Below are 72,089 nucleotides of genomic sequence, written 5' to 3' on the forward strand. Positions count from 1 at the left end.
CTGTATGTTATCTGACTATAGACTGTATGTTATCTGACTAGATACTGTATGTTATCTGACTAGATACTGTATGTTATCTGACTAGATACTGTATGTTATCTGACTAGATACTGTATGTTATCTGACTAGATACTGTATGTTATCTGACTAGATACTGTATGTTATCTGACTAGATACTGTATGTTATCTGACTAGATACTGTATGTTATCTGACTAGATACTGTATGTTATCTGGCTATAGACTGTATGTTATCTGGCTATAGACTGTATGTTATCTGGCTATAGACTGTATGTTATCTGGCTATAGACTGTATGTTATCTGGCTATAGACTGTATGTTATCTGGCTATAGACTGTATGTTATCTGGCTATAGACTGTATGTTATCTGGCTATAGACTGTATGTTATCTGGCTATAGACTGTATGTTATCTGGCTATAGACTGTATGTTATCTGGCTATAGACTGTATGTTATCTGGCTATAGACTGTATGTTATCAGACTAGATACTGTATGTTATCTGGCTATAGACTGTATGTTATCTGGCTAGATACTGTATGTTATCAGACTAGATACTGTATGTTATCTGGCTATAGACTGTAGGCTTGTTCATTTATCAGACTAGATACTGTATATTATCTGGCTATAGACTGTAGGCTTGTTCATTTATCAGACTAGATACTGTATGTTATCTGGCTATAGACTGTAGGCTTGTTCATTTATCAGACTAGATACTGTATGTTATCTGGCTATAGACTGTAGGCTTGTTCATTTATCAGACTAGATACTGTATGTTATCTGGCTATTGTCATGTTTTGTCATTTATTATCATGTCTTGTCCCTGTGCTTCCCATTCTATTCGTTTCCCTCTGCTGGTCTTATTAGGTTCTTTCCCTCTTTCTATCCCTCTCTCTCCCCCTCCCTCTCTCGCTCTCTCTTCTCTCTATCGTTCCGTTCCTGCTCCCAGCTGTTCCTATTCCCCTAATCATCATTTAGTCTTCCCACACCTGTTCCCGATCCTTTTCCCTGATTAGAGTCCCTATTTCTCTCCTTGTTTCCCGTACCTGCCCTGTCGGATCCTCATATATAATTCACCGTGCTGTGTCTATGTTTTGCCCTGTCGTGTCGTGTTTCCCTCAGATGCTGCGTGGTGAGCAGGTGTCTGAGTCTGCTAGGTTCAAGTGCCTTCCCGAGGCAACCTGCAGTTCTCGATCAAGTCTCCAGTCTGTTCTCGTCTTTACGTGTAGTATTATGCTTTTTGTTTTGTAAACTTTATTCTGGATTAAATACTCTGTTTTCGCCAAGTCGCTTTTGGGTCCTCATTCACCTGCATGACAGAAGGATCCGACCGAGGAATGGACCCAGCGACTACAGACGCTCGTAACACTGCCGTCGAGATCCAAGGAGCCATGCTCGGCAGACACGAGCAGGAATTGTCTGCTGCTCGCCATGCCGTGGAGAGCCTGGCCGCTCAGGTTTCCGACCTCTCTGGACAGTTCCAGAGTCTTCGTCTCGTGCCACCTGTTACTTCCTGGCCTGCCGAGTCTCCAGAACCTAGGGTTAATAACCCACCTTGCTACTCCGGGCAGCCCACTGAGTGCCGCTCCTTTCTCACCCAGTGTGAGATTGTGTTCTCTCTCCAACCCAACACATACTCTAGAGAGAGAGCTCGGGTTGCTTACGTCATTTCACTCCTTACTGGCCGGGCCCGAGAGTGGGGCACAGCTATCTGGGAGGCAAGGGCTGATTGTTCTAACAATTACCAGAACTTTAAAGAGGAGATGATTCGGGTTTTTGACCGTTCAGTTTTTGGTGGGGAGGCTTCTAGGGTCCTGGCTTCCCTATGCCAAGGTGATCGATCCATAACGGATTACTCTATAGAGTTTCGTACTCTTGCTGCCTCTAGTGACTGAACGAGCCGGCGCTGCTCGCTCGTTTTCTGGAGGGACTCCACACAGTGGTCAAAGATGAGATTCTCTCTCGGGAGGTTCCTTCCAGTGTGGACTCTTTGATTGCTCTCGCCATCCGCATAGAACGACGGGTAGATCTTCGTCACCAGGCTCGTGGAAGAGAGCTCGCATCAACGGTGTTTCCCTGCTCCGCATCGCAACCATCTCCCTCCTCTGGCTCTGAGACTGAGCCCATGCAGCTGGGAGGGATTCGCATCTCGACTAAGGAGAGGGAACGGAGGATCACCAACCGCCTGTGCCTCTATTGCGGATTTGATGGACATTTTGTTAATTCATGTCCAGTAAGAGGCCAGAGCCCATCAGTAAGCGGAGGGCTACTGGTGAGCGCTACTACTCAGGTCTCTTCATCTAGATCTTGTACTACTATGTCGGTCCATCTACGCTGGACCGGTTCGGGTGCTACATGCAGTGCCTTGATTGACTCTGGGGCTGAGGGTTGTTTCATGGACGAAGCATGGGTTCGGAAACATAACATTCCTTTCAGACAGTTAGACAAGCCTACGCCCATGTTTGCCTTAGATGGTAGTCATCTTCCCAGTATCAGATTTGAGACACTACCTTTAACTCTCACAGTATCTGGTAACCACAGTGAGACTATTTCTTTTTTGATTTTTCGTTCACCTTTCACACCTGTTGTTTTGGGTCATCCCTGGCTAGTATGTCATAATCCTTCTATTAATTGGTCTTGTAATTCTATCCTATCCTGGAACGTATCTTGTCATGTGAAGTGCTTAATGTCTGCCATCCCTCCCATTTCTTCTGTCCCCACTTCTCAGGAGGAACCTGGCGATTTGACAGGAGTGCCGGAGGAATATCATGATCTGCGCACGGTCTTCAGTCGGTCCCGAGCCAACTCCCTTCCTCCTCACCGGTCGTATGATTGTAGTATTGATCTCCTTCCGGGGACCACTCCTCCTCGGGGTAGACTATACTCTCTGTCGGCTCCCGAACGTAAGGCTCTCGAGGATTATTTATCTGTGTCTCTTGACGCCGGTACCATAGTGCCTTCTTCCTCTCCGGCCGGGGCGGGGTTCTTTTTGTTAAGAAGAAGGACGGTACTCTGCGCCCCTGCGTGGATTATCGAGGGCTGAATGACATAACGGTTAAGAATCGTTATCCGCTTCCCCTTATGTCATCAGCCTTCGAGATTCTGCAGGGAGCCAGGTGCTTTACTAAGTTGGACCTTCGTAACGCTTACCATCTCGTGCGCATCAGAGAGGGGGACGAGTGGAAAACGGCGTTTAACACTCCGTTAGGGCATTTTGAGTACCGGGTTCTGCCGTTTGGTCTCGCCAATGCGCCAGCTGTTTTTCAGGCATTAGTTAATGATGTTCTGAGAGACATGCTGAACATCTTTGTTTTTGTCTATCTTGACGATATCCTGATTTTTTCACCGTCACTCGAGATTCATGTTCAGCACGTTCGACGTGTTCTACAGCGCCTTTTAGAGAATTGTCTCTACGTAAAGGCTGAGAAGTGCTCTTTTCATGTCTCCTCCGTTACTTTTCTCGGTTCCGTTATTTCCGCTGAAGGCATTCAGATGGATTCCGCTAAGGTCCAAGCTGTCAGTGATTGGCCCGTTCCAAGGTCACGTGTCGAGTTGCAGCGCTTTTAGGTTTCGCTAATTTCTATCGGCGTTTCATTCGTAATTTCGGTCAAGTTGCTGCCCCTCTCACAGCTCTTACTTCTGTCAAGACGTGTTTTAAGTGGTCCGGTTCCGCCCAGGAGCTTTTGATCTTCTAAAAGAACGTTTTACGTCCGCTCCTATCCTCGTTACTCCTGACGTCACTAGACAATTCATTGTCGAGGTTGACGCTTCAGAGGTAGGCGTGGGAGCCATTCTATCCCAGCGCTTCCAGTCTGACGATAAGGTTCATCCTTGCGCTTATTTTTCTCATCGCCTGTCGCCATCTGAGCGCAACTATGATGTGGGTAACCGTGAACTGCTCGCCATCCGCTTAGCCCTAGGCGAATGGCGACAGTGGTTGGAGGGGGCGACCGTTCCTTTTGTCGTTTGGACAGACCATAAGAACCTTGAGTACATCCGTTCTGCCAAACGACTTAATGCCCGTCAAGCTCGTTGGGCGTTGTTTTTCGCTCGTTTCGAGTTTGTGATTTCTTACCGTCCGGGTAGCAAGAACACCAAGCCTGATGCCTTATCCCGTCTGTTTAGTTCTTCTGTGGCTTCTACTGATCCCGAGGGGATTCTTCCTTATGGGCGTGTTGTCGGGTTGACAGTCTGGGGAATTGAAAGACAGGTTAAGCAAGCACTCACGCACACTGCGTCGCCGCGCGCTTGTCCTAGTAACCTCCTTTTCGTTCCTGTTTCCACTCGTCTGGCTGTTCTTCAGTGGGCTCACTCTGCCAAGTTAGCTGGTCATCCCGGTGTTCGAGGCACTCTTGCGTCTATTCGCCAGCGATTTTGGTGGCCGACTCAGGAGCGTGACACGCGCCGTTTCGTGGCTGCTTGTTCGGACTGCGCGCAGACTAAGTCGGGTAACTCTCCTCCTGCCGGTCGTCTCAGACCGCTCCCCATTCCTTCTCGACCATGGTCTCACATCGCCCTAGACTTCATTACCGGTCTGCCTTTGTCTGCGGGGAAGACTGTGATTCTTACGGTTGTCGATAGGTTCTCTAAGGCGGCACATTTCATTCCCCTCGCTAAACTTCCTTCCGCTAAGGAGACGGCACAAATCATTATCGAGAATGTGTTCAGAATTCATGGCCTCCCGTTAGACGCCGTTTCAGACAGAGGCCCGCAATTCACGTCACAGTTTTGGAGGGAGTTCTGTCGTTTGATTGGTGCGTCCGTCAGTCTCTCTTCCGGGTTTCATCCCCAGTCTAACGGTCAAGCAGAGAGGGCCAATCAGACGATTGGTCGCATACTACGCAGCCTTTCTTTCAGAAACCCTGCGTCTTGGGCAGAACAGCTCCCCTGGGCAGAATACGCTCACAACTCGCTTCCTTCGTCTGCTACCGGGTTATCTCCGTTTCAGAGTAGTCTGGGTTACCAGCCTCCTCTATTCTCTTCCCAGCTTGCCGAGTCCAGCGTTCCCTCCGCTCAAGCGTTTGTCCAACGTTGTGAGCGCACCTGGAGGAGGGTGAGGTCTGCACTTTGCCGCTACAGGGCACAGACTGTGAGAGCCGCCAATAAACGCAGGATTAAGAGTCCTAGGTATTGTTGCGGCCAGAGAGTGTGGCTTTCCACTCGCAACCTTCCTCTTACGACAGCTTCTCGTAAGTTGACTCCGCGGTTCATTGGTCCGTTCCGTGTCTCCCAGGTCGTCAATCCTGTCGCTGTGCGACTGCTTCTTCCGCGACATCTTCGTCGCGTCCATCCTGTCTTCCATGTCTCCTGTGTTAAGCCCTTTCTTCGCACCCCGTTCGTCTTCCCTCCCCCCTCCCGTCCTTGTCGAGAGCGCACCTATTTACAAGGTACATAAGATCATGGACATGCGTTCTCGGGGACGGGGTCACCAATACTTAGTGGATTGGGAGGGTTACGGTCCTGAGGAGAGGAGTTGGGTTCCGTCTCGGGACGTGCTGGACCGTTCACTCATTGATGATTTCCTCCGTTGCCGCCAGGATTCCTCCTCGAGTGCGCCAGGAGGCGCTCGGTGAGTGGGGGGTACTGTCATGTTTTGTCATTTATTATCATGTCTTGTCCCTGTGCTTCCCATTCTATTCGTTTCCCTCTGCTGGTCTTATTAGGTTCTTTCCCTCTTTCTATCCCTCTCTCTCCCCCTCCCTCTCTCGCTCTCTCTTCTCTCTATCGTTCCGTTCCTGCTCCCAGCTGTTCCTATTCCCCTAATCATCATTTAGTCTTCCCACACCTGTTCCCGATCCTTTTCCCTGATTAGAGTCCCTATTTCTCTCCTTGTTTCCCGTACCTGCCCTGTCGGATCCTCATATATAATTCACCGTGCTGTGTCTATGTTTTGCCCTGTCGTGTCGTGTTTCCCTCAGATGCTGCGTGGTGAGCAGGTGTCTGAGTCTGCTAGGTTCAAGTGCCTTCCCGAGGCAACCTGCAGTTCTCGATCAAGTCTCCAGTCTGTTCTCGTCTTTACGTGTAGTATTATGCTTTTTGTTTTGTAAAGTTTATTCTGGATTAAATACTCTGTTTTCGCCAAGTCGCTTTTGGGTCCTCATTCACCTGCATGACAGCTATAGACTGTAGGCTTGTTCATTTATCAGACTAGATACTGTATGTTATCTGGCTATAGACTGTAGGCTTGTTCATTTATCAGACTAGATACTGTATGTTATCTGACTAGATACTGTATGTTATCAGACTAGATACTGTATGTTATCTGGCTATAGACTGTAGGCTTGTTCATTTATCAGACTAGATACTGTATGTTATCTGGCTATAGACTGTAGGCTTGTTCATTTATCAGACTAGATACTGTATGTTATCAGACTATATACTGTATGTTATCTGACTAGATACTGTATGTTATCAGACTAGATACTGTATGTTATCTGGCTATAGACTGTAGGCTTGTTCATTTATCAGACTAGATACTGTATGTTATCTGGCTATAGACTGTATGTTATCAGACTATAGACTGTAGGCTTGTTCATTTATCAGACTAGATACTGTATGTTATCAGACTAGATACTGTATGTTATCTGACTAGATACTGTATGTTATCTGACTAGATACTGTATGTTATCTGGCTATAGACTGTAGGCTTGTTCATTTATCAGACTAGATACTGTATGTTATCTGGCTATAGACTGTAGGCTTGTTCATTTATCAGACTAGATACTGTATGTTATCTGGCTATAGACTGTAGGCTTGTTCATTTATCTGACTAGATACTGTATGTTATCTGACTAGATACTGTATGTTATCTGGCTATAGACTGTAGGCTTGTTCATTTATCAGACTAGATACTGTATGTTATCTGGCTATAGACTGTAGGCTTGTTCATTTATCAGACTAGATACTGTATGTTATCTGACTAGATACTGTATGTTATCAGACTAGATACTGTATGTTATCTGGCTATAGACTGTAGGCTTGTTCATTTATCAGACTAGATACTGTATGTTATCTGGCTATAGACTGTAGGCTTGTTCATTTATCAGACTAGATACTGTATGTTATCTGGCTATAGACTGTAGGCTTGTTCATTTATCAGACTAGATACTGTATGTTATCAGACTATATACTGTATGTTATCTGACTAGATACTGTATGTTATCAGACTAGATACTGTATGTTATCTGGCTATAGACTGTAGGCTTGTTCATTTATCAGACTAGATACTGTATGTTATCTGGCTATAGACTGTATGTTATCAGACTATAGACTGTAGGCTTGTTCATTTATCAGACTAGATACTGTATGTTATCAGACTAGATACTGTATGTTATCTGACTAGATACTGTATGTTATCTGACTAGATACTGTATGTTATCTGACTAGATACTGTATGTTATCAGACTAGATACTGTATGTTATCAGACTAGATACTGTATGTTATCAGACTATATACTGTATGTTATCTGACTAGATACTGTATGTTATCAGACTAGATACTGTATGTTATCAGACTAGATACTGTATGTTAGACTAGATACTGTATGTTAGACTAGATACTGTATGTTAGACTAGATACTGTATGTTATCAGACTAGATACTGTATGTTATCAGACTAGATACTGTATGTTAGACTAGATACTGTATGTTAGACTAGATACTGTATGTTATCAGACTAGATACTGTATGTTATCAGACTAGATACTGTATGTTATCAGACTAGATACTGTATGTTAGACTAGATACTGTATGTTATCAGACTAGATACTGTATGTTATCAGACTAGATACTGTATGTTATCAGACTAGATACTGTGTTATCAGACTAGATACTGTATGTTAGACTAGATACTGTATGTTAGACTAGATACTGTATGTTATCAGACTAGATACTGTATGTTATCAGACTAGATACTGTATGTTAGACTAGATACTGTATGTTATCAGACTAGATACTGTATGTTAGACTAGATACTGTATGTTATCAGACTAGATACGGTATGTTATCAGACTAGATACTGTATGTTAGACTAGATACTGTATGTTAGACTAGATACTGTATGTTATCTGACTAGATACTGTATGTTAGACTAGATACTGTATGTTATCAGACTAGATACTGTATGTTATCAGACTAGATACTGTATGTTATCTGGCTAGATACTGTATGTTATCAGACTAGATACTGTATGTTATCAGACTAGATACTGTATGTTATCTGACTATAGACTGTAGGCTTGTTCATTTATCAGACTAGATACTGTATGTTATCAGACTAGATACTGTATGTTATCAGACTAGATACTGTATGTTAGACTAGATACTGTATGTTATCAGACTAGATACTGTATGTTATTAGACTAGATACTGTATGTTAGACTAGATACTGTATGTTATTAGACTAGATACTGTATGTTATCTGACTAGATACTGTATGTTATCAGACTAGATACTGTATGTTATCAGACTAGATACTGTATGTTATCAGACTAGATACTGTATGTTAGACTAGATACTGTATGTTAGACTAGATACTGTATGTTATCAGACTAGATACTGTATGTTATCAGACTAGATACTGTATGTTAGACTAGATACTGTATGTTATCTGACTAGATACTGTATGTTATCAGACTAGATACTGTATGTTATCAGACTATAGACTGTATGTTAGACTAGATACTGTATGTTATCAGACTAGATACTGTATGTTAGACTAGATACTGTATGTTAGACTAGATACTGTATGTTAGACTAGATACTGTATGTTATCAGACTAGATACTGTATGCTAGACTAGATACTGTATGTTATCAGACTAGATACTGTATGTTAGACTAGATACTGTATGTTATCAGACTAGATACTGTATGTTAGACTAGATACTGTATGCTATCAGACTATAGACTGTATGTTAGACTAGATACTGTATGTTATCTGGCTAGATACTGTATGTTAGACTAGATACTGTATGTTAGACTAGATACTGTATGTTATCAGACTAGATACTGTATGTTATCAGACTAGATACTGTATGTTATCAGACTATAGACTGTATGTTAGACTAGATACTGTATGTTATCTGACTAGATACTGTATGTTATCAGACTAGATACTGTATGTTATCAGACTATAGACTGTATGTTAGACTAGATACTGTATGTTATCAGACTAGATACTGTATGTTAGACTAGATACTGTATGTTAGACTAGATACTGTATGTTAGACTAGATACTGTATGTTATCAGACTAGATACTGTATGCTAGACTAGATACTGTATGTTATCAGACTAGATACTGTATGTTAGACTAGATACTGTATGTTATCAGACTAGATACTGTATGTTAGACTAGATACTGTATGCTATCAGACTATAGACTGTATGTTAGACTAGATACTGTATGTTATCTGGCTAGATACTGTATGTTAGACTAGATACTGTATGTTAGACTAGATACTGTATGTTATCAGACTATATACTGTATGTTATCTGACTAGATACTGTATGTTATCAGACTAGATACTGTATGTTATCTGGCTATAGACTGTAGGCTTGTTCATTTATCAGACTAGATACTGTATGTTATCTGGCTATAGACTGTATGTTATCAGACTATAGACTGTAGGCTTGTTCATTTATCAGACTAGATACTGTATGTTATCAGACTAGATACTGTATGTTATCTGACTAGATACTGTATGTTATCTGACTAGATACTGTATGTTATCTGACTAGATACTGTATGTTATCAGACTAGATACTGTATGTTATCAGACTAGATACTGTATGTTATCAGACTATATACTGTATGTTATCTGACTAGATACTGTATGTTATCAGACTAGATACTGTATGTTATCAGACTAGATACTGTATGTTAGACTAGATACTGTATGTTAGACTAGATACTGTATGTTAGACTAGATACTGTATGTTATCAGACTAGATACTGTATGTTATCAGACTAGATACTGTATGTTAGACTAGATACTGTATGTTAGACTAGATACTGTATGTTATCAGACTAGATACTGTATGTTATCAGACTAGATACTGTATGTTATCAGACTAGATACTGTATGTTAGACTAGATACTGTATGTTATCAGACTAGATACTGTATGTTATCAGACTAGATACTGTATGTTATCAGACTAGATACTGTGTTATCAGACTAGATACTGTATGTTAGACTAGATACTGTATGTTAGACTAGATACTGTATGTTATCAGACTAGATACTGTATGTTATCAGACTAGATACTGTATGTTAGACTAGATACTGTATGTTATCAGACTAGATACTGTATGTTAGACTAGATACTGTATGTTATCAGACTAGATACGGTATGTTATCAGACTAGATACTGTATGTTAGACTAGATACTGTATGTTAGACTAGATACTGTATGTTATCTGACTAGATACTGTATGTTAGACTAGATACTGTATGTTATCAGACTAGATACTGTATGTTATCAGACTAGATACTGTATGTTATCTGGCTAGATACTGTATGTTATCAGACTAGATACTGTATGTTATCAGACTAGATACTGTATGTTATCTGACTATAGACTGTAGGCTTGTTCATTTATCAGACTAGATACTGTATGTTATCAGACTAGATACTGTATGTTATCAGACTAGATACTGTATGTTAGACTAGATACTGTATGTTATCAGACTAGATACTGTATGTTATTAGACTAGATACTGTATGTTAGACTAGATACTGTATGTTATTAGACTAGATACTGTATGTTATCTGACTAGATACTGTATGTTATCAGACTAGATACTGTATGTTATCAGACTAGATACTGTATGTTATCAGACTAGATACTGTATGTTAGACTAGATACTGTATGTTAGACTAGATACTGTATGTTATCAGACTAGATACTGTATGTTATCAGACTAGATACTGTATGTTAGACTAGATACTGTATGTTATCTGACTAGATACTGTATGTTATCAGACTAGATACTGTATGTTATCAGACTATAGACTGTATGTTAGACTAGATACTGTATGTTATCAGACTAGATACTGTATGTTAGACTAGATACTGTATGTTAGACTAGATACTGTATGTTAGACTAGATACTGTATGTTATCAGACTAGATACTGTATGCTAGACTAGATACTGTATGTTATCAGACTAGATACTGTATGTTAGACTAGATACTGTATGTTATCAGACTAGATACTGTATGTTAGACTAGATACTGTATGCTATCAGACTATAGACTGTATGTTAGACTAGATACTGTATGTTATCTGGCTAGACTAGATACTGTATGTTAGACTAGATACTGTATGTTAGACTAGATACTGTATGTTATCAGACTAGATACTGTATGTTATCAGACTAGATACTGTATGTTATCAGACTATAGACTGTATGTTAGACTAGATACTGTATGTTATCTGACTAGATACTGTATGTTATCAGACTAGATACTGTATGTTATCAGACTATAGACTGTATGTTAGACTAGATACTGTATGTTATCAGACTAGATACTGTATGTTAGACTAGATACTGTATGTTAGACTAGATACTGTATGTTAGACTAGATACTGTATGTTATCAGACTAGATACTGTATGCTAGACTAGATACTGTATGTTATCAGACTAGATACTGTATGTTAGACTAGATACTGTATGTTATCAGACTAGATACTGTATGTTAGACTAGATACTGTATGCTATCAGACTATAGACTGTATGTTAGACTAGATACTGTATGTTATCTGGCTAGATACTGTATGTTAGACTAGATACTGTATGTTAGACTAGATACTGTATGTTATCAGACTAGATACTGTATGTTATCAGACTAGATACTGTATGTTATCAGACTATAGACTGTATGTTAGACTAGATACTGTATGTTATCTGACTAGATACTGTATGTTATCAGACTAGATACTGTATGTTATCTGACTAGATACTGTATGTTAGACTAGATACTGTATGTTATCTGACTATAGACTGTAGGCCTGTTCATTTATCAGACTAGATACTGTATGTTATCAGACTAGATACTGTATGTTATCAGATTAGATACTGTATGTTATCAGACTAGATACTGTATGTTAGACTAGATACTGTATGTTAGACTAGATACTGTATGTTATCAGACTAGATACTGTATGTTAGACTAGATACTGTATGTTATCAGACTAGATACTGTATGTCAGACTAGATACTGTATGTTATCAGACTAGATACTGTATGTTAGACTAGATACTTTATGTTATCAGACTAGATACTGTATGTTATCTGACTAGATACTGTATGTTATCAGACTAGATACTGTATGTTATCAGACTAGATACTGTATGTTAGACTAGATACTGTATGTTAGACTAGATACTGTATGTTATCAGACTAGATACTGTATGTTATCAGACTAGATACTGTATGTTATCAGACTAGATACTGTATGTTATCAGACTAGATACTGTATGTTATCAGACTAGATACTGTATGTTAGACTAGATACTGTATGTTATCAGACTAGATACTGTATGTTAGACTAGATACTGTATGTTATCTGGCTATAGACTGTAGACTTGTTAATTTATCAGACTAGATACTGTATGTTATCTGGCTATAGACTGTAGGCTTGTTCATTTATCAGACTAGATACTGTATGTTATCAGACTAGATACTGTATGTTATCAGACTAGATACTGTATGTTAGACTAGATACTGTATGTTATCTGGCTATAGACTGTAGGCTTGTTCATTTATCAGACTAGATACTGTATGTTATCAGACTAGATACTTTATGTTATCAGACTAGATACTGTATGTTATCAGACTAGATACTGTATGTTATCAGACTAGATACTGTATGTTATCAGACTAGATACTGTATGTTATCAGACTAGATACTGTATGTTATCAGACTAGATACTGTATGTTATCTGGCTATAGACTGTAGACTTGTTAATTTATCAGACTAGATACTGTATGTTATCTGGCTATAGACTGTAGGCTTGTTCATTTATCAGACTAGATACTGTATGTTATCAGACTAGATACTGTATGTTATCAGACTAGATACTGTATGTTAGACTAGATACTGTATGTTATCTGGCTATAGACTGTAGGCCTGTTCATTTATCAGACTAGATACTGTATGTTATCTGGCTATAGACTGTATGTTATCTGACTATAGACTGTAGGCCTGTTCATTTATCAGACTAGATACTGTATGTTATCTGACTATAGACTGTAGGCCTGTTCATTTATCAGACTAGATACTGTATGTTATCTGGCTATAGACTGTAGGCCTGTTCATTTATCAGACTAGATACTGTATGTTATCTGGCTATAGACTGTAGGCCTGTTCATTTATCAGACTAGATACTGTATGTTATCAGACTAGATACTGTATGTTATCTGGCTATAGACTGTAGGCGTGTTCATTTATCAGACTAGATACTGTATGTTATCAGACTAGATACTGTATGTTATCTGGCTATAGACTGTAGGCCTGTTCATTTATCAGACTAGATACTGTATGTTATCTGGCTATAGACTGTAGGCCTGTTCATTTATCAGACTAGATACTGTATGTTATCTGGCTATAGACTGTAGGCCTGTTCATTTATCAGACTAGATATGCTTAGAAGTCCTGTGTTATTATTTTATATGATTTTATAGTAAGAAGAATATAATTGAACTTAGTGGAATAAAACAGAAAGGGCTATTTTTTTCTCCAATTCTGGAGCGAGTGGCTATGTTGAGCATAAAAGTGATGATTTGAAACACGCCCTATATTCTAGATTTAGAGTTATTTGGCAACTTTAGTTGTGAATGATACAAACCTTAGAATGTCTCAGAAATCAATACAGTATATGGGGCTGCATGCTACTATGGGCTATTGAAGATCTGTGGGGAAAGAACTTGAGCTCTGTTCCTTGCCTCAGGCTGCACGGTCAATCAATCACATTTATTTCTTAAACCCTTTGTGACATCAGCAGATGTGTTATACAGAAACCCAGCCTAAAACCCCCAAACAGCAAACAATGCAGATATAGAGGACGGTGGCTAGGAAAAACTCCCTAGAAAGGCAGGAAACTAGGAAGAAATCTAGAGAGGAACCAGGCTCTGAGGGGGTAGACAGTTCGCTTCTGGCTGTGCCGGGTGGAGATTATAGCAGCGCATGGCTGCTATAACGGAAACATGCGGTCTCTCCTTCACTGCAGCCGAGGTGAGTAAGACATTTAAACGTGTTAACCCTCGCAAGGCTGCAGGCCCAGACGGCATCCCCAGCCGCGCCCTCAGAGCATGCGCAGACCAGCTGGCCGGTGTGTTTACGGACATATTCAATCAATCCCTATACCAGTCTGCTGTTCCCACATGCTTCAAGAGGGCCACCATTGTTCCTGTTCCCAAGAAAGCTAAGGTAACTGAGCTAAACGACTACCGCCCCGTAGCACTCACTTCCGTCATCATGAAGTGCTTTGAGAGACTAGTCAAGGACCATATCACCTCCACCCTACCTGACACCCTAGACCCACTCCAATTTGCTTACCGCCCAAATAGGTCCACAGACGATGCAATCTCAACCACACTGCACACTGCCCTAACCCACCTGGACAAGAGGAATACCTATGTGAGAATGCTGTTCATCGACTACAGCTCGGCATTCAACACCATAGTACCCTCCAAGCTCGTCATCAAGCTCGAGACCCTGGGTCTCGACCCCGCCCTGTGCAACTGGGTACTGGACTTCCTGACGGGCCGCCCCCAGGTGGTGAGGGTAGGCAACAACATCTCCTCCCCGCTGATCCTCAACACGGGGGCCCCACAAGGGTGCGTTCTGAGCCCTCTCCTGTACTCCCTGTTCACCCACGACTGCGTGGCCACGCACGCCTCCAACTCAATCATCAAGTTTGCGGACGACACAACAGTGGTAGGCTTGATTACCAACAACGACGAGACGGCCTACAGGGAGGAGGTGAGGGCCCTTGGAGTGTGGTGTCAGGAAAATAACCTCACACTCAACGTCAACAAAACTAAGGAGATGATTGTGGACTTCAGGAAACAGCAGAGGGAACACCCCCCTATCCACATCGATGGAACAGTAGTGGAGAGGGTAGCTAGTTTTAAGTTCCTCGGCATACACATCACAGACAAACTGAATTGGTCCACTCACACTGACAGCGTCGTGAAGAAGGCGCAGCAGCGCCTATTCAACCTCAGGAGGCTGAAGAAATCGAGAGCATCCTGGCGGGCTGTATCACCGCCTGGTACGGCAACTGCTCCGCCCTCAACCGTAAGGCTCTCCAGAGGGTAGTGAGGACTGCACAACGCATCACCGGGGGCAAACTACCTGCCCTCCAGGACACCTACACCACCCGTTGTTACAGGAAGGCCATAAAGATCATCAAGGACATCAACCACCCGAACCACTGCCTGTTCACCCCGCTATCATCCAGAAGGCGAGGTCAGTACAGGTGCATCAAAGCTGGGACCGAGAGACTGAAAAACAGCTTCTATCTCAAGGCCATCAGACTGTTAAACAGCCACCACTAACACTGAGTGGCTGCTGCCAACACACTGTCATTGACACTGACCCAACTCCAGCCATTTTAATAATGGGAATTGATGGGAAATGATGTAAATATATCACTAGCCACTTTAAACAATGCTACCTTATATAATGTTACTTACCCTACATTATTCATCTCATATGCATATGTATATACTGTACTCTACATCATCGACTGCATCCTTATGTAACACATGTATCACTAGCCACTTTAACTATGCCACTTTGTTTACTTTGTCTACACACTCATCTCATATGTATATACTGTACTCGATACCATCTACTGTATGCTGCTCTGTACCATCACACATTCATATATCCTTATGTACATGTTCCTTATCCCCTTACACTGTGTATAAGACAGTAGTTTTGGAATTGTTAGTTAGATTACTTGTTGGTTATCACTGCATTGTCGGAACTAGAAGCACAAGCATTTCGCTACACTCGCATTAACATCTGCTAACCATGTGTATGTGAAAAATAAAATTTGATTTGATTTTGATGAGGCCAGATCATTCTTCGAGATGTTCAAATGTTCATAGATGACCACTTCAATAGCGAATGGAGGCGACACGCGTTCCCTGTGATCTGATTTTACATTATGTGTGTGTGTGGCTACTTGGGAATTATAGCTGTGATTTAATATGAGCAGCTGATAGGTACATATAACCTGTATTTCACTTCAAACATCAACCACTGGTTTTATTTATTTTACCTTTATTTAACCAGACAAGTCAGTTAAGAACACATTCTTATTTTCAATGACAGCCTAGGAACAGTGGGTTAACTGCCTGTTCAGGGGCAGAACGACAGATTTGTACCTTGTCAGCTCGGGGTTTGAACTCGCAACCTTCCGGTTACTAGTCCAACGCTCTAACCACTAGGCTACGCTGCCACTAGGAGAATTGTATTTTTTTATTTTATTTTACCTTTATATAACAAGGCAGGTCAGTTAAGAACAAAATCTTATTTTTAATGACAGCCAACGGGGGAACAGTGGGTTAACTACCTGTTCAGGGCAGAATTCGAACTTGCAACCTTTCGGTTTACTAGAATGCTCTTGTGACATTGCACTCACAGGAACAGGCTCGCCAACCCTGTTCCTGCAGTTACAGTACCCCCGTGCTTCATTTGGGACCACAAGTTAATCTTTTGGGGAACGATCGATAGTAACATCGCCCAACATCAGTGGCCGACCTCACTAATGATCTCGTGATTGAATGTAAACAAGTCCCCCGCAGCAATGTTCCAACGTCTAGTGGAAAGCCTTCCCAGAAGAGTGGAGGCTGTTACAGCAGAAATGTTCCAACGTCTAGTGGAAAGCCTTCCCAGAAGAGTGGAGGCTGTTACAGCAGCAATGTTCCTACATCTAGTGGAAAGCCTTCCCAGAAGAGTGGAGGCTGTTATAGCAGCAACGTTCCAACATCTAGTGGAAAGCCTTCCCAGAAAAGTGGAGGCTGTTATAGCAGAAATGTTCCAACATCTAGTGGAAAGCCTTCCCAGAAGAGTGGAGGCTGTTATAGCAGCAATGTTCCAACATCTAGCGGAAAGCCTTCCCAGAAGAGTGGAGGCTGTTACAGCAGCAATGTTCCAACATCTAGTGGAAAGCCTTCCCAGAAGTGTGGAGGCTGTTATAGCAGCAAAGGGGGGTGGGGGACCAACTCCATATTAATGCCCATGATTTTTGGAATGAGATGTTTTGAAGAGCAGGTGTCCACATACTTTTGGTCATGTATTGTATATATGGCATATTTGGGCCATTCTATTGTGTTCCCCAGACCCCCTGAAATATATGGTCATGTGCCACCTGTCCAATAAAGCCCTGTGGAGCTGATTGGCGGCCATATTGGAAATGGCTTGCCCTAGCTATGTGTGAAATGTGGTCCATATATAAATTCTCTTAGCTGCTGGAATAGGCATAGATTCTACAAGTGTCTGGAACTCTATTGGAGGGATACCGACACCATTTTCCCACAAGATATTCCATCATTTGGCGTTTTGTTGATGGTGGTGGAAAACGCTGTCTCAGGTGCCCCTCCGGACTCTTCTCTAAGCGTTCGAATTGGGTTGAGATCTGGTGACTGAGACACACACAACCTTTAAACCCCCTGTGCTCATTTGAGACCCCTCTTTCAAAGTCGCACATCTCTCCTTTTAATTAACATATTTAATAGCTAGGCAAGCCAGTTAAGGACAAAATTCTTATTTACTATGACGGCCTACCCCCGGGCCAAAACCTAACCCAGAAGACACTGGGCCAATTGTGCGCCGCACAATGGGACTCCCAATAACGGCAGGTTGTGATACAGCCTGGAATCTAACCAGGATCTGTAGTGACACCTCTAGCACTGAGATGCAGTGTCTTAGATTGCTGCACCAAAATCAGTGGGGATGACCCAAGGTAGTCAACAACTAAAGAGATTAATCAAATCAGTGGGGATGACCCAAGATAATGGGTAACTGTCCATTTTTACACATGACCCTAAGCATGATGGGATGTTTTACTGGATTACTTAACATTTACATTTACATTTAAGTCATTTAGCAGACGCTCTTATCCAGAGCGACTTACAAACTTAACTCAGGGAACCACAAAGGGTTGGAATCACCTTCTTTCAATACACTTTGTATCGCTCGTTTACTGAAGAGTTTTCTTTACATTGGAAGTGACCTGAATATACCACTCAATCCAAGATGAAGAATCGGTACACTAAAGAGATTGTTCTGCGGGAAGATTACTGTCAAAACATTGAACTAATGTATTCTTACATTTGTAAATCATTTTTGTTAATAATTATAATTCCATATAATGTTTATCCTTATCCAGCGGTCCAAAAGCCCAGAGACCTAGCAAATCAAACCAAACCAAATCACATTGTATTCTTCACATGCTTTGTAAACAACAGGAGTGGGACTAAACAGTGTATACAGGAAGTAGAAAATAACATGGCTATATACAGGAAGTAGAAAATAACATGGTTATATACAGGAAGTATAAAATAACACAGCTATATACAGGAAGTAGAAAATAACATGGTTATATACAGGAAGTAGAAAATAACACAGCTATATACAGGAAGTAGAAAATAACACAGCTATATACAGGAAGTAGAAAATAACATGGTTATATACAGGAAGTAGAAAATAACACAGCTATATACAGGAAGTAGAAAATAACACAGCTATATACAGGAAGTAGAAAAATAACATGGTTATATACAGGAAGTATAAAATAACACAGCTATATACAGGAAGTGAAAATAACATGGCTATATACAGGAAGTAGAAAATGACATGGCTATATACAGGGAGTAGACAATAACATGGCTATATACAGGAAGTATAAAATAACACAGCTATATACAGGAAGTATAAAATAACATGGCTATATACAGGAAGTAGAAAATAACATGGCTATATACAGGAAGTAGAAAATAACATGGCTATATACAGGAAGTAGAAAATAACATGGCTATATACAGGAAGTAGAAAATAACATGGCTATATACAGGAAGTAGAAAATAACAATGCTGTATATAACAAGGCCTCGAACAGGGCCTCGATCAGCTCCCTCTGCCCCGCATCACGACCATCCTCCACCTCCTAGAGATCCCGCTGGAGACCCTCCACCAAGCAGGACCACGAGGGAGGAGGAGATGACAGGATGAACAGAGAGACCAGGAACAAGGACGAGCCGTGGCACAGGAGCTCACTGAGGCTTCGACCTAAAGATGGAGACCAGAACAGTTGATACCAAGACCACAAGACCAAGACTGCGTCATACTAACCAGACCCAGCCGGTGTAGTGAAGGTAAACTGATGGCACAGTCAGTAGACGCGTGTTCCCTCTCCGGCCTCTCGGTCACCAGGCTGCTCGTTAGGGCGCACACCTGTCACCAGCGTTACGCGCATAATGACACTGACCTGGACTCCATTACCTCCTTGATTACCTTCCCTATATATGTCCCTCCCTTTGGTTCCTTCCCTATATATGTATCTCCCTTTGGTTCCTTCCCGATATATGTCTCTCTCTTTGGCTCCTTCCCTATATATATCACTCCCTTTGGTTCCTTCCCTATATATGTCCCTCCCTTTGGTTCCTTCCCTATATATGACTCTCCCTTTGGTTCCTTCCCTATATATGACTCTCCCTTTGTTTCCTTCCCTCTATATGTCCTTCCCTGTGGTTCCTTCCCTATATATGTCCCTCCCTTTGGTTCCTTCCCTATATATGTCACTCCCTTTGATTCCTACCCTATATATGTCACTCCCTTTGGTTCCTTCCCTATATATGTCCCTCCCTGTGGTCCCTTCCCTATATATGTATCTCCCTTTGGTTCCTTCCCGATATATGTCTCTCTCTTTGGCTCCTTCCCTATATATATCACTCCCTTTGGTTCCTTCCCTATATATGTCCCTCCCTTTGGTTCCTTCCCTATATATGACTCTCCCTTTGCTTCCTTCCCTATATATGACTCTCCCTTTGGTTCCTTCCCTATATATGACTCTCCCTTTGTTTCCTTCCCTCTATATGTCCCTCCCTGTGGTTCCTTCCCTATATATGTCCCTCCCTTTGGTTCCTTCCCTATATATGTCACTCCCTTTGGTTCCTTCCCTATATATGTCCCTCCCTTTGGTTCCTTCCCTATATATGTCCCTCCCTTTGGTTCCTTCCCTATATATGTCCCTCCCTTTGGTTCCTTCCCTATATATGACTCTCCCTTTGGTTCCTTCCCTATATATGACTCTCCCTTTGGTTCCTTCCCTATATATGTCCCTCCCTTTGGTTCCTTCCCTATATATGTCCCTCCCTTTGGTTCCTTCCCTATATATGACTCTCCCTTTGGTTCCTTCCCTATATATGACTCTCCCTTTGTTTCCTTCCCTCTATATGTCCCTCCCTGTGGTTCCTTCCCTATATATGTCCCTCCCTTTGGTTCCTTCCCTATATATGTCCCTCCCTTTGGTTCCTTCCCTATATATGGCTCTCCCTTTGGTTCCTTCCCTATATATGACTCTCCCTTTGGTTCCTTCCCTATATATGTCCCTCCCTTTGGTTCCTTCCCTATATATGTCCCTCCCTTTGGTTCCTTCCCTATATATGTCACTCCCTTTGTTTCCTACTCTATATATGTCTCTCCCTTTGGTTCCTTCCCTATATATGACTCTCCCTTTGGTTTCTTCCCCAGTCGTCAATGTTCCTGTTTCATGTCGGTGCGATGTTTGTTTTTCTTGTTTTGTTCATTGATTTATTAAACATATTCACTCCCTGAACTTGCTTCCCGTCTCTCGGGGTACATCGATACACCATGAAATGCTATCTGTCATGGACGCGACAGCAATCATGTAATTGGACCCTCTACCTTCAGTTAATGTAAACGCTACACTACTTTCAACTTCAGAGCTGACATCAAATCAAATTCAAATTCAAATGTTATTGGTGCATGGAATACTTCTAGCTTTCTCTCCACGTATAGGACCTATATTGTTGGTCAGTGTTATCTGGAGGCATAATGTTGTAGTGTCAGCGCAGACAGAGTGAGTGAGGGAAGAGGGAGGGAGGGAGGGAGGGCAGAGGAGGAGGAGGGAGGGCAGAGGAGGAGGATGGAGGGCAGAGGAGGGAGGAGGGAGGGCAGAGGAGGGAGGAGGGAGGGCAGAGGAGGGAGGAGGAAGGGCAGAGGAGGGAGGGCAGAGGAGGAGGAGGGAGGGCAGAGGAGGGAGGAGGGAGGGCATAGGAGGGAGGAGGGAGGGGGAAGAGGGAGAAGGGAGGGCAGAAGAGGGAGGAGGGCAGAGGAGGGAGGGCAGAGGAGGGAGGAGGGAGGGCAGCGGAGGGAGGAGGGAGGGCAGCGGAGGGAGGGCAGAGGAGGGAGGAGGGCAGAGGAGGGAGGGCAGAGGAGGGAGGAGGGAGGGCAGAGGAGGGAGGGAGGAGGGCAGAAGAGGGAGGAGGGCAGAGGAGGGAGGGGGAAGAGGGAGGAGGGAGGGCAGAGGAGGGAGGGCAGAGGAGGGAGGGCAGAGGAGGGAGGAGGGAGCATATTATCTGGCTATGGATAAGAGTAGAGAGGGTTGGGCATGATGCCAGGTGCAGCAAGTTTCCCTGCTGCCTGCCTGTGTCTCATGGTGTGAAGAACCCTTTACTTCTTCAGAAGGGACCAACTGGGGATGAGGGAGGAGGAATGAGGGAGAGGTGGAGGAGGGGAATGAAAGGAAGGGGAGGACAGGAGGCGGGAGGAGAGGAGCGAGGAGGAGGGAGGAGAGAGGGAGAGAGGAGGGAGAGAGGAGGAAGGAGAGAGGGAGAGAGGAGGGAGGCGGAGGGAGAAGAGAGGGAAGTAGGGAGGGAGGGAGGCAGAGGGTGAGAAGGAGGGAGGAGGAGGGAGGGAGGGAGGGGGAGAGAGGAGGGAGGGAGAATAGAGGAAACGAGGGGGGGGCAGGAGGCAGGAAGGCGGAGGGAGGAGGAGGGAGAGAGGAGGGAGGAGGCAGGAAGGCGGAGGGAGGAGGAGGGAGAGAGGAGGGAGGAGGAGGGAGGAGGAGGGAGGAGGAGGGAGAGAGAGGAGGGAGGAGAGGAGGGAGGAGCAGGGAGGCGGAGGGAGGAGGAGGGAGAGAGGAGGGAGGAGGAGGGAGGAGGAGGGAGAGAGGAGGGAGGAGCAGGGAGGCGGAGGGAGGAGGAGGGAGAGAGGAGGGAGGAGGAGGGAGAAGAGAGCAGTGGTGTAAAATACTATTTAAGTAGTTCTTTGGGGTATCTGTAGTTTACAATTTATAATGTAATTTTACTCCATACATTTTCCCTGACCCTCAAAGGTACTTGTTACATTTTGAATGCTTAGAAGGACGTTAAAATGGTCCAATTCACACACTTTTTAAGTGAACATCCCTGGTCCTCCCTACTGCCTCTGATCTGGAGGACTCACTAAACAGAGAAAATCCCTGGTCATCTCTACTGCCTCTGATCTGGAGGACTCACTAAACAGAGAAAATCCCTGGTCATCTCTACTGGCTCTGATCTGGAGGACTCACTAAACAGAGAACATCCCTGGTCATCCCTACTGTCTCTGATCTGGAGGACTCACTAAACAGAGAAAATTCCTGGTCATCTCTACTGGCTCTGATCTGGAGGACTCACTAAACAGAGAACATCCCTGGTCATCCCTACTGTCTCTGATCTGGAGGACTCACTAAACAGAGAAAATCCCTGGTCATCTCTACTGTCTCTGATCTGGAGGACTCACTAAACAGAGAACATCCCTGGTCATCCCTACTGTCTCTGATCTGGAGGACTCACTAAACAGAGAACATCCCTGGTCATCCCTACTGCCTCTGATCTGGAGGACTCCCTAAACAGAGAACAAACCCTGGTCATCCCTACAGTCTCTGATCTGGTGGACTCACTAAACAGAGAACATCCCTGGTCATCCCTACTGCCTCTGATCTGGTGGACTCACTAAACAGAGAACATCCCTGGTCATCCCTACTGTGATGTCATTATGGGGTATTGTAAAGTCATTGTGGGGTATTGTGATGTCATTATGGGGTATTGTGATGTCGTTATGGGGTATTGTGATGTCATTATGGGGTATTGTGATGTCATTATGAGGTATAGTGATGTCATTATGGGGTATTGTGATGTCATTATGAGGTATTGTGATGTCATTATGGGATATAGTTATGTCATTATGGGGTATTGTGATGTCATTCTGGGGTATTGTGATGTCATTATGAGGTATTGTGATGTCATTATGGGATATAGTTATGTCATTATGGGGTATTGTGATGTCATTCTGGGGTATTGTGATGTCATTATGAGGTATTGTGATGTCATTATGGGGTATAGTGATGTCATTCTGGGGTATTGTGATGTCATTATGAGGTATTGTGATGTCATTATGGGGTATAGTGATGTCATTCTGGGGTATTGTGATGTCATTATGAGGTATTGTGATGTCATTATGGGGTATTAGATTGATGAGGAAAATGTTTTATTTCACCCATTTTAGAATAAGGTTGTAATGTAACAAACCGTGGAAAAAGGGGAAGGGCTCTGTATACTTTCCGAATGCACTGTATTTTAGCAATTACATTTACTTGTGATACTTTAAGTAAATTTAAAACCAAATACTTTTAGACTTTTAGGCAAGTATTATATTACTAGGTGATTTTCACTTTTACTGTGAAAATCTGTCATTTTGACAATTGGGTACTTTTTCCACCACTGGAGGAGAGGGAGGAGAAGATGAGGGGGAGGAAGGGAGGTGGAGAGGAGAGGAGAGAGGCACGATGTTCATACAGGCCACACAAGATGTTTTCTGCTCATAAATTCTAATGTGAGAAAAAAAATCCTCCTCTCCTCTTCCAACCCATCATACTTCATTTAGGGGTGGATGAGAGTCAGAGGGGGAACGCGTCCCGTCCCATCGGAGCCAGTCATTTAGGGGTGGATGAGAGTCAGAGGGGGAACGCGTCCCGTCCCATCGGAGCCAGTCATTTAGGGGTGGATGAGAGTCAGAGGGGGAACGCGTCCCGTCCCATCGGAGCCAGTCATTTAGGGGTGGATGAGAGTCAGAGGGGGAACGCGTCCCGTCCCATCGGAGCCAGTCACTCTCTGCAGCAGGATGAACAATAATAAACACTCCAGCCAACCGTCTCATTTACACTGGGGATTAACTCAGTCTTTTATTTCATGACACCAAGAGCCGTTCTCTCTTTCTTTCTTTCTCTCTCTCTCTCTCTCTCTCTCTCTCTCTCTCTCTCTCTCTCTCTCTCTCTCTCTCTCTCTCTCTCTCTCTCTCTCTCTCTCTCTCTCTCTCTCTCTCTCTCTCTCTCCCTCCCTCCCTCCCTCCCTCCATCCCTCCCAACGTACTTTCTCATCTGCTCTGTCATTGTCAGAGAATCATAAAATAATAGTATTAGTAAAATAATCAAACAAGAGAAGAGCAGGGAAGGTCTGAGCCTGGATTAGTAAAATAATCAAACAAGAGAAGAGCAGGGAAGGTCTGAGCCTGGATTAGTAAAATAATCAAACAAGAGAAGAGCAGGGAAGGTCTGAGCCTGGATTAGTAAAATAATCAAACAAGAGAAGAGCAGGGGGTACTGCCAGTACTGATAGTGTGGTTACAGCTCTCTCAGAGACAGGCAGCATACCAAATGGCACCCTATTTCCTATATAGTGCACTACTTTTGATTAGAGCCCCTATGGGCCCTGGTCAAAAGTAGTGCACTAAAGGGGATTAGGGTGCAATTTGGGACGCAAGCACAATGTACTGGGACCACCAGTACCATACTCCTTTTCTCCCATTCTTCACAGTCTGAAAAAACGAATATACTCAGACAGGTCGATGGAGGAACACGAGTTTAAACAGGATAATAGTTCTTTATTTAAACCAGAGCGTCCCAGAGAGATAAACAACCTCTCAAGGGAGACCTGGTTCATGGGAGACCTGTTTCGTGGGAGACCTTGTTCGTGGGAGACCTGGTTCGTGGGAGACCATGTTCGTGGTGTTACAATCTGAAGCACAGTCAGGTCAGGGCTGAGAGAGGGACAGGAGACGTGAGACGTGAGACGGGGGGGGAGAATGAGAAAGAGAGGGGAGGAGAGAGAGAGAATGACAGAGGGGGAGGAGAGAGAGAATGACAGAGGAGGGAGGAGAGAGAGGGAAGGACAGAGGGGGGAGGAGAGAGAGAGAAGGAGAGAGGAGGGAGGAGAGAGAGAGAAGGACAGAGGAGGGAGGAGAGAGAGAGAAGGACAGAGGAGGGAGGAGAGAAATAGAATGACAGAGGAGGGAGGAGAGAGAGAGAAGGACAGAGGAGGGAGGAGAGAAAGAGAATGACAGAGGAGGGAGGAGAGAGAGAAGGACAGAGGAGGGAGGAGAGAGAGAATGACAGAGGGGGGAGGAGAGAGAGAGAGAAGGAGAGAGGAGGGAGGAGAGAGAGAGAAGGACAGAGGAGGGAGGAGAGAAAGAGAATGACAGAGGGGGGAGGAGAGAGAGAGAAGGACAGAGGAGGGAGGAGAGAAATAGAATGACAGAGGAGGGAGGAGAGAGAGAGAAGGACAGAGGAGGGAGGAGAGAAAGAGAATGACAGAGGAGGGAGGAGAGAGAGAGAAGGACAGAGGAGGGAGGAGAGAGAGAATGACAGAGGGGGGAGGAGAGAGAGAGAAGGAGAGAGGAGGGAGGAGAGAGAGAGAAGGACAGAGGAGGGAGGAGAGAAAGAGAATGACAGAGGGGGGAGGAGAGAGAGAGAATGACAGAGGAGGGAGGAGAGAGAGGGAAGGACAGAGAGAGAATGACAGAGGGGGGAGGAGAGAGAGAGAAGGAGAGAGGAGGGAGGAGAGAGAGAGAGAGAAGGAGAGAGGAGGGAGGAGAGAGAGAGAAGGACAGACGAGGGAGGAGAGAGAGAATGACAGAGGGGGAGGAGAGAGAGAGAATGACAGAGGGGAGGAGAGAGAGAATGACAGAGGGGGAGGAGAGAGAGAATGACAGAGGGGGAGGAGAGAGAAAGAATGAGAGAGGGGGAGGAGAGAGAGAAGGACAGAGGGGAGGAGAGAGAGAAGGACAGAGGGGGAGGAGAGAGAGAGAAGGACAGAGGAGGGAGGAGAGAGAGAGAAGGACAGAGGGGGAGGAGAGAGAGAGAAGTACAGAGGAGGGAGGAGAGAGAGAGAGAAGGACAGAGGGGGAGGAGAGAGAGAGAATGACAGAGGGGAGGAGAGAGAGAATGACAGAGGGGGAGGAGAGAGAGAGAAGGAGAGAGGAGGGAGGAGAGAGAGAGAAGGACAGCGGAGGAGAGAGAGAGAATGACAGAGGGGGAGGAGAGAGAGAATGACAGAGGAGGGAGGAGAGAGATAATGACAGAGGGGGAGGAGAGAGAGAATGACAGAGGGGGAGGAGAGAGAGAATGACAGAGGGGGAGGAGAGAGAGAGAAGGAGAGAGGAGGGAGGAGAGAGAGAGAGAGAAGGAGAGAGGAGGGAGGAGAGAGAGAGAAGGACAGACGAGGGAGGAGAGAGAGAATGACAGAGGGGGAGGAGAGAGAGAGAATGACAGAGGGGAGGAGAGAGAGAATGACAGAGGGGGAGGAGAGAGAGAATGACAGCGGAGGAGAGAGAGAGAAGGACAGACGAGGGAGGAGAGAGAGAATGACAGAGGGGGAGGAGAGAGAGAATGACAGAGGGGGAGGAGAGAGAGAATGACAGAGGGGGAGGAGAGAGAAAGAATGAGAGAGGGGGAGGAGAGAGAGAGAAGGACAGAGGGGAGGAGAGAGAGAAGGACAGAGGGGGAGGAGAGAGAGAGAAGGACAGAGGAGGGAGGAGAGAGAGAGAAGGACAGAGGGGGAGGAGAGAGAGAGAAGTACAGAGGAGGGAGGGAGAGAGAGAGAGAGAAGGACAGAGGGGGGAGGAGAGAGAGAGAATGACAGAGGGGAGGAGAGAGAGAATGACAGAGGGGGAGGAGAGAGAGAGAAGGAGAGAGGAGGGAGGAGAGAGAGAGAAGGACAGCGGAGGAGAGAGAGAGAATGACAGAGGGGGAGGAGAGAGAGAATGACAGAGGAGGGAGGAGAGAGATAATGACAGGGGGGGGAGAGAGAGAATGACAGAGGGGGGAGGAGAGAGAGAATGACAGAGGGGGAGGAGAGAGAGAATGACAGAGGGGGAGGAGAGAGAGAGAAGGACAGAGGGGGAGGAGAGAGAGAGAATGACAGAGGGGGGGGAGAGAGAGAGAGAAGGACAGAGGGGGAGGAGAGAGAGAAAAGGACAGAGGAGGGAGGAGAGAGAGAGAATGACAGAGGGGGGAGGAGAGAGAGAGAAGGACAGAGGGGGGAGGAGAGAGAGAAAAGGACAGAGGAGGGAGGAGAGAGAGAGAAGGACAGAGGGGGGAGGAGAGAGAGAGGGAAGGAGGGACTGAAGGATGAGAGAGAGAGCAAAGTGCAACAAGGTGACAGTGAGGTTACTATATTCCACTATTCCACATCAAGTATGGTGTGCCTGGTATCAACCAGCCCAACCCTGGTATCAACCCACCCAACCCTGGTATCAACCCACCCAACCCTGGTATCAACCCGCCCAACCCTGGTATCAACCCATCCAACCCTGGTATCAACCAGCCCAACCCTGGTATCAACCAGCCCAACACAGACACATCACAAAACACACTCTCAGTCATGGTAACAATGTCCCGGGGTGATTGTGACTGTGTCATCAAACAGGCAAAGTGTCATTACAGGACTAAGATCGAATCGTACTGAGCCGGCTCTGATGCTGCTCTGCAGATGTGGCAGGGCTTGTCACAGATTACCCAGGGAAACCCAACAGTGAGCTGCCCGGTGGTACTCGAACCCACCAGACGAGCTAAATGCTTTCTGCGCTCGCTTCAAGACACTGAGCCATGCATGAGAGCACCAGCCTTTCCGGACGACTCTGTGATGTCGCTTTCCGTAGCCGATATGAGTAAGACCTTTAAATAGGTTAACGTTTGTAAGGCCGCCGGGGTCAGACGAAATACCAGGACGCGTACTCAGAGCATGAACTGACCAGCAGGTGTCTTCCCTGACATTTTTCAACTTATCCCCGACCGGGTCTGTAATGCAAACTTGTTTCAAACAGACCACCATAGACCACGTACCCAAAAACACCAAGGTAGCCTACCTAAATGACAATCAGACAGTAGCACTCACGTCTGTAGCCATGAAATGCTTTGAAAAGGCTGGTGATGTCTCACATCAACGCCATCATCCCAGACACCCTGGACCCATTCCAGTTCGCATACCGCCCCAACAGATACACAGATGACGCAATCTCTAATGCACCCCACACCCCAGATTGACTAAGGCTCATCATTCAACACCATAGTCGCCTCCAATCTCATTACCAAGGTCAGGACCCTGGGACTGAACACCTTCTTCTGCAACTGTATATAGTCAAGTTATTACCTGGTACTTCCTGTATATAGCCACGTTACTACCTGGTACTACCTGTATATAACCATGTTATTACCTGGTACTTCCTGTATATAGTCAAGATATTTCCTGGTACTTCCTGTATATAGCACAGTTATTTCCTGGTACTTCCTGTATATAGCACAGTTATTTCCTGGTACTTACTGTATATAGTCAAGATATTTCCTGGTACTTCCTGTATATAGCACAGTTATTTCCTGGTACTTCCTGTATATAGTCAAGCTATTTCCTGGTACTTCCTGTATATAGCACAGTTATTTCCTGGTACTTCCTGTATATAGTCAAGATATTTTCTGGTACTTCCTGTATATAGCACAGTTATTTCCTGGTACTTCCTGTATATAGCACAGTTATTTCCTGGTACTTCCTGTATATAGACAAGTTTTTTCCTGATACTCCCTGTATATAGCCACATTATTACCAGGTACTTCCAGTATATATAGCCAAGTTATTACCTGGTACTTCCTGCATGTAGCCACGTTATTACCTGGTACTTCCTGTATATAGCCATGTTATTACCTGGTACCTCCTGTATATAGCCATGTTATTACCTGGTACTTCCTGTATATGGCCAAGTTATTACCAGGTACTTCCTGTATATAGCCAAGTTATTAACTGGTACTTCCTGTATATAGCCATGTTATTACCTGGTACTTCCTGTATATAGCCATGTTATTACCTGGTACTTCCTGTATATGGCCAAGTTATTACCTGGTACTTCCTGTATATAGCCATGGTATTACCTGGTACTTCCTGTATATGGCCATGGTATTACCTGGTACTTCCTGTATATAGCCATGGTATTACCTGGTACTTCCTGTATATAGCCATGTTATTACCTGGTACTTCCTGTATATAGCCAAGTTATTACCTGGTACTTCCTGTATATGGCCATGGTATTACCTGGTACTTCCTGTATATAGCCATGGTATTAACTGGTACTTCCTGTATATAGCCATGTTATTACCTGGTACTTCCTGTATATAACCATGTTATTACCTGGTACTTCCTGTATATAGCCATGGTATTACCTGGTACTTCCTGTATATAGCCATGGTATTACCTGGTACTTCCTGTATATAGCCATGGTATTACCTGGTACTTCCTGTATATAGCCATGTTATTACCTGGTACTTCCTGTATATAACCATGTTATTACCTGGTACTTCCTGTATATAGCCATGGTATTACCTGGTACTTCCTGTATATAGCCATGGTATTACCTGGTACTTCCTGTATATAGCCATGGTATTACCTGGTACTTCCTGTATATGGCCATGGTATTACCTGGTACTTCCTGTATATAGCCATGGTATTACCTGGTACTTCCTGTATATAGCCATGGTATTACCTGGTACTTCCTGTATATAGCCACGTTATTTTTACACCTCATTGTTATTTGTTATTTTGTGTATTTATTCCTCGTTTCACATTTCTATATATTTGTTTTTATCTTTCTCTCTGAATTGTTGGTAAGGGACCCATAAGTCATTATTTCATTGCTAGTCTACACCTGTTGTTTACGAAGCGTGGGACAAATAAAATGTGATTTGATTTTGATTTAGTGCCCTACTTTTGACGACAGTCCATCCCGATGTACAGAGCCCCTCTGGTCTAAAGTAGTGCACTATATAGGGAATAGGGTGCCATAGGGTCCTGGTCTAAAGTAGTACACTATATAGGGAATAGAGTTCCATAGGGTCCTGGTCTAAAGTAGTGCACTATATAGGGAATAGAGTTCCATTTGGGATGCATTTTATCACACATCCTACTAAAAGTGCGCTCTGACTCAGTATTTAACTAACCCACACAAGCATCTAATATTTCAGTACAAGAGCACTGTTGGAAAAGTAATAATGGTTGTTTTTTTGCTTTTGGAAATTAACAAACTAAATATTCTGTCTTACAGACCTCTCCTTAGATGAATATGAAGAGGAAGCATCAGACCAGTATTGGGAGTGACAGGCTCCCAATAAGAGTATGAAACACAAGCAGAGTGAGACGGAGGGTTGTAAGTTCAGCCAGGTCACCCCTGATACAAGTCAGTATTTAACGTCCGTCCATGTCTGAGGACGTTGTGGAAATTGGCCACTAGAGGCAACACTGAGCGGTGTTTCCGTCAAGTAGGTTTCGGTTCACGCCTAATCTCAACACTAACCTTAAAAATGAATGGCTAAACTTAAACCTTAACACTTTGAATGTTGACGGTCTGTAGCTCAGTTGATAGAGCATGGCGCTTGTAACGCCAGGGTAGTGGGTTCGATCCCCAGGACCACCCATACGTAGAATGTATGCACACATGACTGTAAGTTGCTTTGGATAAAAGCGTCTGCTAAATGGCATATATTATTATTACAAATGTCTAATTCTGACTTGAGACTGTGAGAGCTAGTTGTGTAGCTAAGCTTGTTTCATAACAGAGCTAATTTATTATGGATTGAGGAGGGATGGATAACGAGGGGGAAGAGGGAGGCATGACGAGGGGGAAGAGGGACGGATGACAAGGGGGAAGAGGGAGGGATGAGTTGTGGGGTTTTGGAAGGAGGGACGGGAGGGAGGAGGGAGGGAGGAGGAAGAAGAAGAAGAAGAATAAAATCAAATTGTATTCGTCACATACGCCCAAATACAACAGAGCACCTTCTTTCAGAGCTCTGAACATAAAATCCTGGAATTTTACACATTTTGCAGTAATGCACTAAAAGAGAAGTTTAGCAATTGTATAACAAATTACACACAATTCTACTCCTTGTACCATGAGGCAGTTGGTATGTTATGAATTTCAGCACCTGCCCCCTGAAAGGTCTGTGCACAGACCTGGGTACTTGTAGCACATTCACCTTAGCCTGGTTCCAGAACTGCTTGTGCTGTTTTGCCAACTCCTAAAGTTATTGTCATGGCCAATTTGTCAAAACAGCACAGAGAGATCTGCGCCCAGGCTACCTTCCCATTGGCCATGATTCAGATGCACCTGTAGCAGGATGCGGTTGGGCTTCACCTTGTCATTGGCCAGGACTTCACTCAGCGCTGCTGTTTTGGCCAGAGAGTCTCTTAGTCCCGCCTCCTGACTCTGCTGCTTAGTAGTTACAAAGGAAGATAAGCGGTTAGGGTCAGGACATCAGGGTTAGGGTCGGCACATCAGGATTAGGGTCAGGACATCAGGGTTAGGGTCAGGACATCAGGGTTAGGGGCAGGACATCAGGGTTAGGGTCAGAACATCAGGGTTGGTGTCATTTTAGCTATGTTAGGGTCAGGATATTAGGGTTAGATTCAGGACATTATGGTTAGAGTCAGGACATCAGGGTTAGAGTTAAGGTCATTACATCATGGTTAGGGTCATTACATCAGGGTTAGGGTTATTACATCAGGCTTAGAGTCAGGACATTAAGGTTAGGGTCAGGACTTTAGGGTTAGGGTCATTTCATCAAGGTTAGGGTCATTACATCAAGGTTTGGGTCATTACATCAGGGTTAGGGTCATTACATCACGGTCAGGGTCATTATATCAAGGTTTGGGTCAGGACATCAGGGTTAGGGTCAGGACATCAGGGTTAGGGTCAGGACATCATGGTTAGGGTCCAGACATCAGGGTTGGTGTCATTACAACAGGGTTAGGGTCATTTTTATCAGGGTTAGGCTATGGACATCAGGGTTAGGATCAGGACAGCAGGGTTAGGGTCAGGACATCAGGGTTAGGGTCAGGACATCAGGGTTAGAGTCAGGATATCAGGGTTAGAGTCAGGATATCAGGGTTAGGGTTATTACATCAGGCTTAGAGTCAGGACATTAAGGTTAGGGTCCAGACATCAGGGTTAGGGTCATTACAACAGGGTTAGGGTCATTTTTATCAGGGTTAGGCTATGGACATCAGGGTTAGGATTCGGACAGCAGGGTTAGGGTCAGGACATCAGGGTTAGGGTCATTACATCAGGGTTAGGGTCAGGACACCAGGGTTGGGGTCAGGACATCAGGGTTAGGGTCAGGACATCAGGTTTAGGGTCAGGACATCCGGGTTGGGGTCAGGACAGCCCCTCTTCTGCACTCTGGGACTCCATCTGTAATGGGTAGCCATGGATACTAAGAGAGATACTTCTCAGTAACTAACACATTCCACAGGTTTAATGTATGGTGACTGTCAGACACCGGGGCTTCCGTGTTTTATATAATTGTACCTTGACCTCTGGCAAAAGATCATAGCGACCTCACCAGATAGTCCTTCGAGACAGATATCGTCCCAGAATGCTCCACATCTACATCCCTAGTGGGAAAAGCCACAGGTTGTTGTTTTTTGGGTGATGGTTCAGCAGGGGTGACAGGGTGATGGTTCAGTAGGGATGACAGGGTGATGTGTAATGGCCCATCAGGGATGACAGGGTGATGTGTAATGGCCCATCAGGGATGACAGGGTGATGTGTAATGGCCCATCAGGGAGGACAGCGTGATGTGTCGTGGTTCAGCAGGGTTGACAGGGTGATGTGTAATGGCCCATCAGGGATGACAGGTTGATGTGTAATGGCCCATCAGGGATGACAGGGTGATGTGTAATGGCCCATCAGGGATGACAGGTTGATGTGTAATGGCCCATCAGGGATGACAGGGTGATGTGTAATGGCCCATCAGGGATGACAGGGTGATGTGTAATGGCCCATCAGGGATGACAGGTTGATGTGTCATGGTTCAGCAGGGTTGACAGGGTGATGTGTAATGGCCCATCAGGGATGACAGGTTGATGTGTCATGGTTCAGCAGGGTTGACAGGGTGATGTGTAATGGCCCATCAGGGATGACAGGTTGATGTGTAATGGCCCATCAGGGATGACAGGGTGATGTGTCATGGTTCAGCAGGATTGACAGGGTGATGTGTCATGGTTCAGCAGGGTTGACAGGGTGATGTGTAATGGCCCATCAGGGATGACAGGTTGATGTGTAATGGCCCATCAGGGATGACAGGGTTAGCCCTGAAGTACAGAACACTGACATCGCTGACATACCCAAGACTGCCACCCCCAGACAGTCAGAAAGGAAGTGGTGGAGTTCATCAAGAGGTAGGATCCCAGACCCACAGACCACAGACCACAGGTTTAACCCTGAAGCACCCCATGGTGCCTTTGGTTTCACCATCATGTCCAGACTGGTGAAGCTTGCATCTTTCTCACTGTTCTGGGCTCTGATGTTCTTTGTCTAGTTAAATAAAGGTGAAATCATTTTAAAAACATCACTTCCAAGTGTAAGAGGAGATATTCAACATTCTCGCCCTTTGGCTGCTGCCATAGAAGTGCCCATTCAAGGTCATTGGCCACAGATAAAATTTCCTCAAATCATGTTATACAAACAGTAGCTTTGATTGGACTGATCACGTCAACATCACACTTTCATAATCTTCACTAGCAGTCAGCATCATGAATCAAGTCGACAATCTACTTATAAATCCTTTCTTTCTTATGAAGAAAAATACTGAAGAGAAATTATAGATAAAACATATCGGTGCTCATCGGCCGTGGGACATTTAACATTACACAACGAGGGAATCAGTAACAATGGCTGTGTGGTCCCAAATCTGGGATTCTGGGGCTCTTTTCCAAGTTTTAAATGACAAACATTCAACATTGGCCACGCTGTTAATGAAGCATGATTTGTGCCGCGATCAAAACAACTGTTAACTCGGAGGACCGGCGCGCCACCATGCTGTTCAAGTGAGCCGAGCACAACAAGATGAGTCCAAACGTATTCTATGCTGCTGCATAAATGATGTAATAGGGAGATCTGTATACTGTAGCTAAGAAAGAAATACTGAGTGTATGTTAGTAAGCTAGTTAGTAGCCCATGTGCCTCACCCTAATCATTTGCTCCTTATTCACCTCATAATTTAGCCTACTGTTCTTTCATTTATTATAATTTTTTTATTTAACCTTTATTTAACCTTTATTTAACCTTTATTTAACCTTTATTTAACCTTTATTTAACCTTTATTTAACCAGGAAGGGCTCACTGAGATTTGAAATCTCTTTTTCAAGAGGGTCCTGGCCAAGATAGGCAGCACCAAGTCATTACAAAAATTATAGACAGACAACATGAAAAGCTACAAGTAATCGAGTAAAAATCATTGAATTCACAAGAGTATAAAACAGCAAATTAAAAACATTGACAGGTCAGGGAATCAGCCTCAAGATCCTTCATCAGTGATTTAAAAACAACCAATCGGGACAAGTTCTTCCAGTTTAAAAGTATTTTGTAAGGCGTTCCAAGCCGATGGCGCAGAAGACATAAAAGTCCTTTTACCAAATTCAGTTCGGACATTTGGAACAGTTAACAGGATAAAGTCCAGCGAACGAAGAGACGACCCACCACATTTCTGAACAATAAAAATGCACAAATAAAATGGTAGTAAACCCAAAATGTATTTGTAAATATAATTATACCAGCGACTGAGCCTACGAGTGACTAGAGAAGCCAACCCTGGTATACAAAGTGCAGTGGTAGGGTGGTGTATATGGGGTATAGAGGACTTGTATGTATTTTTAAATATAATTATACCAGCGACTGAGCCTACGAGTGACTAGAGAAGCCAACCCTGGTATACAAAGGACAGTGGTGTGTACGGGTTTTGCAGTTTAAAATAAATCTCAAATCGCCATGGTAAAGAGTGTCAATTGATTTCAAATGCTGAGCAGAAGGATTCATATATAAAATATCTCCATAGTCTAGTAAAGACATAAATGTAGCTGATACTAGCCCCATTCTGGCTTCAAAAGAAAAACAGGCCTTATTCCTAAAATAAAATACCAATTTCAGCTCCAATTTTTTTTAAGTTGTTGAATATGCAAATTAGGAGAGAAGCCGTCATCAATTAAAATTCCAAGATATTTACATGAGGTTACAGTCTCTATCTCATTGCCCTGACAGGTAGTAACAGGTGAAAGGTTCAGAGGTCTAATCCTTGCTTTAGAGAACACCATTAGTTTAGTTTTGTCATTATTGAGGATAAGCTTCAATTGACACAAGGTATGTTGAACAGCATAAAAAGCAGTTTGCAAATTCTGGAAAGCTTTTGTAAGAGACGAGGCACAACAATAAATAACAGTATCATCAGTATAAAAGTGAAGTTGCACATTTTGCACATTCTTGTCTAAATTATTCATATAAATAGTGAATAGTAAGAGGGGACCAAGTACAGAGCCCTGGGGCACACCATTACAGACAGACAATGTAACTGACATGAGCCCATAAAATTGAGTGCAAATTGAGTTCTATCAGACAGACAGTTAGCAAACCATGCAACTGCATGCTCCGAAAGACCTACAAGACAATCTCTGCCTCAGTATAGCATGATCAACTGAATCAAATGCCTTAGAGAAATCAATAAAAAGTGAGACACAGTGCTGTTTTTTGTCAAGGGCTTCAGTGATACAATTTAAAAACCTACGTGGCTGCTGAAATTGTGCTATGCTTCTTCCTGAAGCCCGATTGGTACATTGAGGAAATAGAGTTAGTAAATAAAACCTCTTTTAGCTGTTCACTAACAAGGGTTTCAAGTATTTTTGCCAGGGGTGACAGCTTTGAGATTGGCCTATAATTATTTAAATGAGTTGGATCTCCTCCTTTTAAAAGTGGTAGGACAAATGCTGATTTCCAGACCTTTGGAACGTCATTACATTCCAGGGTTAGATTGAACAGAGATGTAAGTGGTTCAGCTATGAAATCAGCTGCCAGATTTAAAAAGCAGGGATCCAAATGATCAGGACCTGCAGGCTTTCTCTGATCTAAGGATTTCAGGGCTTTATGTACCACCTGCACTGAGAATGATCAGGACCTGCACGCTTTCTCTGATCTAAGGATTTCAGGGCTTTATGTACCACCTGCACTGAGAATGATCAGGACCTGCAGGCTTTCTCTGATCTAAGGATTTCAGGGCTTTATGTACCACCTGCACTGAGAATGATCAGGACCTGCAGGCTTTCTCTGATCTAAGGATTTCAGGGCTTTATGTACCACCTGCACCTGCACTGAGAATGACCTCCTGCACTGAGAATGGACCTGCAGGCTTTTCTGATCTAAGGATTTCAGGGCTAACTGAGAATGATCAGGCTTTCTCTGATCTAAGGATATCAGGGCTTTATGTACCTCCTGCACTGAGAATGATCAGGACCTGCAGGCTTTCTCTGATCTAAGGATTTCAGGGCTTTATGTACCACCTGCACTGAGAATGATCAGGACCTGCAGGCTTTCTCTGATCTAAGGATTTCAGGGCTTTATGTACCTCCTGCACTGAGAATGATCAGGACCTGCAGGCTTTCTCTGATCTAAGGATTTCAGGGCTTTATGGACCACCTGCACTGAAAATGGCAAAAATAAAAAGTTTGACCAGCTCTCACTGGTTCATCCACACAGGGTTGTACAGAGACAGAGGACACTGAGTCAAACAGCCTACCAGAGGACACTGAGTCAAACAGCCTACCAGAGGACACTGAGTCAAACAGCCTACCGGAGGACACTGAGTCAAACAGCCTACCAGAGAACACAGAGTCAAACAGCCTACCAGAGGATACTGAGTCAAACAGCCTACCAGAGGACACTGAGTCAAACAGCCTACCAGAGGACACTGAGTCAAACAGTCTACCAGAGGACACCGAGTCAAACAGTCTACCAGATGACACTGAGTCAAACAGTCTACATTTACATTACCAGATGACACTGAGTCAAACAGTCTACCAGAGGACACTGAGTCAAACAGTCTACCAGATGACACTGAGTCAAACAGTCTACATTTACATTACCAGATGACACTGAGTCAAACAGTCTACCAGATGACACTGAGTCAAACAGTCTACCAGAGGACACTGAGTCAAACAGTCTACCAGATGACACGGAGTCAAACAGTCTACCAGAGGACACTGAGTCAAACAGCCTACCAGAGGACACTGAGTCAAACAGTCTACCAGAGGACACTGAGTCAAACAGTCTACCAGAGGACACTGAGTCAAACAGCCTACCAGATGACACTGAGTCAAACAGTCTACCAGAGGACACTGAGTCAAACAGTCTACCAGATGACACTGAGTCAAACAGCCTACCAGAGGACACTGAGTCAAACAGCCTACCAGAGGACACAAAGTGCTCATTAGAAACAATTCAGCACTTCAGTTTTGTCACATACAGCAACAAAGTCCTTCAATGACAGTCATTCATTAAGATTACTGTTTCCAGACATAGACATAATAACCTTCCAAAACATTCTAGGGTCATTCGGGTTGTCAGTGGTAACAGACATAAAATATTCAGACTTGGTCTTCCTGAGAAAAAAGGAACACTTGTTTCAAAACTGGCTAAAAACAAGCCAATCAGCATCAGAACATGATGTCCTTGCTTTAAGCCCAGGCTAGATTACATTTGTGAATAATACAAGATGGCTCAGAAGAAAACCAGGGATTATCCTGCCCTTTCTTTAACATGGAAAACGCTGGGAAGCTTCAATTAACAAGAAAGTTATGCATACTAGGTGACGTAATGAGTTGTTGTTTGACTAAGCTAGGATAGCTAGCCTCTTTGACCACAGCACAGTCTGTTTAGAATAACCAAGTTAATTTAGTCACTCAGTTTAATTTGATTTATTTATTTATTTCACCTTTATTTAACCAGATAGGGTAGTTGAGAACAAGTTCTCATTTACAAATGCGACCTGGCCAAGATAAAGCAAAACAGTTTGACACATACAACAACACAGAGTTACACATGGAATAAACAAACATACAGTCAATACCACAATAGAAAAAAAAGTATATAGAAAGTGTGTGCAAATGAGTTGTTTTATTTTACTAGGCAAGTCAGTTGAGAACAAATTCTTATTTTCAATGACAGCCTAGTGGGGTAACTGCCTGTTCAGGGGCAGAATGACAGATATGTACCTTGTCAGCTCGGGGTTTTGAACTTGCAACCTTCCAGGTTAATAGTCCAAAGCTCTAACCACTAGGCTACCCTAGGGGGTAGAGGTAAGGCAATAAAATAGGCCATAGTGGCGGGGTAATTAAGATATAGCAATTAAACACTGGAGTGTTAGATATGCAGAATATGAATGTGCAAGTAGAGATACTGGGGTGCAAAGATACTGGCCCTGAAATCCTTTAACTCTGAACCTGTGTAATTGGGCATGTTTGTTTACTATTCTGAGCAAACCATCATGGAAGATTTTCTGTGTTTATGTGAGCCATGACCAGCCTTTCAAAGTACTTCATGGCTTCAGACGTGAACGCTACGAGTCACTAGTCATTAAGGCAGGTTACCGTAGTGTTCTTGGGCACAGGGACTATGGTGGTCTGCCTAAAACATGTTGGTATTACAGACTCAGACAGGGAGAAGTTGAACATGTCAGTGAAGACACTTGCCACTTGCCAGTTGATCAGCGCATGTTTGCAGTACACATCCTGGTAACCCACCTGGCCCTGCAGCCTTGTGAATGTTGACCTGTTCAAAGGTCTTACTCACATCGGCCGCGGAGAGCGTGATCACACAGTCATCCGGAACGGCTGATGCTCTCATGCATGTTTCAGTGTTACTTGCCTCGAAGCAACCATAGAAGTTATTTAGCTCATCTGGTAGGCTCGTGTCACTGGGCAGCTCTCGGCTGTGCTTCCCTTTGTAGTCTGTAATAGTTTTCAAGCCCTGCCACATCCGACGAGCGCCGGAGCCGGTGTAGTACGATTCAATCTTAGTCCTGTATTGACTCTTTGCTTGTTTGATGGTTCGTCGGAGCACACAGCAGTTTTTCTAAACTTCCAGGTTAGAGTCCCACTCCTTGAAAGCGGCAGCTCTACCCTTTAGCTCAGTGCGGATGTTTGCCTGTAATTTAGACAAGACCTCTGCTACTCCATCATATATATTTACATTAGACCTTGTGTTCCTCTGTTACTCTATCATAGCCTCTCTTTAGCACAGGCAATTTTCTTTATATCAGTGTACCTATTCCGTATTATTTAGTTCCTGCTGCTGCTTCCTGCTGTTCATATGGACTTCTTCTCTCACTTCCTTTGCTGCTCTCTCAAGACTCCTGCTTGTTTTAAGTGATGATATCTGCTCTGTAACAATAATAATGCACTATCTTGCATTGCATAGGCAAAATATTATGCATGAAACTGACTAAATGTTATCAATAATTTGTATGGGGTATGGGTGGCCATTGGGTCAACTTACAGCTACAAGGATTCACTGTCATTTTAGGTTTAGGACTTCATATTGTAGTTTATAGAGACCGAATTTTAAAACGATTCACTGCAGATACATCATGAAACCTAAAAACACAATAAATACATTTGACTTTTTTTGTGAAAATCTGCTTACCACTTTATCCATGTGGTTTCTTCCTTCACTCCATGAAATGATGACCTCTTCCTAAATATTTGGCCACATGATTTATTTTTTTTGCATGGTTTCCAAGAAACAAGGGGTGGATCGACTAACTAAGAAAACAGAAAACAGACCCAGTGTTTGTAGTTTTGTAAGTCGTGACCCATTGGTTTTTAATTAGGAAGAAGGCTCTGTTCTGTTGTTTCTATTGGGGACAAGATGGATTCTGCCTGTAACGATTAAGCTCCAAACACGGTCCTCACTTTCCACAAGCAGATCAGGGTAATCCTTACTACAGCACTACTCAACGATGTTCCCAGGCGTTTATACATGACATAAGCCAGGTGTTCAGCCTCATGATGGATGGCTCAGATGCAGACCAGGGGCACCTCAGACCAGCCGTCCCCAGTGAGGAAGCCCCGAGCTGGGCGAGCAGAGTGACCCCCCTGCCCAGGACCCTTTGATCTTGGGCATGGATGGATGGAGGGAATTCAGGGGTTGGAAGGGTGTAGGATGGAAGGGTAGAGAAGGTGAGGAGAGGTGCTTGCAGTGGTGTAAAGTACTTAAGTAAACATACTTTAAATGACTACTTAAGTAGTTTTTTGGGGGTACCTTACTTTACTTCATTACGAAAGAAAATGTACATTTTACTACATCATACATGTTAACTGACATCCAAAATACTTGTTACATTTTGAACGGCTAGCAGGACAGGAAAAGTGTCAAATTCATGCACTTATCAAGAGACCATCCCTGGTCCATCTCTACTGCCTCTGATCTGGTGGAATCATTAAACACAAGTGCTTTGTTTGCAAATGCCTGTTGGAGGGCTATCCCTGGCTGTCCCTGGCTAAAGAGGAAAATGGTGCCATCTGGTTTGCTGCAAGTCTATTTGTATTATATGTATTTGAAATTATTTACACTTTTACTTTTAATACCTAAATATATTTGAGTAATTACATTTATTTTTGATACTTATATTTAAAACCAAATACTTTTACTCAACTAGTATTTTACTGGGTGATTTTCACTTTTTGTAAGGACCGACGCCGGAGATGAGAACCAGGTACGGGGAGTCAAAATTGAATCAAGAACAGACAGGTAACAGAACAGGAACAGCGCCAGCACACGGGTAAACAAAGACAAACGACAATTAATGCTGAAGCAGGGAACAGAGTGGGACAGACATACAGTGGCTTGCGAAAGTATTCACCCCCATGGCATGTTCCTTATTTTGTTTGAAATAAAATCATGTGATTTACACTCATCTAGTCACTGGATATCTGCCCATTCTTCAAGGCAAAACTGCTCCAGCTCCTTCAAGTTGGATGGGTTCCGCCGGCGTACAGCAATCTTTAATTAAGTCATACCACAGATTCACAATTGGATTGAGGTCTGGGCTTTGACTAGGCCATTCCAATACATTTTAATGTTTCCCCTTAAACCACTTGAGTGTTGCTTTAGCAGTATGCTTAGGGTCATTTTCCTGCTGGAAGGTGAACCTCCGTCCCAGTCTCAAATCTCTGGAAGACTGAAAGTTTTCCCTTAGGAATTTTTCTGTATTTAGTGCCATCCATCATTCCTTTAAATCTGACCAGTTTCCCAGTCCCTGCCAATGAAAAACATCCCCACAGGATGATGCTGTCACCACCATGCTTAATTGTAGGGATGGTCCTCTCGGGGGGTTGAGAGGTGGTTGGTTTGAGCCAGACATAGTGTTTTCCTTGATGGCCAAAAAGCTACATTTTTGTCTCATCTGACCAGAATACCTTCTTTCATATTTTTAGGGAGTCTCCCACATGCCTATTATTTTTTTCATTCAGAAGGGCCCTGGGAGGGGTTTCTGTCAAGGTTCATGGAAGTGTTTTGATCAGGTCCCTGGAAGGGTTTTGATAGGTAGTTATCAGGTCCCTGGAAGGGTTTTGATAGGTAGTTATCAGGTCCCCGGAAGGGTTTTGATAGGTAGTTATCAGGTCCCTGGAAGGGTTTTGATAGGTAGTTATCAGGTCCCTGGAAGGGTTTTGATAGGTAGTTATCAGGTCCCTGGAAGGGTTTTGATAGGTAGTTATCGGGTCCCCGGAAGGGTTTTGATAGGTAGTTATCAGGTCCCCGGAAGGGTTTTGATAGGTAGTTATCAGGTCCCTGGAAGGGTTTTGATAGGTAGTTATCAGGTCCCTGGAAGGGTTTTGATAGGTAGTTATCAGGTCCCTGGAAGGGTTTTGATAGGTAGTTATCAGGTCCCCGGAAGGGTTTTGATAGGTAGTTATCAGGTCCCTGGAAGGGTTTTGATAGGTAGTTATCAGGTCCCTGGAAGGGTTTTGATAGGTAGTTATCAGGTCCCTGGAAGGGTTTTGATAGGTAGTTATCGGGTCCCTGGAAGGGTTTTGATAGGTAGTTATCAGGTCCCTGGATGGGGTATGGGTGGAGTTTTGAGGAGGTCTGAACAGTCACGATCACCTGTCAGAGGAGGTCCTGAGCTGGGTGAAGGTGCTCTGTAGCGAGGCTGCCTGGCACCACAGGGCCCTCACAAGGGTCTGCTAACGACCCTGTCGAGAGGCACATGTCTGGGAGGGAGATGGGGCACGGGGGAGGGGGGTCAGTGTGGGGGTGAGAGTTGTTATCCAACTGATTTACTCATATTACCATGAGCAACAATCACACTAGCTCTATTGTTAACCCAAACAGATCGTACTGTACCTACACACAGTAACAAACACTATTCTCTTCCCTTGTATCAACAGATGCATCATGAGTTGCTGTATCAACAGATGCATCATGATTTGCTGAATGTTTTCACAGAAAACAAAAAGTTCAAAAATCATAACATAGAATGAGAATGAATTGACAAAACAGGGTTTGAATGGAATTCCCACCCCATGTGAACTCCATGGCACAGAGAGGGATAAGAAGTTACTCAACGTGAGAGTCCACAGAGAGGGATAAGAAGTTACTCAAAGAAGTTACTCATGGTACATAGCCTAGCTACTGTTTATAGCCTAGCTACTGTTTATAGCCTAGCTACTGTATATAGCCTAGCTACTGTTTATAGCCTAGCTACTGTATATAGTCTAGCTACTGTATATAGCCTAGCTACTGTTTATAGCCTAGCTACTTTTATATAGCCTAGCTACTGTTTATAGCCCAGCTACTGTATATAGCCTAGCTACTGTATATAGTCTAGCTACTGTATATAGCCTAGCTACTGTATATAGCCTAGCTACTGTATATAGCCTAGCTACTGTTTATAGCCTAGCTACTGTATATAGTCTAGCTACTGTATATAGCCTAGCTACTGTTTATAGCCTAGCTACTGTATATATCCTAGCTACTGTTTATAGCCTAGCTACTGTATATAGCCTAGCTACTGTTTATAGCCTAGATACTGTATATAGCCTAGCTACTGTTTATAGCCTAGCTACTGTATATAGCCTAGCTACTGTATATAGTCTAGCTACTGTATATAGCCTAGCTACTGTATATAGTCTAGCTACTGTATATAGCCTAGCTACTGTTTATAGCCTAGCTACTGTATATAGCCTAGCTTCTGTATATAGCCTAGCTACTATTTATAGCCTAGCTACTGTATATAGCCTAGCTACTGTATATAGTCTAGCTACTGTATATAGCCTAGCTACTGTATATAGTCTAGCTACTATATATAACCTAGCTACTGTATATAGTCTAGCTACTGTATATAGCCTAGCTACTGTATATAGCCTAGCTACTGTATATAGCCTAGCTACTGTATATAGTCTAGCTACTGTATATAACCTAGCTACTGTATATAGCCTAGCTACTCTATATAGCCTCGCTACTGTTTATATGGGCAACAGCATCCAAAGACTTATCGACAGAATTTAGTCAAAGTTGAGCTTGTCTTTGCTATTTCATGGTTGCGAGAACCAAGTTGGCACAGTCACCTGTCAACCAACCATTAACACCTCCCTCCCTCCCTCCCCCCCTCCCTCCCTCCCTCCCTCCCTCCTAATACACTGCTGTCCCCCACCCAAACTCCATCAATGGCCAAGTTGGCAGCATCACCTGTCAACCAAACACTAACAACCGCAACCCTGACTTTCCCCTCCTCCTCCTCCCCCCTCCTCCTCCCTCCCTCAACCCCTACTCCTCCTACCCCCTCCTCCTCCCTCCCTCCCTCAACCCCTGTTGTTTACGCACCCAAACTCGCTATATCACTCCTACATTTACTAGCTATTCCATCCCTGCCTGTGATCCACCCAGCAAACGCGTACACATTAGAACACGCGGGACACTGTTATGTCGACTCTGTCCTAATTCCTACCAGATTGAGTTAGCTCCTCGAGTCATTTACAGAAATGTTTACATCATTCTCACGCTCTACGCCCTGTGTGTCATAGCGAAGTGGGCCAAATCACTGTGTTTCTCTCCATGTCCTAAAGCTATCTGAGGGGAGCGGTTAGCACTGTGCAGGGAGCCAAACCAAAGCTGCCTCCCAAATGGCACCCAAGTCCCTATGTAAGTGTATTGCTGTATTATCAGGGCCAATGGGAGGCAGACCAGGTCTTGCTCGTTTGACAGTATGACAGCAGACTTAAGGGCATATCAGGAAGAGGAGAGGGGGAGAGAGGGGGAGAGAGGGGGGTGGGGAGAGGGTGACAGAGGAGAGGGGTAGAGGGGGAGAGAGGGAGAGAGAGGGGGAGAGGGTGACAGAGGATAGGTGGTAGAGGGGGAGAGAGGGGGAGAGGGGGAGGGGGAGAGAGGGGGAGGGTGACAGAGGAGAGGGTAGAAGGGGGAGAGAGGGTGAGAGGGTGACAGAGGAGAGGTGGTAGAGGGGGAGAGAGGGGGGAGAGGGTGACAGAGGAGAGGTAGTAGAGGGGGAGAGAGGGGGAGAGGGTGACAGAGGAGAGGGGGTAGAGGGGGAGAGAGGGGGAGAGGGTGACAGAGGAGAGGTAGTAGAGGGGGAGAGAGGGGGAGAGGGTGACAGAGGAAAGGTAGTAGAGGGGGAGAGAGGGGGAGAAGGTGACAGAGGAGAGGTGGTAGAGGGGGGAGAGGGTGACAGAGGAGAGGTGGTAGAGGGGGAGAGAGGGGGAGAGGGTGACAGAGGAGAGGGGTAGAGGGGGAGAGAGGGGGGAGAGGGTGACAGAGGAGAGGTGGTAGAGGGGGAGAGAGGGGGAGAGGGTGACAGAGGAGAGGTGGTAGAGGGGGAGAGAGGGGGAGAGGGTGACAGAGGAGAGGGGGTAGAGGGGGAGAGAGGGGTAACTGATCCCCATGTAACAGTGGCAAGACAAGTTAATCAATCAAATCAAATGTATTTATAAAGCCCTTCTTACATCAGCTGATATCTCAAAGTGCTGTACAGAAACCCAGCCTATAAAACCCCAAACAGCAAGCGGTGCAGGTGTAGAAGCACGGTGGCTAGGAAAAACTCCCTAGAAAGGCCAAACCCTAGGAAGAAACCTAGAGAGGAACCAGGCTATGTGGGGTGGTCAGTCCACTTCTGGCTGTGCCGGGTGGAGATTATAACAGAACATGGCCAAGATGTTCAAATGTTCATAAATGACCAGCTGGGTCAGATAATAATAATCACAGTGGTTGTCGAGGGTGCAGCAAGTCAGCACCTCAGAAGTAAACGTCAGTTGGCTTTTCATAGCCGATCATTCAGAGTATCTCTACCTCTCCTGCTGTCTCTAGAGAGTTGAAAACAGCAGGTCTGGGACAGGTAGCACGTCCGGTGAACAGGTCAGGATTCCATAGCCGCAGGCAGAACAGTTAAAACTGGAGCAGCAGCACGGCCAGGTGGACTGGGGACAGCAAGGAGTCATCATGTCAGGTAGTCCTGAGGCATGGTCCTAGGGCTCAGGTCTTCAGAGAGAGAAAGAAAGAGAGAAAAAGAGAATTAGAGAGAGCATACTTACATTCACACAGGACACCGGATAAGACAGGAGAAATACTCCAGATATAACAGACTGACCCTAGCCCCCCTACACATAAACTACTGCAGAATAAATACTGGAGGCTGAGACATGAGGGGTCAGGAGACACCGTGGCCCCTTCTGATGATACCCATGGACAGGGCCAAACAGGCAGGATATAACCCCACCCACTTTGCCAAAGCACAGCCCCCACACCACTAGAGGGATATCTTCAACCACCAACCTGTAGTAAAAAATCTAATCAAAGTTTACTTGTCACGTGCGCCGAATACAACAGGTGTTGTAGACCTTACAGTGAAATGCTGAATACAACAGGTAGACCTTATAGTGAAATGCTTACTTACAGGCTCTAACCAATAGTGCAAAAAAGTTATTAGGTGAACAATAGGTAAGTAAATAAATAAATAAGGTGAATGCACCAATTTGTAAGTCGCTCTGGATAAGAGCGTCTGCTAAATGACTTAAATGTAAATGTAAATGTAAAAAGACAGTGAAACACAGTAGTGAGGCTATACACAGTAGAGGCTATATACAGTAGAGAGGCTATAAACAGTAGCTAGGCTATATACAGTAACTAGGTTATAAACAGTAGCTAGGCTATATACAGTAGCTAGGCTATATACAGTAGCTAGGCTATATACAGTAGCGAGGCTATATACAGTAGCTAGGCTATATACAGTAGCGAGGCTATAAACAGTAGCTAGGCTATATACAGTAGCTAGACTATATACAGTAGCGAGGCTATATACAGTAGCTAGGCTATATACAGTAGCGAGGCTATAAACAGTAGCTAGGCTATAAACAGTAGCTAGGCTATAAACAGTAGCTAGGCTATATACAGTAGCTAGGCTATAAACAGTAGCTAGGCTAAAAACAGTAGCTAGGCTATAAACAGTAGCTAGGCTATATACAGTAGCTAGACTATAAACAGTAGCTAGGCTATATACAGTAGCTAGGCTATAAACAGTAGCTAGGCTATAAACAGTAGCTAGGCTATAAACAGTAGCTAGGCTATAAACAGTAGCTAGGCTATATACAGTAGCTAGGCTATAAACAGTAGCTAGGCTATAAACAGTAGCTAGGCTATATACAGTAGCTAGACTATAAACAGTAGCTAGGCTATATACAGTAGCTAGGCTATAAACAGTAGCTAGGCTATATACAGTAGCTAGGCTATAAACAGTAGCTAGGCTATATACAGTAGCTAGGCTATGTACCATGAGTAACTTCTTTGAGTAACTTCTTATCCCTCAGTAGCTAGGCTGATTGAGGTAGTACGTACATGTAGATATGGTTAAAGTAACAGGTGATTAGTCTCAGACAGTTGTGGAGCCTTTTTCTAATTGAAAGTGGGAAGAGACAGCACTGCAGCAGCCAGGGTTTGGTAACTAACCGTACACTAGGCCTCACGGAAGAGCTAAGTGCAGATGCTGTGCAGAGAATTGATAGATGTACAGGAAGCCTCAATGACTTGGTCCATGCCGAGTCTGTACAGGGCTTTCCACCTACAGTAGGCCTCACGGACGAGCTCCGTGCCTAGGCTTGGTAACTAACTACACATTAGAACTCACGACAAAGCTCCACGCAGAGCCTTCATAACTAACTAACGTAGGCCTCACGGACGAGCTCCGTGCAGAGGCTTGGTAACTAACTACAAATTAGACCTCACGACAAAGCTCCACGCAGAGCCTTCATAACTAACTAACATAGGCCTCACGGTGGAGCTCCATGCACAGGTTGCTATACAAGTGATGGAGCCTTGGCAAGCGAAGCAGGCGGCCAAGCGTCTGTCTTAACCAATTCAATTAGAGCCGCTTGGCTCTATACATTTCGGTTGTTTAAAGGCTGGCGTCAGGTGAAGGAGTCAGTGGGCCCAGCGCCCCCGCTCAATGTGAGGCACCGTTAAAGAGCTCTTAACAGAAAAGTGCAGAGATAATTTACTTGGATTGCGATAGTATCCGCCGTAATGAGGCTATCCTCCCTCCACCACTCCTCTCTTTCTCCTTGCCTCCTCTCCTCCTCTCCTTCTCCTTGCCTCCTCTCCTCATCTCCTTCTCCTTGCCTCCTCTCCTCCTCTCCTCCTTGGCTCCTCTCCTCCTCTCCTTCTCCTTGCCTCCTCTCCTCATCTCCTTCTCCTTGCCTCCTCTCCTCATCTCCTTCTCCTTGCCTCCTCTCCTCCTCTCCTCCTTGGCTCCTCTCCTCCTCGTCTCTCATCCTCCTCTCAGCTTGGGGAAAAACGGTTGGAAAGCTGAGAGATCCACCGGGAAATGATCTCTCTCTCTCTTTCTCTCTCCATCGCTCTCTCTCACTTTCTACTCTGAAACACTTCTCAGCTGCTTTGGTGTTATTGTTTCTCTCAATGATGAGAAACAAAAAAGAAAGAAAGAAAGAAAGAAAGAGAGAAAGAAAGAAAGAAAGAAAGAGAGAAAGAGAAAGAAAGAAAGAAAGAGAGAAAGAGAGAAAGAGAAAGAAAGAAAGAGAGAAAGAGAAAGAAAGAAAGAAAGAGAGAAAGAGAGAAAGAGAAAGAAAGAAAGAAAGAAAGAGAGAAAGAAAGAAAGAGAGAAAGAAAGAGAGAGAGAGAGAAAGAAAGAAAGAAAGAAAGAAAGAGAGAAAGAAAGAAAGAGAGAAAGAGAAAGAAAGAAAGAGAGAAAGAGAGAAAGAAAGAAAGAAAGAAAGAAAGAAAGAGAGAAAGAAAGAAAGAGAGAAAGAGAAAGAAAGAAAGAGAGAAAGAGAAAGAAAGAAAGAAAGAGAGAAAGAGAGAAAGAAAGAAAGAAAGAGAGAAAGAGAAAGAAAGAGAGAAAGAAAGAAAGAAAGAGAAAGAAAGAAAGAAAGAAAGAAAGAGAGAAAGAGAGAAAGAAAGAAAGAGAGAAAGAAAGAAAGAAAGAAAGAAAGAGAGAAAGAAAGAAAGAAAGAAAGAAAGAAAGAAAGAAAGAAAGAGAGAAAGAGAGAAACAGGAGCAGAGTTTCAAGGGGCTTGTCGTTCTCATTTCCATGAATGTTTTTGCTCTGCGTTTCATATCCAAGTCAGAGACTGCCTGCTGGTTGAGGCTGTTCTGGCGCATTATTTTACATGACTTTCCCTGAGGCCCCTGTGTTTCTGGCCTTTCACAGTCACTGTAAAACCTCTTCCCGCAGATCCTGGGATCCAACTCTGTAGTAGCCTGGTCACACATCTGTTCGTGCTGTCTTGCCAACTTGTCTTACCAAAACAGATCTGAAAACAGGGGCGCGTTTCAAGAAAATTGTTACCTGTGAGAAGCGATTTGTGTTGAGCAATAGTTTTTTTTGAGTGCACCGAGCTAGCTCTGTAGAACCTATCTCTACTGCTCTGCTGAACCTTCCTCTACTGCTCTGCTGAACCTTCCTCTACTGCTCTGTAGAACCTCCCTCTACTGCTCTGCTGAACCTCCCTCTACTGCTCTGCTGAACCTCCCTCTACTGCTCTGCTGAACCTCCCTCTACTGCTCTGCTGAACCTCCCTCTACTGCTCTGCTGAACCTCCCTCTACTGCTCTGCTGAACCTTCCTCTACTGCTCTGCTGAACCTCCCTCTACTGCTCTGTAGAACCTTCCTCTACTGCTCTGCTGAACCTTCCTCTACTGCTCTGCTGAACCTCCCTCTACTGCTCTGCTGAACCTTCCTCTACTACTCTGCTGAACCTCCCTCTACTGCTCTGTAGAACCTTCCTCTACTGCTCTGCTGAACCTTCCTCTACTGCTCTGCTGAACCTTCCTCTACTGCTCTGCTGAACCTTCCTCTACTACTCTGCTGAACCTTCCTCTACTACTCTGCTGAACCTTCCTCTACTACTCTGCTGAACCTTCCTCTACTACTCTGTAGAACCTTCCTCTACTGCTCTGCTGAACCTTCCTCTACTGCTCTGCTGAACCTTCCTCTACTACTCTGTAGAACCTTCCTCTACTGCTCTGCTGAACCTCCCTCTACTGCTCTGCTGAACCTCCCTCTACTGCTCTGCTGAACCTTCCTCTACAGCTCTGCTGAACCTCCCTCTACTGCTCTGCTGAACCTCCCTCTACTGCTCTGCTGAACCTCCCTCTATTGCTCTGCTGAATCTCCCTCTACTGCTCTGCTGAACCTCCCTCTACTGCTCTGCTGAACCTCCCTCTACTGCTCTGTAGAACCTCCCTCTACTGCTCTGCTGAACCTCCCTCTACTGCTCTGCTGAACCTTCCTCTACTGCTCTGCTGAACCTCCCTCTACTGCTCTGCTGAACCTTCCTCTACTGCTCTGCTGAACCTCCCTCTACTGCTCTGTAGAAACTTCCTCTACTACTCTGTAGAACCTTCCTCTACTGCTCTGCAGAACCTCCCTCTACTGCTCTGCTGAACCTACCTCTACTGCTCTGCTGAACCTCCCTCTACTGCTCTGCTGAACCTTCCTCTACTGCTCTGCTGAACCTTCCTCTACTACTCTGTAGAACCTTCCTCTACTGCTCTGCTGAACCTCCCTCTACTGCTCTGCTGAACCTTCAACGGCTCAGACACAAGAGGTATGTGGCAGGGTCTACAGACAATCACAGACTACAAGAAGAAAACCAGCCCAGTCACGGACCAGGATGTCTTGCTCCCAGGCAGACTAAATGACTTTTTTGCCCGCTTTGAGGACAGTACAGTGCCACTGACACGGCCTGCAACGAAAACATGCGGACTCTCCTTCACTGCAGCCGAGGTGAGTAAGACATTTAAACGTGTTAACCCTCGTAAGACTGCAGGCCCAGACGGAATCCCCAGCCGCGCCCTCGGAGCATGCGCAGACCAGCTGGCCGGTGTGTTTACAGACATATTCAATCAATCCCTATACCAGTCTGCTGTTCCCACATGCTTCAAGAGGGCCACCATTGTTCCTGTTCCCAAGAAAGCTAAGGTAACTGAGCTAAACGACTACCACCCCGTAGCACTCACTTCTGTCATCATGAAGTGCTTTGAGAGACTAGTCAAGGACCATATCACCTCCACCCTACCTGACACCCTAGACCCACTCCAATTTGCTTACCGCCCAAATAGGTCCACAGACGATGCAATCTTAACCACACTGCACACTGCCCTAACCCATCTGGACAAGAGGAATACCTACGTGAGAATGCTGTTCATCGACTACAGCTCGGCATTCAACACCATAGTACCCTCCAAGCTAGTCACCAAGCTCGAGACCCTGGATTTGGGTATGTTATTTCAGGTCCTGAGCTACAAGCAGTTAGATTTGGGTATGTTATTTTAGGTCCTGAGCTACAGGCAGTTAGATGTGGGTATGTTATTTCAGGTCCTGAGCTACAGGCAGTTAGATTTGGGTATGTTATTTTAGGTCCTGAGCTACAGGCAGTTAGATTTGGGTCTGTCATTTTAGGTCCTGAGCTACAGGCAGTTAGATTTGGGTATGTTATTTTAGGTCCTGAGCTACAGGCAGTTAGATTTGAGTCTGTTATTTTAGGAGGAAATGGAAAGAAAGGGTCAGATCCTTAAGAATCATCACTAAGGACCAATAACGGATCATCATGAATGTTGTATAGTTACATTGAGTGTGCATGTGTGTGTGTGTGTCTGTGAGTTTGTGTGTGTGTGTGAGTTTGTGGTGTGTGTGTGTGTGTGTGTGTGTGTGTGTGTGTGTGTGTGTGTGTGTGTGTGTGTGTGTGTGTGTGTGTGTGTGTGTGTGTGTGTGTGTGTGTGTGTGTGTGTGTGTGTGTGTGTGTGTGTGTGTGTGTTGATCAGCCCATTCTCTGTGGTGTTAGATTCCCTTTTCCATTCAAAAAATATACCTCTCTACTCCCCCTCCTCCTCTACTCCTTTACTCCTCTACTCCCCCTCCTCCTCTACTCCTTTACTCCTCTACTCCTTTACTCCTCTACTCCCCCTCCTCCTCTACTCCTTTACTCCTCTACTCCCCCTCCTCCTCTACTCCTTTACTCCTCTACTCCCCCTCCTCCTCTACTCCTTTACTCCTCTACTCCCCCTCCTCCTCTACTCCTTTACTCCTCTACTCCCCCTCCTCCTCTACTCCTTTACTCCTCTACTCCCCCTCCTCCTCTACTCCTTTACTCCTCTACTCCCCCCTCCTCCTCTACTCCTCTACTCCTCTACTCCTTTCCTCCTCTACTCCTCTACTCCTCTACTCCTTTCCTCCTCTACTCCTCTACTCCTTTCCTCCTCTACTCCTTTCCTCCTCTACTCCTCTACTCCTCTACTCCTCTACTCCTCTACTCCTTTCCTCCTCTACTCCTCTACTCCTCTACTCCTCTACTCCTCTACTCCTCTACTCCTTTCCTCCTCTACTCCTTTCCTCCTTTACTCCTCTACTCCCCCTCCTCCTCTACTCCTCTACTCCTCTACTCCTCTACTCCTTTCCTCCTCTACTCCTCTACTCCTCTACTCCTTTCCTCCTCTACTCCTCTACTCCTCTACTCCTCTACTCCTCTACTCCTTTCCTCCTCTACTCCTTTCCTCCTTTACTCCTCTACTCCTCTACTCCTCTACTCCCCCTGTACTCCCTCTACTCCTCTTCTCCCCCTCTACTCCTCTACTCACCCCTACTCCTCTACTCCCCCTTCTCCCCCTCTACTCCTCTACTCACCCCTCCTCCTCTACTCCTTTACTCCTCTACTCCTCTACTCCTCTACTCCTCCTCTTCTCCTCTACTCCCCCTCCTCCTCTACTCCTTTACTCCTCCTCTACTCCCCCTCTACTCCTCTACTCCTCTACTCCTCTACTCCTCTACTCCTCTCCTCCCCCTACTCCTCTACTCCTCTCCTCCCCCTCCCCTACTCCTCTACTCCCCCCCTCTACTCCTCCTCCCCCTACTCCTCTACTCCTCTCCTCCCCTACTCTACTCCTCTCCTCCCCCTACTCCTCTCCTCCCCTCCCCTACTCCTCTACTCCTCTCCTCTCCCTACTCCTCTACTCCCCCTACTCCTCTACTCCTCTACTCCTTTACTCCTCTACTCCTCTACTCCTCTACTCCTCTACTCCCCCTACTCCTCTACTCCTCTACTCCTTTACTCCTCTACTCCTCTACTCCCCCTACTCCTCTACTCCTCTACTCCCCCTCTACTCCTCTACTCCTTTACTCCTCTACTCCTCTACTCCTCTACTCCCCTCCTCCTCTACTCCTCTACTCCTCCTCTTCTCCTCTACTCCCCTCTACTCCTCTACTCACCCCTACTCCTCTACTCCTTTACTCCTCCTCTACTCCTCTACTCCTCTACTCCTCTACTCCTCAACTCCTCTACTCCCCCTCCTCCTTTACTCCTTTACTCCTCTACTCCTCTACTCCCTTTACTCCTCTACTCCCCCTGTACTCCCTCTACTCCCCCTGTACTCCCTCTACTCCCCTCTACTCCTCTCCTCCCCCTACACCTCTACTCCTCTACTCCCCCTACTCCTCTACTCCTCTCCTCCCCTACTCTCTCCCTCCTCCCCCTACTCCTCTACTCCTCTCCTCCCCCTATTCCTCTACTCCTCTCCTCCCCCTACTCTACTCCTCTCCTCCCCTACTCCTCTACTCCTCTCCTCCCCTACTCCTCTACTCCCCCTACTCCTCTACTCCTCTACTCCCCCTCTACTCCTCTACTCCTCTACTCCTCTACTCCCCCTCTACTCCTCTACTCCTCTACTCCTCTACTCCCCCTCTACTCCTCTACTTCCCCTACTCCTCTACTCCCCCTATACTCCTCTCCTCCATCTACTCCTCTACTCCCCTCTACTCCTCTACTCCCCCTCTACTCCTCTCCTCCCCTACTCCTCTACTCCCCCTCTACTCCACTCCTCTCCTCCCCCTACTCCTCTCCTCCCCCTACTCCTCTACTCCCCTCCTCCCCCTACTCCTCTACTCCTCTCCTCTCCCTACTCCTCTACTCCCCCTACTCCTCCACTCCTCTACTCCCCTCTACTCCTCTCCTCCCCCTACTCCTCTACTCCCCCTCTACTCCTCTCCTCCCCCTACTCCTCTACTCCTCTCCTCCCCCTACTCCTCTACTCCCCCTCTACTCCTCTCCTCCACCTACTCCTCTCCTCCCCCTATTCCTCTCCTCCCCTACTCCTCTACTCCCCTCCTCCCCCTACTCCTCTACTCCTCTCCTCCCCCTACTCCTCTACTCCCCCTACTCCTCTACTCCTCTACTCCCCTCTACTCCTCTCCTCCCCCTACTCCTCTACTCCCCTCTACTCCTCTCCTCCCCCTACTCCTCTACTCCTCTCCTCCCCTACTCCTCTACTCCCCTCTACTCCTCTCCTCCCCCTACTCCTCTACTCCTCTCCTCCCCCTACTCCTCTACTCCCCCTTACTCCCCCTCTACTTGTTGGTATAACTGACCTTGTTGGTATAACTGACCTTGACCTTGTTGGTATAACTGACCTTGTTGGTATAACTGACCTTGTTGGTATAATTGACCTTGTTGGTATAATTGACCTTGTTGGTATAACTGACCTTGTTGGTATAATTGACCTTGTTGGTATAACTGACCTTGTTGCTATAACTGACCTTGTTGGTATAATTGACCTTGTTGGTATAACCTTGTTGGTATAACTGACCTTGTTGGTATAACTGACCTTGTTGGTATAACTCACCTTGTTGGTATAATTGACCTTGTTGGTATAACTGACCTTGACCTTGTTGGTATAACTGACCTTGACCTTGTTGATATAACTGACCTTGTTGGTATAACTGACCTTGTTGGTATAACTGACCTTGTTGGTATAATTGACCTTGTTGGTATAATTGACCTTGTTGGTATAACTGACCTTGACCTTGTTGGTATAACTGACCTTGTTGGTATAACTGACCTTGACCTTGTTGGTATAACTGACCTTGTTGGTATAACTGACCTTGTTGGTATAACTCACCTTGTTGGTATAATTGACCTTGTTGGTATAACTGACCTTGACCTTGTTGGTATAACTGACCTTGACCTTGTTGATATAACTGACCTTGTTGGTATAACTGACCTTGTTGGTATAACTGACCTTGTTGGTATAATTGACCTTGTTGGTATAATTGACCTTGTTGGTATAACTGACCTTGACCTTGTTGGTATAACTGACCTTGTTGGTATAACTGACCTTGACCTTGTTGGTATAACTGACCTTGTTGGTATAACTCACCTTGTTGGTATAACTGACCTTGACCTTGTTGGTATAACTGACCTTGTTGGTATAACTGACCTTGTTGGTATAACTGACCTTGACCTTGTTGGTATAACTGACCATGACTGTCCTTCTGTCTGCCACGACTGTCCTTCTGTCTGCCATGACTGTCCTTCTGTCTGCCACGACTGTCCTTCTGTCTGCCAGGACTGTCCTTCTGTCTGCCATGACTGTCCTTCTGTCTGCCATAACTGTCCTTCTGTCTGCCATGACTGTCCCCCTGTCTGCCATGACTGTACTTCTGTCTGCCATGACTGTCCCCTGTCTGCCATGACTGTCATTATGTCTGCCCTGACTGTCCACCTGTCTGCCATGACTGTTCTTCTGTCTGCCATGACTGTCCTTCTGTCTGCCACGACTGTCCTTCTGTCTGCCACGACTGTCCTTCCGTCTGCCACGGCTGTCATTCTGTCTGCCATGACTGTCCTTCTGTCTGCCATGACTGTCCTTCTGTCTGCCACGACTGTCCTTCTGTCTGCCATGACTGTCCTTCTGTCTGCCATGACTGTCCTTCTGTCTGCCATAACTGTCCTTCTGTCTGCCATGACTGTCCTTCTGTCTGCCATGACTGTCCCCCTGTCTGCCATGACAGTCCTTCTGTCTGCCATGACTGTCCCCTGTCTGCCATGACTGTCATTCTGTCTGCCCTGACTGTCCTCCTGTCTGCCATGACTGTCCTTCTGTCTGCCATGGCTGTCCTTCTGTCTGCCCCGACTGTCCTTCTGTCTGCCACGACTGTCCTTCTGTCTGCCACGACTGTCCTTCTGTCTGCCACGACTGTCCTTCTGTCTGCCACGACTGTCCTTCTGTCTGCCACGACTGTCCTTCTGTCTGCCATGACTGTCCTTCTGTCTGCCATGACTGTACTTCTGTCTGCCATGACTGTCCGTCTGTCTGCCACGACTGTCCTTCTGTCTGCCAATACTGTCCTTCTGTCTGCCACGACAGTGCTTCTGTCTGCCACGACTGTCCTGTCTGCCATGACTGTCATTCTGTCTGCCACGACTGTCCTTCTGTCTGCCCGACTGTCCTTCTGACTGTCCTTCTGTCTGCCACGACTGTCCTTCTGTCTGCCACGACTGTCCTTCTGTCTGACTGTCCTGTCTGCCACACTGTCCTTCTGTCTGACTGTCCTTCTGTCTGCCATGACTGTCCGTCTGTCTGCCACGACTGTCCTTCTGTCTGCCAATACTGTCCTTCTGTCTGCCACGACAGTGCTTCTGTCTGCCACGACTGTCCTGTCTGCCATGACTGTCCTTCTGTCTGCCACGACTGTCCTTCTGTCTGCCATGACTGTCCTTCTGTCTGCCACGACTGTCCTTCTGTCTGCCACGACTGTCCTTCTGTCTGCCATGACCTGTCTGCCATGACTGTCCTTCTGTCTGCCACGACTGTCCTTCTGTCTGCCACGACTGTCCTTCTGTCTGCCACGACTGTCCTTCTGTCTGCCACGACTGTCCTTCTGTCTGCCATGACTGTCCTTCTGTCTGCCATGACTGTCCTTCTGTCTGCACATCTTTTAAACTGTTTGTTTTTGTTTTTCTAAATTCGTTTTTTTCCGCTTTAAACGCTTTGCGATAAAAAAAAATGAAAAGCACTATAAAAGTTGAATAAATTAAGTACTATAATTATTATCATTGTTATTGTTATTATTATTATTGTTATTATTATTATAATTATAATTGTTATTATTATTACATAATTGCAGTTACAATACGTGAGATCATCCTTCTCATCAGCCAGGCATGCATTTGATAGCTTGAATAATCTCTTCATATTTGACAGTAATTGTAGAATTCCCCCCAGGGTAACCAGCCCTGCCTTGCACGCCTCAGTGCATTATCAGGGAAACATCACATCATTAAATAAGCACATACCTTCTGTCTTTATAGCCAAACAAATTACTGCTACACAAATCATGGGTTATATAAATGTGTTGTGACAGTACATTATCTCTAGCTAGTCTTTTACTGCAGAAGAATGGGTTACGACAGGACATTATCTCTAGCTAGTCTTTTACTGCAGAAGAATGGGTTACGACAGGACATTATCTCTAGCTAGTCTTTTACTGCAGAAGAATGTGTGTGTATGTACGCACTCGCTTGTGTGTTTTTATGTGTATGTGTATGTGGCACCCCTCCACAGCCCCTCTACACCCCTCCACAGCCCCTCTACACCCCTCAACACCCCTCTACACCCCTCTACACCCCTCTACACCCCTCAACACCCCTCCACAGCCCCTCTAAACCCCTCCACAGCCCCTCTACAACCCCTCCACAGCCCCTCCACAGCCCCTCTACACCCCTCCACAGCCCCTCTACACCCCTCTACAGCCCCTCTACACCCCCTCCACAGCCCCTCCACAGCCCCCTCTACACCCCTCCACAGCCCCTCTACACCCCTCTACACCCCTCCACAGCCCCTCTACACCCCTCCACAGCCCCTCTACAGCCCCTCTACACCCCTCCACAGCCCATCTACACCCCTCCACAGCCCCTCTAGACCCCCTCTACACCCCTCCACAGCCCCTCTACACCCCTCTACAGCCCCTCTACACCCCTCCACAGCCCCTCTACACCCCTCCACATCCCTCTACACCCCTCTACAGCCCCTCTACACCCCTCCACAGCCCCTCTACACCCCTCCACAGCCCCTCTACAGCCCCTCAACACCCCTCCACAGCCCCTCAACACCCCTCCACAGCCCCTCTACACCCCTCGACACCCCTCCACAGCCCCTCTACACCCCTCCACAGCCCCTCTACACCCCTCTACACCCCTCTACAGCCCCTCTACACCCCTCCACATCCCCCTACACCACTCTACACCCCTCTACAGCCCCTCTACACCCCTCCACAGCTCCTCTACACCCCTCTACAGCCCCTCAACACCCCTCCACAGCCCCTCCACACCCCTCTACACCCCTCCACAGCCCATCAACACCCCTCCACAGCCCCTCTACACCCCTCTACAGCCCCTCTACACCCCTCTACAGCCCCTCTACACCCCTCCACAGCCCCTCTACACCCCTCCACAGCCCCTCTACACCCCTCCACAGCCCCTCTACACCTCTCCACAGCCCCTCAACACCCCTTCACAGCCCCTCTACACCTCTCCACAGCCCCTCTACACCCCTTCACAGCCCCTCTACACCTCTCCACAGCCCCTCTACACCCCTCCACAGCCCCTCTACACCTCTCCACAGCCCCTCTACACCCCTCCACAGCCCCTCTCAACACCCCTCCACAGCCCCTCTACACCCCTCTACACCCCTCCACAGCCCCTCTACACCCCTCCACAGCCCCTCTACACCCCTCTACAGCCCCTCTACAGCCCCTCTACACCCCTCTACACCCCTCCACAGCCTCTCTACACCCCTCCACAGCCCCTCTACACCCCTCTACAGCCCCTCTACAGCCCTCTACACCCCTCCACAGCCCCTCAACACCCCTCCACAGCCCCTCAACACCCCTCCACAGCCCCTCTACACCTCTCCACAGCCCCTCTACACCTCTCCACAGCCCCTCAACACCCCTTCACAGCCCGGTCACTCTGTACCGGTACCCCTGTATATAACCTCCACATTGACTCTGTACCGTAACTCCCTGCATATAACCTCCACATTGACTCTGTACCGTAACACCCTGTATATAGCCTCCACATTGACTCTGTACCGTAATACCCTGTATATAACCTCCACATTGACTCTGTACCGTAATACTGTATATAGCCTCCACATTGACTCTGTACCGTAATACCCTAGCCTCCACATTGACTCTGTACCCCCTGTATATAGTCTCCACATTGACTCTGTACCGTAATACCATGTATATAGTCTCCACATTGACTCTGTACCATAATACCCTGTATATAGCCTCCACATTGACTCTGTACCGTAATACCCTGTATATAGCCTCCACATTGACTCTGTACCGTAATACCCTGTATATAACCTCCACATTGACTCTGTACCATAACACCCTGTATATAGCCTCCACATTGACTCTGTACCGTAATACCCTGTATATAGCCTCCACATTGACTCTGTACCAACACCCTGTACATAGCCTCCACATTGACTCTCCGTAACACCCTGTATATAGCCTCCACATTGACTCTGTACCGTAACACCCTGTATATAACCTCCACATTGACTCTGTACCGTAACACCCTGTATATAGCCTCCACATTGACTCTGTACCCTACCCTGTATATAGGCTCCACATTGACTCTGTACCGTAACACCCTGTATATAGCCTCCACATTGACTCTGTACCGTAATACCCTGTATATAGTCTCCACATTGACTCTGTACCCTAATACCCTGTATATAGTCTCCACATTGACTCTATACCTACAGCTGTATATAGCCTCCACATTGACTCTGTACCCCTGTATATAGCCTCCACATTGACTCTGTACCGTAATACCCTGTATATAGCCTCCACATTGACTCTGTACCGTAACACCCTGTATATAACCTCCACATTGACTCTGTACCGTAACACCCTGTATATAGCCTCCACATTGACTCTGTACCACCCTGTATATAACCTCCACATTGACTCTGTACCGTAATACCCTGTATATAGCCTCCACATTGACTCTGTACCGTAATACCCTGTATATAACCTCCACATTGACTCTGTACCACCCTGTATATAACCTCCACATTGACACCGCCTGTATATAACCTCCACATTGACTCTGTACCGTAATACCCTGTATATAGCCTCCACATTGACTCTGTACAGTAATACCCTGTATATAGCCTCCACATTGACTCTGTACACCCTGTATATAGCCTCCACATTGACTCTGTCGTAACACCCTGTATATAGCCTCCACATTGACTCTGTACCGTAACACCCTGTATATAGCCTCCACATTGACTCTGTACCGTAACACCCTGTATATAGCATCCACCTCTGTACCGTAATACCCTGTATATAACCTCCACATTGACTCTGTACCGTAACACCCTGTATATAGCCTCCACATTGACTTTGTACCGTAATACCCGTATATAACCTCCACATTGACTCTGTACCGTAATACCCTGTATATAACCTCAACATTCACCGTAATACCCTGTATATAACCTCCACATTGACTCTGTACCGTAACACCCTGTATATAGCCTCCACATTGACTCTGTACCGTAATACCCTGTATATAGCCTCCACATTGACTCTGTACCGTAATACCCTGTATATAACCTCCACATTGACTCTGTACCGTAATACCCTGTATATAACCTCCACATTGACTCTGTACCGTAACACCCTGTATATACCTCCACATTGACTCTGTACCGTAACACCCTGTATATAACCTCCACATTGACTCTGTACCGTAATACCCTGTATATAACCTCCACATTGACTCTGTACCGTAATACCCTGTATATAGCCTCCACATTGACTCTGTACCGTAATACCCTGTATATAGCCTCCACATTGACTCTGTACCGTAACACCCTGTATATAACCTCCACATTGACTCTGTACCGTAACACCCTGTATATAGCCTCCACATTGACTCTGTACCGTAATACCCTGTATATAACCTCCACATTGACTCTGTACCGTAATACCCTGTATATAGCCTCCACATTGACTCTGTACCGTAATACCCTGTATATAACCTCCACATTGACTCTGTACCGTAATACCCTGTATATAACCTCCACATTGACTCTGTACCGTAATACCCTGTATATAACCTCCACATTGACTCTGTACCGTAATACCCTGTATATAGCCTCCACATTGACTCTGTACCGTAATACCCTGTATATAGCCTCCACATTGACTCTGTACCGTAATACCCTGTATATAGCCTCCACATTGACTCTGTACCGTAACACCCTGTATATAGCCTCCACATTGACTCTGTACCGTAACACCCTGTATATAGCCTCCACATTGACTCTGTACCGTAACACCCTGTATATAGCATCCACATTGACTCTGTACCGTAATACCCTGTATATAACCTCCACATTGACTCTGTACCGTAACACCCTGTATATAGCCTCCACATTGACTTTGTACCGTAATACCCCGTATATAACCTCCACATTGACTCTGTACCGTAATACCCTGTATATAACCTCAACATTGACTCTGTACCGTAATACCCTGTATATAACCTCCACATTGACTCTGTACCGTAACACCCTGTATATAGCCTCCACATTGACTCTGTACCGTAATACCCTGTATATAGCCTCCACATTGACTCTGTACCGTAATACCCTGTATATAACCTCCACATTGACTCTGTACCGTAATACCCTGTATATAACCTCCACATTGACTCTGTACCGTAACACCCTGTATATAACCTCCACATTGACTCTGTACCGTAACACCCTGTATATAGTCTCCACATTGACTCTGTACCGTAACTCCCTGTATATAACCTCCACATTGACTCTGTACCATAACACCCTGTATATAGCCTCCACATTGACTCTGTACCATAATACCCTGTATATAACCTCCACATTGACTCTGTACCGTAATACCCTGTATATAACCTCCACATTGACTCTGTACCGTAATACCCTGTATATAGCCTCCACATTGACTCTGTACCGTAATACCCTGTATATAGCCTCCACATTGACTCTGTACCGTAATACCCTGTATATAGCCTCCACATTGGTCCTGCTACTGTTATTTACAGCTGCTCCTTAATGATTAATTACTCGTTTTTCTTATCTATTGCTTTTTTTAAAGCTATTTTCTTAAAACTGCATTGTTGGACAAGGGGCTTGTAAGTAAGCATTTCACTGTAAGGTCTACCAACACCTGCTGTATTCGGCGCATGAGACAAATAACATTTTAAATTATTTCAAATCAAATTTATTTATGTAGCTCTTCGTACCTCAGCTGATATCTCAAAGTGCTGTACAGAAACCCAGCCTAAAACCCCAAACAGCAAGCAATGCAGTTGTAGAAGCATGGTTGCTTGGAAAAACTAGGCCAAAACTTTGGAAGAAACCTAGAGAGGAACCAGGCTTTGAGGGGTGGCCAGTCCTCTTCTGGCTGTGCCGGGTGGAGATTATAACAGAACATGGCCAAGATGTTCAAATGTTCATAAATGACCAGCATGGTCAAATAATAGGTCTGGGACAGGTAGCACGTCCGGTCAACAGGTCAGGATTCCATAGCCGCAGGCAGAACAGTTGAAACTGGAACAGCAGCACGACCATGTGGACTGGGGACAGCAAGGAGTCATCATGCCAGGTAGTTCTGAGGCATGGTCCTAGGGCTCAGGTCCTCCGAGAGAGAGAAAGAAATATAGAAAGAGAGAATTAGAGAGAGCATATTTAAATTCACACAGGACAAGACAGGATAAGTACTCCAGATATAACAAACGGACCCTAGCCCCCCGGCACATAAACCACTGCAGCATAAATACTGGAGGCTGAGACAGGAGGGGTCAGGAGACACTGTTGCCCCATCCGATGATAACCCCGGACAGGGCCAAACAGGCAGGATATAACCCCACCCACTTTGCCAAAGCACAGCCCCACACCACTAGAGGGATATCTTCAACCACTAACATAGCATCCTGAGACAAGGCCCAGTATAGCCCACAAAGATCTCCGCCATGGCACAAGCTAAGGGGGGGCACCAACCCAGACAGGAAGATCATGTCAGTGACTCAACCCACTCAAGTGACGCACCCCTCCTAGGGACGGCATGGAAGAGCACCAGTAAAGCCAGTGACTCAGCCCCTGTAACAGGGATAGAGGCAGAGCATCCCCAGTGGAGAGAGGGGAACCGGCCAGGCAGAGACAGCAAGTGTGGTGCAAGTGTGGTGTCAGGAAAATAACCTCACACTCAACGTCAACAAAACTAAGGAGATGATTGTGGACTTCAGGAAACAGCAGAGGGAACACCCCCCTATCCACATCAATGGAACAGTAGTGGAGAGGGTAGCAAGTTTTAAGTTCCTCGGCATACACATCACAGACAAACTGAATTGGTCCACTCACACAGACAGCATCGTGAAGAAGGCGCAGCAGCGCCTCTTCAACCTCAGGAGGCTAAAGAAATTCGGCTTGTCACCAAAAGCACTCACAAACTTCTACAGATGCACAATCGAGAGCATCCTGGCGGGCTGTATCACCGCCTGGTACGGCAACTGCTCCGCCCTCAACCGTAAGGCTCTCCAGAGGGTAGTGAGGTCTGCACAACGCACCACCGGGGGCAAACTACCTGCCCTCCGAGGACACCTACACCACCCGATGTTACAGGAAGGCCATAAAGATCATCAAGGACATCAACCACCCGAACCACTGCCTGTTCACCCCGCTATCATCTAGAAGGCGAGGTCAGTACAGGTGCATCAAAGCTGGGACCGAGAGACTGAAAAACAGCTTCTATCCCAAGGCCATCAGACTGTTAAACAGCCACCACTAATATTGAGTGGCTGCTGTCATTGACACTGACTCAACTCCAGCCACTTTAATAATGGGAATTGATGGGAAATGATGTAAATATATCACTAGCCACTTTAAACAATGCTACCTTATATAATGTTACTTACCCTACATTATTCATCTCATATGCATACGTATATACTGTACTCTATATCATCGACTGCATCCTTATGTAATACAGGTATCACTAGCCACTTTAACTATGCCACTTTGTTTACATACTATGTATATATCTCATATGTCTTTTTATATACTGTTCCTATTCCCTAATCAATCATTTAGTCTTCCCACACCTGTTCCCTATACCATCTACTGTATCCTGTATCGTGTGTGGATGTGGTGAGCAGGTGTGAGTCTGTGTGTGTGTGTGTGTCCAGTGTGTGTGTAGAATTATGCCTTTTGTGTGGATTAAAGACTCTGTCGCCAAGTGCTTTTGGGTGTGTGTGTATGTGTGTGGTGTGTGGATGTGTGTGTGTGTGTGTGTGTGTGTGTGTGTGTGTGTGTGTGTGTGTGTGTGTGTGTGTGTGTGTGTGTGTGTGTGTGTGTGTGTGTGTGTGTGTGTGTGTGTGTGTGTGTGTGTGTGTGTGTGTGTGTGTGTGTGTGGTGTGTGTGTGTGTGTGGTGTGTGAATGTGGTGTGTAAAGGGACCCCCAGCGTGGAGATGTGTACATATCTCGCATGGTTGCCATGGTGCACGTTTAGTTTTGTCCCTAGGGGCAGATGATGGTAACATGGGTAATGAGATGGGGTTGACAGTTACATGGTAACATGGGTAATGAGATGGGGTTGACAGTTACATGGTAACATGGGTAATGAGATGGGGTTGACAGTTACATGGTAACATGGGTAATGAGATGGGGTTGACAGTTACATGGTAACATGGGTAATGAGATTGGGTTGGCAGTTACATGGTAACATGGGTAATGAGATGGGGTTGACAGTTACATGGTAACATGGGTAATGAGATGGGGTTGACAGTTACATGGTAACATGTGTAATGAGATGGGGTTGACAGTTACATGGTAACATGGGTAATGATATTGGGTTGACAGTTACATGGTAACATGGGTAATGATATTGGGTTGACAGTTACATGGTAACATGGGTAATGAGATGGGGTTGACAGTTACATGGTAACATGGGTAATGAGATGGGGTTGACAGTTACATGGTAACATGGGTAATGAGATGGGGTTGACAGTTACATGGTAACATGGGTAATGAGATGGGGTTGACAGTTACATGGTAACATGGGTAATGAGATGGGGTTGACAGTTACAGTGCCATTAGAAAGTATTCACATCCAGTTGAGCAGTGAATTTCTATTACAGATTCAACCACAAAGACCAAGGAGGTTTTCCAATACCTTGCACTTGTTAGTAGATGTGTCAAAAAACAAAACAGAAAAAGAATACATTGAATGTCCCTTTGAACATGATGATTACTAATTACACTTTGAATGATGTATCAATACACCCAGTCACTACAAATATACAGGTGTCCTTCCTAACTTAGTTGCCGGAGAGGAAGGAAAACACTCAGGAATTTCATCATGAGGCCAATGGTGACTTTAAAACACTTACAGAGTTTAATGGCTGTGACAGGAGAAAACTGAGGATGGATCAACAACATTGTAGTTACTCCACACTACTGTACTAACCTAAATGGCAGGAAAGAAAACAAGGAAGCCTGTACAGAATACAAATATGCCAAAAGATGCATCCTTTTTGCAATAAGGCAATAAAGTAAAACTGCAAAAAATGTGGCAAAGAAATTAACGTTATGTTCTGAAAACAAAGCATTATGTTTGGGGAAAATCCACCACAACACATCTCCGAGCACCACTCTTTATATTTTCAAGCATGGTGGTGACTGCATCATGTTATGGGTATGCTTGTCATCGGCAACGTCTAGTGAGTTTTTTAGGATACAAATAAACGGAACAGATCTAAGCACAGGCAAAATCCTGGAGGAAAACCTGGTTCAGTCTGCTTTCCAACTTAAACTGCGAGACAAATTCACCGTTCAGCAGGACAATAACCTAAAATACAAGGCCAAATATATACTGGTGTTGCTTACCAAGAAGACATTGAATGTTCTGGAGTGGCCTAGATACAGTTTTGACTTTTAAATCAGCTTGAAAATATATGGCAAGACTTGAAAATGTCTATCTAGCAATGATCAACAACCAATTTGACAGAGCTTGAAGAATTTTTAAAAAGAATGATGTGTAAATATTGTACAATCCAGGTGTGCAAAGTTCTCAGACTCACAGCTGTAATCACTGCCAAAGGTGATTCTAACATGCATTGACTCAGGAGTGGGAAAACCTATGTCAATTAGATATTTTGCAAAAAAAAAGTTTAAAAACTCTTTGTTATTACGGGGTAGGTAATTGTGTTTAAATGGGTGAGAGAAAATCTATTTATTTCATTTTTTAATTCAGGCTGTAACTCAACTAAAAGTGTAGGTCAAAGGGACTTTCTGAAGGTGTTGTGCATCATGGGTAACATGAGTAAAGTCACATTTTGAAATGACTAAATGGAATACTTTCATCAAACATATTAGGCCTGGACGAACGGGAGGTTTTAGAGCACCGTGTTTCCTCTGAGAGGCCCAGTTCTATTGTACGATTTTCGTGACAGCTGACAGATTCAGAATCGGTCTGGATTCTACCAGAACTGCAGTATCGCTGAATGGTTTTACACAGGGCCGAGAAAATATACTGTGTCCAGAGGGAGAAGTGGAGAGAAGACGGGAGGAGGAGGATGAGGAGAGGAGGTGGGTGGGTGGAAGGGAGTGGGGGCAGGGGGAGGGGAGAGGAGAGGAGGTGGAGGACAGCTGAAAGATTCAGAATCAGTCTGGATTCTACAAGAACTGCAGTATGGCTGAATGGTTTTACAAAAGTCCCCAAAAAATAATTTTGTATCTGGAGGGAGGAGAGAATAGGAGTGCATGGAGCGGGGGGGGCATGGAGCGGGGGGGGGGGCATGGAGCGGGGGGGGGGGCATGGAGCGGGGGGGGGCATGGAGCGGGGGGGGCATGGAGCGGGGGGGGGGGGGCATGGAGCGGGGGGGGGGTGGAGCGGGGGGGGGGGCATGGAGCGTGGGGGGGGGGGGCATGGAGCGGGGTGGGGGGCATGGAGCGGGGTGGGGGGGGCATGGAGCGGGGGGGCATGGAGCGGGGGGGGGGGCATGGAGCGGGGGGGCATGGAGCGGGGGAGGGGGGGCATGGAGCGGGGGGGGGGGCATGGAGCGGGGGGGCATGGAGCGGGGGGGCATGGAGCGGGGGGGGCATGGAGCATGGGGGGGCATGGAGCGGGGGGGGCATGGAGGGGGGGGGGGGCATGGAGCGGGGGGGGATGGAGGGGGGGCATGGAGCGGGGGAGGGGGGCATGGAGGGGGGGGGGGGGCATGGAGCGGGGGGGCATGGAGCGGGGGGGGCATGGAGCGGGGGGGGCATGGAGCGGGGGGCATGGAGCGGGGGGGGCATGGAGCGGGGGAGGAGAGGAAAGTGGGGGAGAGGGTAGGAGTTTCGATCCAGCAACCTTTAGTTTTTGTTTTGTTTCATTAATTCCCATGTATTACATAAAGTACAGTGGAATAGAAGTGTGTATTTATGTTAGATTTTGGCACTTGTCACACTTGCAAATGAAACGTGGAAAAAAGATTTCTCCCCGTAGCTTGTTCCAGAGGTGTTGGTGATGTACAATACACACATTCTGCACACACACACACACACACACCTATCACCAGCACACCCACACACTCGCATAAACCCACACACACACATCTCGCACCCCCCTCCCTCCCCACACACACAGACACACACACACTCACGAACCACCCCCTACACACATGCACCCCGTCCCCCAAAACACACACAGCCTCTTCTCTACGCCTGAGAAACAGAGACGGCGTGTTGGCTGTGCTCCAACATAAACACAGAGGGGTCAGAGTTCAAATGGACTCGTTCTCTGGCCTCCTGAGACGCTCCAGCCCCTAACTGTGTGTGTGTGTGGGGGGGGGGGCTGGGAAGAAGGTAGAAGGCCCAGGGGGGAGGCTTTTGGTTCTGAGACAGCCTGGGGAGAAGGAAAAAGGAGGGAGGGTTGGAGAGAGGATTTGAGGCAGGGAGGAATGGAGGGAGGAGAAGAAGAGGCGGGAGGGATGGAGGGAGGAATGGAGGGAGGAGAAGAGAGGAGAGGAGGCAGGGAGGGATGGAGGGAGGAGAGGAGGCAGGGAGGGAGGAGAGGAGGCAGGGAGGGAGGAGAGGAGGCAGGGAGGAGAGGAGGAAGGGAGGAGAGGAGGCAGGGAGGGATCGAGGAGAGGAGGCAGGGAGGGATCGAGGGAGGAGAGGAGGCAGGCAGGGTTGGTGGGAGGAGAGGAGGCAGGGAGGGATGGAGGGAGGAGAGGAGGCAGGGAGAGATGGATGGAGGGAGGAGAGGAGGCAGGGAGGGATGGAGGAGAGGAGGCAGGGAGGGATCGAGGGAGGAGAGGAGGCAGGGAGGGATGGAGGGAGGAGAGGAGGCAGGGAGGAATGGAGGGAGGAGAGGAGGCAGGGAGGGATGGAGGGATGGAGGTCAAAGGGGAACGAACCCATGTTACCTCAAACTACAAAGACTGCTTCACTTAACCTCAAAATGCTACTATTTCCCAAAATCTCAGGTTTCCCAGAAACCCAGGTTGGAGGAGTTTGGGAATCAGGTGGGAATAAGCAGGAAATGCGGAATCCTCCAACAAGGATTTATGGGAAACCTAGGGAATTTGGCAAAGTTTAGCTGGATTTTGCAACCCTAGAACTACAAAGACTGCTTCATGTTACCTCAAACCGCAAGACTGCTTCTAAAGCCTACCTTATCCTCAGCCAGAGACAGTCATCCTAGATGATAAAGCAGGGTCCTTGAGAAAAGCAACATGACTTCAGCACAGTCCAAAAGTAATTTGACATGGTCTTGTACAGTCTTTATCTCTGGTTAATATCGCAGAGCTATGGGCCATCGGAGGTAGAGAGCTGTGTGAAGCGTTAGCTAGCTATTGGCTCGTCCATATTTTGAGAAACACACCCAGTATGATTATTGTGAGGAAGAAATGCTTTCTCTCTACTATATAATCAATAAGCTGATCAAACAGCATGCTCATTACACAGGTTCACCTTGAGCTGGGGACAAGAAAAGGACATTCTAAAATGTAGTTGTCACACAACACAATGCCACAGATCAAATCAAAACACATTTATTTATATAGCCCTTCGTACATCAGCTGTTATCTCAAAGTGCTGTACAGAAACCCAGCCTAAAACCCCAAACAGCAAGCAATGCAGGTGTAGAAGCACGGTGGCTAGGAAAAACTCCATAGAAAGGCCAAAACCTAGGAAGAAACCTAGAGAGGAACCAGGCTATGTGGGGTGGCCAGTCCTCTTCTGGCTGTGCCGGGTAGAGATTATAACAGAACATGGCCAACATGTTCAAATGTTCATAAATGACCAGCATGGTCCAATAATAATAAGGCAGAACAGTTGAAACTGGAGCAGCAGCACGGCCAGGTGGACAGCAAGGAGTCATCATGTCAGGTAGTCCTGAGGTATGGTCCTAGGGCTCAGGTCCTCCGAGAGAGGGAAAAAAAGAGAGAATTAGAGAGAGCACACTTAAATTCACACAGGGCACCGAATAGGACAGGAGAAGTACTCCAGATATAACAAACTGACCCTAGCCCCCCGACACAAACTACTGCAGCATAAATACTGGAGGCTGAGACAGGAGGGGTGTATCTTTTGAGGAAGCGTGTAATTGGCATGCTGACTGAGTGCAGGAATATCCACCAGCTCCAACGTTATTTTTGAGAATTTGGCAGAACGTCCAACCAAGCCTCACAACCACAGACCATGTGTAGCCATGCCAGCCCAAGGAGACAGTGTGTTTCAGTTCACACCAAAATCTAGCAACTTTGCACAGCCATTGAAGAGGAGTGGGACAACATTCCACAATCAACAGCCTGATCAACTCTATCGAAGGAGATGTGTCAATGAGTTGAATGAGTGTGTGTCATTTCAGAAAATCACAGAAATCTCGCATAGCTCGGAAACACGATTCAAAAAGATTCGTCTGAACAAGTTGCAACAGGATCTGTAACTAAAAAAAAAAAAGATTTCTGGCTGGATAAATGGCTGGTTCTTATTTTATTGACACCGTAGGTTCATTTACTTTGACGTGAAGCGAAGAAATTATTGCTCTATTTTCATTTTTGACCTTTAATCCCATTGAGGCCTGGATGCCATCTAAGTCTTTTCCGTTTAGGAGATAAGGCCACGTCGTGATTGGTGATGTTTTGTACATTTGCAATATGATTCCACTCGCCCTCTTGTGGGATTTACCGGGACAGCGAAAAAAAATGACCAAAATTGTAACGTTATATTAAATGAAAACCGAATGTCCGAGAGACTTCGTTTGATGACTTCCTGGAAGAACTGGCCCTGCTGCACGGCCCGACGCTGTCCGCCAATTTTAGACATTTCTGGAATGACAGATGGGCAGGATATGGGTTTGTACTTTTGGGAATATTTTATTAGTTCCACTGAGCCAAGCACAGCCAAAGACATGGAATGATTTTTAATACTATCTGAATCAAGGCTGGTTAGCAGTGCCATGTGTCTGATAAGACGTGAGGGTGAAAGTGTGACAGATATCCTTATCATGGATAGGGGGCCTGATGGCACACACTGGCTCCTCCTGCTCACACGCTTCCAGTAGGGGACAGTTATGATCCCCATCAATCAGATTGACACCTGCCAGACTGGAAGAGCAAGAGAGAAAAAGTGTCCTGTGTGTCTCCATATGGAGCATACCTGGTGATGTTTGAGTCAGATTGGTCAAGCAGGCACAAACAAGCAGTTAGTGACATTCTGGGTTCAAGGTTTGCAAGGTGAAATTCCATTATAGAACCCACACGTGCAAAAACACCAATGACAATGCTGCTATTCCGGTTCTGTCTCAGTCATATTCTTAGATGTATATTGGCTATGCTAACAAGCTACGAGGCAAGATGTACAGCTCATTTTGAAAAAAGGAGCTGAGCTCAGTAACAGGAATGTTGGACTGATACCGACGTGACCGCCTTTCGGGAGGTCAGAGAACTGGCAGAGTGGTACCAGAAAAACCTCCCTCAACGCGAGCAAGACTAAGGAGCTGATCGTGGACTACAGGAAAAAGCAGACCGAACAAGCCCCCATTAACGGGCCTGTAATGGAGCAGGTGGAGATTTAAGTACCTTCTGTGTCCACGTCGTCAATGAACTCTCAAGAGTCAAACATACCAAGACAGTTGTGAAGAGGGTACGACAACCCCCCCTTCCCCAAGAGACTGACAAGAATTGGCATGGGTCCCCAGAAGGTTTCACAGCTGCACCATAAATAGCATCCTGATCGGTTGTAGTCCAAGTTAAACTTCTGCTACCGCACAGTAAGCAGTTCCGGAGTGCCAGTTCTAGGACCCAAAGGCTCCTCAACAGCTTAATGGCATCTCAAGCTATAACACATTTAAAAAAAATTGAAGGGCCTTGCAAGTAAACTTTATGGCAAAATGCTCACTTGTAGTCAGCGTATGTGACAAGTAGTTTGTAATTTTCTGGATGGTCGGACAATGCAAAAAACATTCATTTACTTTTTTGGAGATGGGGGGTTAATGAAGCATATGCAATTAGATGACCTCTTAGACAACATTGTGGCCGGAGAAACAGGATAATCTTTATTGTCTTTGTGTAGTTGTCTATCCATGTAGTTACCAATATGGAACTCGTCATTTGATAGCATGGAGGTGTTGAATACCCAGCTCTTTGACCTCGGGATGTTTTTGCAGAGGTCAAAGCGGAGGTGGACAAAGGCGTGATCTGAAAGTGCTATGGGTCCGATTGTACAAGTGGCTGAATTTATGAAACTCTTCGGGATAAAAATGTAATCTATACGGGAGTAGGTGTTATGGACATTAGAGTAGTATAGTCCATAGATGAGCTATTATTCTCTCTCCAGATATCTATCAGTCCCATCTCTTTAGTAAGAGAGTTCAACATCTTTGCAGATCTAGGATTTGTGGTGACTTCAAATCAAATCAAATCAAATCTTATTTATATAGCCCTTCGTACATCAGCTGATATCTCAAAGTGCTGTACAGAAACCCAGCCTAAAACCCCAAACAGCAAGCAATGCAGGTGTAGAAGCGGTGGCTAGGAAAACTCCACAGAAAGGCCAATTAGGAAGAAACCTAGAGAGGAACCAGGCTATGTGGGGTGGCCAGTCCTCTTCTGGCTGTGCCGGGTGGAGATTATAACAGAACATGGCCAAGATGTTCAAATGTTCATAAATGACCAGCATGGTGCAGTTGAAACTCACTCAGGTGGACGGAGGACAGCAAGGAGTCATCATGTCAGGTAGTCCTGGGGCACGGTCCTAGGGCTCCAGGTTCAAAGAGATTAGAGAGAGCAATGGCATTTGGCCAAGAGTCATAAATGACCAGCATGGTGAAAATTAGGCAGAACAGGAAACTGGAGCAGCAGCACAGTCAAAGCAACATCATGTCAGGTATGTCCTAGGGCTCAGGTCCTCCGAGAGAGAGAAAGAAAGAAGGAAGAATTTAGGACAGGGGAAGTACTCCAGATATAACAAACTGACCCTAGCCCCCCGACACAAACTACTGCAGCATAAATACTGGAGGCTGAGACA

The sequence above is a fragment of the Oncorhynchus gorbuscha genome, linkage group LG15 (assembly GCF_021184085.1).
Source record: "Oncorhynchus gorbuscha isolate QuinsamMale2020 ecotype Even-year linkage group LG15, OgorEven_v1.0, whole genome shotgun sequence".
Taxonomy (NCBI): domain Eukaryota; kingdom Metazoa; phylum Chordata; class Actinopteri; order Salmoniformes; family Salmonidae; genus Oncorhynchus; species Oncorhynchus gorbuscha.